This window comes from Triticum dicoccoides, chromosome 1A (genome assembly GCF_002162155.2).
Source record: "Triticum dicoccoides isolate Atlit2015 ecotype Zavitan chromosome 1A, WEW_v2.0, whole genome shotgun sequence".
Taxonomy (NCBI): domain Eukaryota; kingdom Viridiplantae; phylum Streptophyta; class Magnoliopsida; order Poales; family Poaceae; genus Triticum; species Triticum dicoccoides.
The window spans coordinates 5,507,618-5,562,573 of NC_041380.1; the positions used below are offsets into that span (position 1 = coordinate 5,507,618).

The 54,956-nt window shown below is 44.1% G+C and overlaps 1 protein-coding gene and 3 pseudogenes across 1 annotated transcript; 2 read left to right on the forward strand and 2 right to left on the reverse strand.

The window, feature by feature from the left end:
- The first annotated feature begins 3,120 nt into the window (after positions 1–3,120).
- On the forward strand, positions 3,121–21,182 carry LOC119295675 (annotated as a pseudogene).
- An 890-nt stretch (positions 21,183–22,072) lies between these two features.
- Positions 22,073–25,478, reverse strand: LOC119295683 (annotated as a pseudogene).
- A 14,986-nt stretch (positions 25,479–40,464) lies between these two features.
- Positions 40,465–52,669, forward strand: LOC119295693 (annotated as a pseudogene).
- LOC119357792 (probable leucine-rich repeat receptor-like protein kinase At1g35710) lies at positions 46,835–50,782 on the reverse strand. Its single transcript, XM_037624624.1, has 2 exons — positions 47,671–50,782; positions 46,835–47,582 (listed from the first exon to the last, which is right to left on the reverse strand). The coding sequence occupies exons 1-2, from the start codon at positions 50,762–50,764 to the stop codon at positions 47,224–47,226; spliced, it is 3,453 nt and encodes a 1,150-aa protein (XP_037480521.1). The 5' UTR covers positions 50,765–50,782; the 3' UTR covers positions 46,835–47,223.
- Positions 52,670–54,956: the final 2,287 nt, after the last annotated feature.

The following is a 54,956-nucleotide window of genomic DNA, read 5'->3' on the forward strand; positions in this document are numbered from 1 at the left end:
TAGGATAATTGCAGAGGTGGAGGAGAGAGAAACATAAGCAAATACTTGCCTTCTTTTCATTAAGAGATGATCTCTTAGCAACAATTCTCTCACCACATAATTAGGAATATCTTGTTATTAGAGACCAGACTAAGAGTAATACATTGTACATCATTTTTTGTTGTCTTCTCTAGATTACATAGGGGACATAAGATAAGAAAATATTATCAACCATTGTACATGCCCTCATGATCTATATTTTCTTATATGCAAAAAATAGGCGTTGTCTCAATGTTCCTTAAGTGTGGAGCTGATTTGCATGTAATGAATGTTTGATTCATATATATTTTTGTTTGGATATGAATATAGATAGATTTTTCATCAATTTTTATTTCTTAGTGGACTTGATTGACACTTCCTCCATTTAACACATATACCAGTTAAGTTAAAGAGTCTCCATGTTAATTGCAGGAAAATTGGGCTAATGTTAATATTACAACACCTACAGACATGGGACCATTGGCTGACCTGGCTACAAAAATATACTATATGTACCCTGTTGACAATACCCATTTGTTGGAATGACTCACAAATTTCATCATTCGTCATTCATTGACTACAATCTAGGGCCAGGACATCAAGATAATCCTCACGATCTCACAATTACGACACCAAGCCCAAATGCCTCAAAAGATTTGCTAATATATTGCGAATAGAACATCTCCAATTTCAGAGTCAAACATCATTGAAAACATATCTATCCATTTTGAAGTTTAATTTTGTTTATTAAAAAATATTAATCTACTAATTGTTGTGATTAAGGAAAATTCCATGTGTTTCTTTACGTGTAGAAATACATGGAGCCACAGGAAGACGCGCCGGTCAGGCAGAAAACTTGGAGTGACCATATCTTGTAGGTGGTCGAAAGTAGTCATGGAGATTGACCAGCTCCCAGGGACTTTGGGCTTTGCGGCTGTTCCAGCGGAGCAAGAAAAACAGCAAATCGTACCTTATGCTGTGGCGTTCCGGCCCTCGAGGCCAAAAGTTGCGTCACTCCTGCTTGCCATCACTATCGCGTGTGACTCTAGATCTGTGTTTCCCTGTCGGCGGCAATGGATGAGTTGCGGGAGAATTGCGGGAAGAAGTTGCACAACATATAAATGTTCAGATTTTCTAAATTGTTCATGTTTTTATGAAAAAAAATCTCGTTTTTCAAATCAATTTTTATTTTACCAAAATCTAATTTTTTTTATCACAATTTCAAGAAATTTTCAAAAATTTCACATTTCTAATAAATTGTTTGAGACATCAAAAATTATTTGGGATTTTTAAATATTGTTCACCATAAAAATATAAAATGATCAGTGTAATTAAAAATTATTCACCGTATAATAAGTAAATTTCATTGTTCACAAATAAAATGTTCATTGCATATTCAATAATTCTTCAGTGTGTGTTTTGCAAAATTGTTCACCATATATAAAACGTTCATTTTATATAAATAAAATGTTCATCAAAATATATAATTAATTGTTAAGCGTGTATTTCTTTCAAAAAGTAATTTGAAAATTGTTCACTTTTTCAAAATTTGGATAGAATTTCGATTTTTTGTTTTGGATTTTAAATAAATCGTGTTCTCAACATTTATTCGTGTTTTGAAAGAGTTCATTTTTTAAAAATATTCAAATTTCTTAAATAATTTCACATTTCTACAAATGTTCAGAATTTTGAATTTGCAAACATTAAAAAATTGCAATTTTTGGACAAAAAGAAAACATCCACACACTGACGGGTCAGACCTATTTAAGGGTGACCAGTGAGGGACTCGTACGCTAGCCCTCGCTAAAAGCGATGGATAGCAGCGCCAGAGCTATATATTTCAAACGCTCTACTTTTTTGTGTACACACTGAATATTTTTCAAACGCATGATGAACATTTTATAAAATACGTCTTTGAACATGTTTTGGAACACATGTTAACCATTTTTCAAGTACATGTTTAATATTTTTCAATACATGTGAAACATTTTCAGGATACAACTTGATAATTTTGTAAGTGCATGATGAATATTTTTTAAATACACATTGAATTTTTTCTGAATACGCGTTGGACATTTTCCATATACATGCGAACATTTTTTAATTGTATGTTGAGCATGGACAAAGTTGTTTTTGAAATTTCATGAACATAATTTTGTTAAAAGTGTGAACATTTTACAATGTCACAAACATTTTATTGAATGGCGTGATTTGTTTCAAATCATATGAAAACAAATTATACTGCATGAGAATTTTTTAAACTCGCAAACATTTTTCTGAATTGTACGAACATATTTTAAAACCACGAGAACATAATGCATGATGAGTATTTCCAGGATACACCTTGATAACTTTGTAAATGCATGATGAATATTTTTAAATACACATTGAATGTTTTTTCTCAATACGCGTTGTACATTTTCCTTATACATGCGAACATTTCTTTAATTATATGTTGAGCATGGACAAACTTGTTTTTTGAAATTTCATGAACATAATTCTGTTATAAGTGTGAACATTTTAAGGTGTCACAAACATTTTATTTAATGGTGTGATTTGTTTTAAATATTATAAAAACAAATTGTACTGCATGAGAATTTTTTTAACTCGCGAACATTTTACTGAATTGTACAAACATTTTTTAAAATTCTGAGAACAGAATTTTTGACATTCTCTGAAACATTTTTATATTACACGTTGAACATTCTTTAGAAACTACTTATTTTGGAATGGATGATTTTTTTCTATATATCTACATATCTAGTTGTACATTTTAGTGCATTTTTGGAATATAAGCATAAGTGAAGAAAAAAGCCTCACGCCCGCGGGAAAGAAAAAGAGCCTGTATTGAGCATCGAGGCCGTCGCTGCCAAGTTGCACCGCCGTGACGGCCGATCGCGACCTCCGTCCCCGCCGGCGAGCGACTGCGGTGTCCCCTCGACCCTCAGTGCTCATAGCCTCAGGTCAGTAGGTGTTGCGTTTCCGCCGCCTAGTGCTCTCTCCTTCTACTAAATCCTACAACTTCCGTTGATTGCTGCCACGGATGAAGAAAACTGTTGATTTTGGTAGCTTGAGCACCGATTTCAGGGGCAGGACGAGGAACCGGAGGAGAGAGGCGACCAAGGCCATAAAGATCAGCCCTCGCGCACCACATGTTCGATGAAATGTCCACAACGCGCTGCAGCAATGTCATCTTCTCCCCTCTTGGCAGTCGCTCGCCGGTCCACGCTTCCATCCATCAATGTTGACAAATGACAAGTCAGCGTCTAAAAGGCTGTCCGAGAAGGTATAGCTGAATCCCGAATCTGGTTGATGTGCTCTCATACACTTTCAGATTCTGTTTTCCTTCTTTACAATAATAGGCCATTTTTGTGTTGTTTCAAAACTTCCTTATAGGTAAAAGGTTTTGTTCTTATCTACTCCATTTTTGTGTTGTTTCATACTTGTTATAGAAGCCGCTGATTTCGAATGCTAGCATGTTCTTGACATGGACAAGACAGAAGTGGGAATGCTATTGGTTAAAGGGTGCTGATTACCCTGTACCATTTAATCATTCCTCTTGTGGCAGTAGGCTATTATTCTAGTGCTCTAATCTTTATACTCCACATGCTTTCCCTACAGGTATGAAGATCAACGTCACATCCCGTACCAACTCGCTTTCACATCAGACAGAATTAAAGATGCTCAACACACTGTATGTTGCCTTAGTTTCCTATCTAGTTCATGACAGATTCTTATTCTGGCACCCAAACTTATCTTGAATTGTTTTTCATTTAACAGATGACTGCAATGAAAGCTGCCAATAAAGAACTGAAAGGGATGATGAAGACTGTCAGGATTGAAAATATAGACGTGTGCAGCGTCATTGTTCATGTTTTCAAGATCTTCAGCTTATTTTGTTTGAATTACATATGAATCCGTACCTGCTTTCATAATCCGCAGAGCATGCAAGACGAGACTATGGAGGAACGTCGTACCAATCCTGGGCGACGGCTGCGTGTTAAAAATAACCAGGTCGCGACCTCCTGGTGAAGCGTACAAGTTTGTTCAGATTACATTCTTGGAGAGAAAGAGATAAGGGAGTTACAACCATATGAGAAGATTCTAATCTATCTAGTTGGACTCCTGCGCAATGCTTATCTCCAGAACGTGCCGAACTCTGTCACGTGAGGATGGAACAATGTTACGTTCAACACCCTCCCATAATCACAACTTGGTCAAGTTGAGATTACGCTTAAACTCTTCAAAGTTTCGTATGGGCAAAGCTTTGGTGAATCCATCTGCAACCTGATCACGAGAATGAATGAAACAAATTTCCAGCTGTTTGCTTGCAACTCGTTCTCTGACAAAGTGGAAATCAATCTCAATGTGTTTTGTCCTTGCATGAAAAACAGGGTTAGCAGATAAATAGGTAGCACCAAGGTTATCACACCATAAACATGGGACTTGAGTGACCTTTACACCAAGCTCTCGCAACATGGACTGGACCCAAATAATCTCAGTTGTGGCATTGGTCAAAGCTTTGTACTCAGCCTCAGTACTTGATCTTGATACAGTGGCTTGTTTCTTTGCACACCATGATACTAGATTTGGACCAAGAAATACTACAAAACCACCAGTGGATCGTCTGTCATCTAAGCATCCTGCCCAATCTGAATCAGAGAAAGCACTAACAAGTGTAGATGAGGACTTGTGGAATGTTAGACCAAGATTGACTGTATCTTTTACATATCTCACTATGCGTTTTGCAGCAGTCCAATGAGTTGTAGTGGGTGCATGAAGAAACTGACAAACCTTGTTTACTACAAATGAGAGATCAGGTCTTGTCAAGGTCAAATACTGAAGTGCACCTACCAGACTCCTGTACCTGGTACTGTCATCTTGACCCAAGGGCTCTCCTTCTGTAAGTGACAATTTTTCTATGCTGGACAATGGAGTTGATGAAGATTTACACCCCTGTAGCCCAGCTCTTCTCACCAGATCAGTAGCATATTTTTCCTGAGATAAATGAAGACTGTTCCCTTGTTTCTTAACTTCAATCCCTAGGAAAAAATGCAAGTCACCTAGATCCTTGAGAGCAAACTCAGCATTTAAATCCTTCAACAGTCCTGATATAGCCTCATCAGATGAGCTTGTGACAATAATATCATCAACGTATATAAGAACAAATACGGATGTTTTCAGCTTATTGTAAATAAACAAGGATGTGTCAGACTTAGAAGGAACAAAGCCAAGAGTTTGCAACTTGTGACTTAGCCTGGAGTACCACGCCCTGGGGGCTTGTTTGAGTCCATATAGCGCTTTATCAAGCTTGCACACGTGGAACGGTTTGTTTTTGTTTTCAAAACCAGGAGGTTGTTTCATATACACTTCCTCTTCCAGAACACCATGAAGAAATGCATTCTTGACATCTAGCTGGCGAAGGCTCCATCCCCTGGAAACAGCAATGGAGAGCACAAGACGAATAGTTGCAGCTTTAACAACTGGACTAAAAGTATCCTCATAGTCTATACCATACCGTTGTTTGAAACCCTTTGCAACTAGTCTGGCTTTGTAGCGATCAATGGTTCCATCAGCCTTCTTTTTGATTCTAAAGACCCACTTGCAATCAATCAAATTTTTACCATGCCGTGGGGGAACCAGATGCCACGTTTTATTTTTGAGGAGTGCCATGTATTCTTCTTCCATGGCTGCCTTCCAATTGTTGTCGCTGAGTGCCTCGCTAATAGTACTTGGTTCATCTGTGGAGCACATTAGACTGAACTTTGTCAACTGTTTGTAATTAATTTGCTTTATTACCCCTTTTTGAAGACGTGTCCGTGGGGCAGCAACAGGTGTTGGTGCAGAAGATCCTGATGCTGCAGCGTCAGCGGCAGCAGAATCCGAGGAGGATCCTGTGGCATTCCCCGCCTCGCTGCCAACCAAGCCAGTCGGATCCTCTGTACCGACACGGGCTAGAGATGGGGGAGATGCGGTGGAATCAGGCGCAGACAATCCAGGGCCGCGAGAGATAGCCGGCGCGACAGCATCAGATCGCACGCCAGCGGATGGGGCCAGATCGACCCTGGAAGGCGCGCCAGTGGACGGGGCTGGATTTGCATCGGGAGACACGCCTGCCTTCCCGCCAGTCGGCTGGCGGCGCATGTAGTGGCGGGGCCCATCAGTGGCCCAGCGAGTCTCGGGCCGCCGCGCGGAGGCGTCCGAGTGGTGGAGGCGGGGTGGATCACTTGGGCCCGTCGTAATGCGCCGGGTGGCAGATGCTGGCCCGCCGCGGAGTTGGCTGTCGGGCGACGCAGAATTCCGCGCAGCGCTGCTCCCATGCAACTCCGATCCCGAGGAAGATCGGCTGTCAGGCTGCATTGGAACATATCCCGAGGAAGATCTGTCCCCCAGCCCTGGACACATGAAATATGGCGTATTTTGCATATTTTCTTTGCCATGTTGGATGGGTTCTGCACCATTTTCTGTGCTGTTTTCATCTGCATCATCATAGAGCTCATGCACTTGGTTATAAACATTAGTCAATATTGGATCACCACAATCATTATCCCCATGAGAAATACCGGTAAGACTAGATGGTAGAAGAAGAATTTCTTTACGAAGGAGTGCACCGGCATTTGGATGGAGTTCAGAGAAAGGGAATTTGGTCTCATCGAAAACGACGTCGCGAGAAATATAAACGCGACCAGTGGAGATATCAAGACACTTGACACCCTTGTGTTGGGCGCTATAGCCAAGAAAAGCGCATTGCTTAGAGCGAAACATGAGCTTGCGAGCATTGTATGGATGGAGATTGGGCCAGCAAGCGCAACCAAACACACAAAGGGTTGTGTAGTCGGGTTTTGTGTGAAGAAGACGCTCAATAGGAGTTTCATAGTTAATGACACGACTAGCACTAGTAGAAAAAGGGTCAAACGTGAAGCACATTAGTGCCGGTTTGTATTTGAGCCGGCACTAATGCATACATTAGTGCCGGTTCCAACGGCTAGCCGGGCCGCTTTCATTAGTACCGGTTCGTGGCGAACCTTTAGCACCGGTTCGTGCCACGAACCGGTACTAATGAGGGTGGTGGCAGGATGTTGTCAGACTGGGGCCCCTCCAGCCCCTTTAGTACCGGTTCTTGGCACGAACCGGTACTAAAGGTCGTCCTACATAAACCCTTCGTCCACCCGAGCTCGCCCTGTTCTTCCCCTTTCCCCTCTCCTCTCTGTTCTTCCCCTCTTCCTCTCGAGCTCATCACACATTTTGCCCAAAATTTGTCAAGATTTGAAGGCCCCCATCCATTCAAATGATCACAAAGGTTAGCAACTTTGTCCTTTCATCTCTCATTGCTAGATATGCTCTTGCAATGCTTTATATAGTGATTAATTTGTGAGTTTAGTAATTTGGGAGGATATATGTATATATATATATGTGCTAGTATTTGATTTATATGCAATTTTTTCTAGGAGGTATGTGAACCAGAAATTCTAACCGACCCTATTGTCGAGAGGTTAAATTTAGTTGAAAGAGAAAACGAGTACTTGAAAGAAAAATTGAAAAGAATTGAGGGGGAGAAGATGGAATTGGAGTTGCATGTTGCCGATGTCGTCGATGATCACAAGATCAAGATGGAGAAAATGCGCTTGAAGATTAGAAAGATTAGAAAATATGCCATCGATAGTGAGGCTTGGTATCATTATGCTGTTGGATCCATTGTTACCTTAGTTGCGATCTTGATCGTATTTGTTATTGCATTTAAATACTTTAGCTAGAGAGTTATTTGTTTGTTGCATTTAAGTGTTGTATGAACTTGTATTAATTTGGTCTATTCGGTGTTGTGTAATGAAGATGAGCCGGCAATGGATGTACGATGACCGATGCTCTCCCCAGTTCGTTGAGGGCGTGCATACTTTTTTGCTTGCGGCTGAGGCAAACAAGCGGGCGGATGGTTTTATGCCTTGTCCATGTGCTTGCTGTAAGAATGGTCACAATTACTCTATGTCAAGAACCATTCACGTCCACCTGTTTAAGTCCGGTTTCATGCCCCATTATAATGTTTGGACCAAGCACGGAGAAAGAGGGGTTATGATGGAAGACAATGAAGAAGAAGAGGACGACGACAGCTATCCTGGCCATGGGTTCCCTGAATACGATGATACAACAATGGGGGAAGAAGCTGAGCCGGTAATGCGGGAAGAAGCTGAGCCGGCAATGCGGGAAGAAGCTGAAGAAGAGGCATCAGATGAGCCCGTTGATGATCTAGGTCGGGCCATTGCCGATGCAAAGAGAAACTGCGCAAGTGATTTGGAGAAGAAGAAGTTGCAATGCATGTTAGAGGATCACAAAAAATTGTTGTACCCGAATTGCGTAGGTGACAAGAAAAAGCTGGGCACCACACTGGAATTGCTGCAATGGAAGGCAGAGAATGGTGTATCTGACAAGGGATTTGGAAAGTTGCTGGTAATGATAAAGGATATGCTTCCAAAGGACAACGAATTGCCCGAGAGTACGTACGAAGCAAAGAAGGCTGTCTGCCCTCTAGGGTTAGAGGTGCAGAAGATACATGCATGCCCTAATGATTGCATCCTCTACCGCGGTGAGTACGAGGATTTGAACGCTTGCCCGGTATGTGGTGCATTGCGTTATAAGATCAGCCGCGATGACCCTGGTGATGTCGAGGGCCAGCGCCCCAGGAAGAAGATTCCTGCCAAGGTGATGTGGTATGCTCCTATAATACCATGGTTGAAACGTTTGTTCCAAAACAAAGAGCATGCCAAGGCGATGCGATGGCACAGAGAAGACCGTAAGAAAGACGGAAAGTTGAGAGTACCCGCTGACGGGTCGCAGTGGAGAAAAATCGAAAGAAAGTACGGGAAGGAGTTTGCAGATGACGCATGGAGCGTATGGTTTGGTCTAAGCGCAGATGGCATTAATCCTTTTGGGGAGCAGAGCAGCAACCATAGCACCTGGCCTGTGACTCTATGTTTGTATAACCTTCCTCCTTGGTTGTGCATGAAGCGGAACTTCATTATGATGCCAGTGCTCATCCAAGGCCCTAAGTAACCCGGCAACGACATTGATGTGTACCTAAGGCCATTAGTTGAAGAACTCTTACAACTGTGGAATGGAACAGGTGTACGTGCGTGGGATGAGCACATGGGGGAAGAATTTGACCTAAAGGCGTTGCTGTTCGTGACCATAAATGATTGGCCTGCTCTCAGTAACCTTTCAGGACAGACAAACAAGGGATACCACGCATGCACGCACTGTTTGGATGATACCGACAGTATATATTTGGCTAATAAGAATGTGTACCTGGGACATCGTCGATTTCTTCCGAGCAGGCATCCCGTAAGAAAGAAAGGCAAGCATTTCAAAGGTGAGGCGGATCACCGGACGAAGCCTCACCATCGTACTAGTGCTGATGTACATGATATGGTCAAGGATTTGAAGGTGGTATTTGGAAAGGGTCCTGGTGGACAACCTGTTCCGAATGACGCTGACGGACGTGCACCCATGTGGAAGAAGAAATCTATATTTTGGGACCTGCCCTATTGGAAAGACCTCGAGGTCCGCTCCGCAATCGATGTGATGCACGTGACGAAGAATCTTTGTGTGACCCTGCTTGGCTTCTTGGGCGTGTATGGGAAGACAAAAGATACACCTGAGGCACGGGAGGACCAGCAACGTATGCACGGAAAAGACGGCATACATCAGGGTCATGCAAGCTACGCTCTTACCAAAGAAGAGAAAGAAATCTTCTTTGAATGTCTGCTCAGTATTAAGGTACCGTCTGGCTTATCGTCGAATATAAAGGGAATAATAAACATGGCAGAGAAAAAGTTCCAGAACCTAAAGTCTCATGACTGCCACGTGATTATGACGCAACTGCTTCCGGTTGCATTGAGGGGGCTTCTACCGGAAAACGTTCGATTAGCCATTGTGAAGCTATGTGCATTTCTCAATGCAATCTCTCAGAAGGTAATCGATCCAGAAATCATACCAAGGTTACAGAATGATTTGGTGCAATGTCTTGTCAGTTTCGAGTTGGTGTTCCAACCATCCTTCTTCAACATCATGACACACGTCCTAGTTCACCTATGCGAAGAGATTAACATTTTGGGTCCTGTATTTCTACACAATATGTTCCCATTTGAGAGGTTCATGAAAGTCTTAAAGAAATATGTTCATAACCGTGCTAGGCCAGAAGGAAGCATCTCCAAGGGCCGTCAGAATGAGGAGGTCATTGAGTTTTGTATTGACTTTATTCCTGACCTTAAGCCGATTGGTGTTCCTGAATCGCGGCATAAGGGCAGACTGGATGGAAAGGCACGCTAGGAGGGGAACAAATAATATGTATGGACGAACATTCTCTCACTGAAGCACACTACATAGTTCTACAGAATTCCGCCTTGGTGGCTCCGTATATGGATGAACACAAGAATTTGCTACGCTCCAAACACCCGGAGCGGTCTGATGACTGGATTACACGTGAACAAACCAGGAGTTTCACCAGCTGGTTGCAAGCACGTACCATGCATGACACCTCTATTGAAGATGACCTGTACTTGCTGTCCCAGTTACCATCTTCGAATATAATGACTTTCAAAGGGTACGAGATAAATGGTAATACATTTTACACGATCGCCCAAGATAAGAAGAGCACCAACCAAAACAGTGGTGTCCGCTTTGATGCAGAAACCAAGACGGGAAAGGAAACATATTATGGTTATATACAGGACATATGGGAACTTGACTATCGACGTGGTTTGAAGGTCCCTTTGTTTCGGTGCAAATGGGTCAATATGACACGAGGCGGGGTAACGGAAGACCCGCAGTATGGAATGACAATAGTGGATCTCAACAATCTTGCGTATGCAGACAAACCATTCGTCCTAGCCAATGATGTGGTACAGGTTTTCTATGTGAAGGACATGTCTACCAAGCCAAGAAAAAGAAAAGATAAGGAAGCAAATGCATCGTACGATGAGCCAAAGCGGCACATAGTTCTTTCTGGGAAGAGAAACATCGTGGGAGTGGATGACAAGACAGACAAGTCAGAAGATTATGAAAAGTTTGATGAAATTGCTCCATTCACAGTGAATATTGACCCGAGCATCCCGTTAAATGATGAAGATTTTCCATGGCTACGACGCAAAGGGACACACGCGAAGAAAAAGTTTCACACCCAAAGATCTGGGATGTGATCGGCTTAACTATCATCACTTTCTTCTGTGTTTCACACCCAGGAGGGAATCTCTGTAATAGTTAGGGTAGCTAGTTATGTGTTTTGGCATTTGAAACGCGAAGAAATTTTATGTGCAAGCAAATTCTTTCATGCATTTATTGATTTTTTCAGCTAAACGACCCTGAAATTGAAAAGCATTTCAAATGAACTCAGAAAAGGATGAAAGTTGGCATAGTATCATAATTTCACCCACATAGCATGTGCAAAAAAGTAGAGAGGGTTACCGCAAAAACTGGATGCACTTCGTGTACAAAATGGACAATCTGTTTCGAAGTATCAGGGTTTCGGACAAAAACTCATCCGTTACAAAGGCATTTCATTTTTTAAATAACCTAAGCATTACCAAATTGAATATAATGATAAAACACACTAATATTAAACATAAGAAAAAAAATCACTGAAAAATCTATTTTGAAAGTTAAGTTATTCACAAAAATAAATAAAGCAAAGAAAATAAGAAAAAAAGCCCACTTACTAGGCCACAGCGGCCTGCACACGACTAGAAACCCAAATTCAAGTTGGGCCAGAATGCAGGCCCGCTAGCCCAGTAGGCCCAACAGGGCATCACAGAAGAGGTAGGCCTAGAAGGCCTGCTTAAGAGAGGAGCTCAAGACAGCAACGACGGCGGGGCTTATAAGCAGGGGCGAGTGCCCCTCGGCTAGCGAGGTGGGACTAAACTTTTGTGCCCCTCGCCTGACAGCGCACACCCTTTAGTACCGGTTGGTGGCTCCAACCGGTACTAAAGGTGCCTTCTATATATACAACACTTACGAAAATTTCATTCTCCCTCTGTTTCTTCCTCTGTTTCCCCATTGAAGCACCGCCCGCGCGGCCCGATCCATCGACGCCGTCGCCGTCGCCGCCCTCGTCTCCCTCGCCGCCCCGGGCCCGTCCCCGTCGCGCCGTCCCCGCGTCGCCGCCCCGGCCCGTCGCCGCCCCCGGCCGTCGCCGTCTCCCCGCTGTGAGCTCTCCCCCTCTAACCCCTCTCCCTTGCCCCCGGCGGCCACCATGGGCGCCGCCCCTCCCCGAGCCCATACACACACACACAAGCATGATGAACACACACACACACACGTACATATGTATGAATTAATGCATGTATATATTAGTATATATACGTATTTTGTATATTTAATTAGTTTAGATTTTTTTAGATTATTATTTTTTCACTAGTATATATGTATGAATGCATGTTAGATGGATATAATTAGTGTTTAATTAGTATGGAATTTTTTTATATAATGTTGTTTTTCAGTTTTTTAATGGATGTATAAAAGTTGTGTTTTCTGTTTTTAGTGTTAGATGCTTAATTAGTATGAAATAGCATATAGAATTTTGACATATGCAATGATAGCATAATTAGTGTTATATAGAAATGTTAGAAATTTTAGTTATCAAAATCCAATCATTAAAAAAATGTTACTTTTTGCGGGCATATAGCTAGTATTAGTTGTCGACGATGCCCGGCCCGCATCCTCGCCGTCGACACGTCCGCGACGACGTCCAGCTGACCCATGTCCGGGACTGGGCTCCGCCGGGCTGGCACTGGGAGGTGCTGCCTGGAGGGGCGTGCCGCTTGATGAGGAACCCGGCCCCGGGTCCCGTCGTCGACCCTGATCTCGTTTGGTGGCGTTCGCGTGGGCCAGTTTCGGTGCGGAGGGAGCCGGCCCCGCCGGAGGTGGTACGTCGTCGTGTCAGGGAGGAGGACGAGCATGTCCATCGCTACATGGTTGCGTTAGAGGGCGGCAGGTTCTCCAATACCTGGCAGTTTCTTCAGGGATCTCACTTCAGCTATGATCCTGTGAGGGTTCCTTCTCTTTGGGTGTCCACCGCCTAGCCAGTGATGTACTATTCAATATTATATATTATTCGAGACGATGTATTCAAGATTAAATCTATTATTCGAGACGATGTATTCGAGATTATATCTATTATTCGAGATGATGTATTCGAGATTATATCTATTATTCGAGATGATGTATTCGAGATTATATCTATTATTCGAGATTATACTAAATTGTTTTATATTTCTTTTGGCATAGTTAAATAAAAGCTATGGCGGATAATACCGACAGAGAGAGAGAACAGACCATGTTCGATATCATACGCGGGCCAGATGATGATCAGAATGAAGAAGATTTTGACGGCTCCGAATTTCTAAACAACACCGGAGAGGGTGATATGATATTCGATCGCGACGACCGAGAAGATGAAGTCATGAACTACGACGAAGAGCATGTTGATCCTGAAACAACAAACACCGGCGAGGTATATATATTTATATAAGCAGGAATCTGGTGATCATCGCATGTTTTAAATGAGTTGAAGATATATTAACGAATCGATCTTTCTTCTTTCAGCCATCCGAATCGAGCAAATCTTCAGGCAAAAGGACGAAACGAGGCCCGAACAAAAAGTTGAAGGAGGGCGTAAAGTACAATATCGAGGCATTCAAACCTAATGGTGAACCATTAGCGCCTAAGAAGATTGCGGACAAGTTCGTTCTTCAGTGCGGAGTTCTTGTGAAGGACCAACTCCCGATCTCCCTTCAAGAATGGAGAAAGCCAGCAAAGCCACGTCCAAATGTTACTTTTGTCGACAAGAATAAAAAAAATTGCTTTGGGATACTCTCATGGAACATTTCACCCTACCAGATCATTTCACAGAAGCAGATGTGCAGAAAGTCAAGGACGCTGCTTTTAGGAAGATGGCGGTTGCATTCAAGAACCATAAGAGAACGACGTGGGAGAAATACGTCAAGGGAGGAAGGAAGACTCCAGTATTCGAGGGGATACTAGAGAATCAAAGTGCTCATTGGGACGATTTCATGAAATTCAAGGATTCAGAATTAGCTAAGGAACGGTCGAGAATAAACAAGAAGAATGCCGAAAAAAGGATAAGTTCCATAAGCTGGGGCCAGGTGGCTATGCGGTGGCAATGCCTAAGTGGGATAAGTCTGAGAAAGAGATGGAGGATGCAAGTGTCACTCCGGTTACTAAGAGCTGGCCCCCCAGGTGCAGGACTTGGTTCTATGCGCATGGGGGGGAGTTGGACCCGAAGACAGGCAATGTTTCGACGAAGGCATGTCTGAACGGAGCCGACGATGCGCTACTTGTTGCAATAGAAGAGGCTCGATCAGGGGTGTTCCAGCCCAACAGAGAGAACGACGAGCTTACGCGTGCCCTGGGAAATCCTGAACACCCGGGAAGAACACGAGGCAAGGGCGCTATTCCGTGGTATGAGGGGTTTTCGGACTGGAACGCCGACTACAGAACCCGTGCGAGAAAGAAGATTGCAGAGGAGAAGAAGAGGAAGATGGAGGAGGAGCAGAGGAAGCGGGACTATGAATGCCTTCAAGTCCTAGAAGCAAGTCAAGCGGAATTGGCAGTTAAATTCCAGCGGCAGCAGGAGCAGATCGACTCACTTAGCCAGCAAAGGGGGTCTCAGCATCTGCAGCAGCTAGCGGATGATCCAGCATTGGATAGCACCGCCCCATCCATGCCGAGAAGCAGCGTGGGTTCCGCCCCGGGCGACGCAGTGCTGGATAGATACCCCGTGGATGACATCACGGAGAAGACTAACTGCGAGCTACACTTCAAAATGAAGAACATATCCATGAAGGTGGCGGACGTCGTTGCTTTTTCAAATTCCCCCGAGGCAACCTTCCATTGCAACCTGATTCCAGCGGGCTATGCTCGTGTCTTGGTTGATGAGGTGGTGGACCCATATTCGGAGCTATAGCTTGACATTCCTGGAGGTGACGACGAGCACACATTGGGAGAGACCATACATCATGTCATCCTATGGAGAAAGGATTGCATCATCTTTCGAAGGCCACCGACACCGCGTCACCCGACTCCTCGTCGAAGTCCGCCACCGAGTCAGCAGACTCCCGCTCCAAGTACACCAACGCGTGAGGCCACTCCTCCTCCTCCAAGTCCGGCAAAGTGTCAGGCCACTCCTCCTCCAAGTCCGACACAGCGTCAGACGTCCACTCCTCCTCCAAGTCCGGCACAACCTCAGGCCACTCCTCCTCCAAGTACGGCACAGCTTCAGGCCACTCCTCCTCGTCCAACTCAGCCCCGTCAGCCGTTTCCGCCGCCTCAGCAATCGCAGAAGAGACACCCCGCAGCTATGGTGCGTAGCGGTACGAGTCAAGGTCATAGTACAGGAAGTACAGGCGGAGGCAAGCGATATAAATATGGTCCAAACCTCACTACTCCTCTTCCTGTGAGGGCTTACGACAGGACCGAGGAGCAAACCAATGCCATAGTGCGGGCAGAAGTCGACGCCCATTTTGGACCGAAACCGCCACCGCCGCCAAGGGAGAAAGTGCATGTGGAAGTAGTTGACCACTTCATTCGTATGGCTCAACCACCAGCTCCTAAGCTCGTTGACACAGACTATGAGCGCCACATCAGGAAGTTACATCGACAACGTCTACAGAAGGAGGCGAGCTCGAGCTCGAGCAAACAACAAGCAGCTGTCAAAAAATGCAGGAAAACCGTTGCCCAGCTGGGAAAACAGGCGGCGCAATCGACCCCCCCGCTTGTTGTGCCGCCAACAACACGTGACAGTATGCGCGCCCAATATTATTGTGACCAAACAGTTTACGTTCCCGAGGTGGGCGATGTGGTAATAACCCAGGAGCATATAATGCAGGCTGAAGAACTCAAGATCATTATTGGACAACTCCTCGAGATCGAGGACATGCCTGTGATTATAGAGGAGGAAATAAAACGGAAATATGTCCGGAGCCAACCTTTGGTCGAGCCAGAAGATGTCAAGAAGCTCCCAACGAGAATGTATGAATTGCATCAATGGTACATGGACATTACCAAGAGATCCGATCGAGAGTCCCTCATGGTGTATGTCAAGAAGGATGTTTACTACCATGAGAAAGCTGTGGCCGTTGAGTATTCTGAACTGTTTCAGTTATACAATCAAGACGCACTCGACAAATCTATCGTCAGTTGCTATTGTCTGTAAGTGATTTCTTTCTGTAATTCAAGTCTCAAGCTAGCTGTAGTGATCCTTTTGATCAATCATTACGTGTAATTATCCTCACTATATTCTTTTCTGTGGTATTATGCAGGATGAAGATGTATGAAATGAGAAAAGGTGGACGCTATGTCATTGGGTTCATTGACCCAAACACCATTAATGAATACACATGGAAAATAAACAAGCATCATGGAAAAGAGGTAGAGGACAGTATGCTAGAGTTCTTGAAGCGCCTCAAATACAATGAAGATATACTACTTCCTTACAACTTCCAGTGAGTCACACTTTCTTGTACTACAAATTCTTTGTTTTTGCCTACTAGCTAGCTACATGTTTTTGCTTACATATGCCCGCTTAATTAAGACATGCAAACGTGTATGCATGCAGATTTCACTGGATCTTGTGTATCATTAAAGTTGACGCCGGAACAGTTGAAATACTGGACTCGCTACTCAAAGCAAATATTGAATATAACATCTTGTTTGGGATAGTCAACAGGTAATTTCAATCATTATTAACTATATATCTCGGCCTATTTAGTTCGTTATTTCATGATATGAACTATTTAATAACCCCTTTATTTATTTTCTTTGTCGGCGGGCAGGGCTTGGGCAAGGTTCATTAGCGTCACTGAAGGCGAATGGAAACCACAGCTGAAATGGTTTCGACCCAAGGTAAGTAATTAAGTAGTACTAACTAGCTAGCTAGCTGCCATCTCTTTAATTATCATGCTTGATTAATTATTATCTGATCAAATTAAATTCCATTCTCGTAATAAAGGCCCTGAAGCAGGCGCAGAGGACTGATCTGTGTGCATTCTGCGTTTGCGAGAACATTCGCATGATGGCGTCTGAAAGGAGTAGATCTCAAAGACAGGAATGGGTACGCTTGTCAGAATACTATTCATAATTTTTACACCATTATCGATATCTAGTCACACAACTAATAAACATGCATATTGATCTCCTTCTTAACAGTTCAAAGAGGTGCGGGACAAGCTCCTAGAAATGGAGCGCGTAGAAGCACTTCAAGAGGAAATAGCGGGATTTTTGCTCGACCAGGTCATAAATCCGAAGGGAGAATACTATTACCCGCTACCGCCCCCATCGACCAGGTCATGAACCACTTCCAATTGTCATCGTGCTCCGAAGGCACCAATTAGGCTAATGCCACTGGCTCCGAAGGGAGAATTTCTAGTAGTGCTCCGAAGGGAGAATATATATGCATAACGTGTACAATGTGTAGTACCGTAAAATACCAGCAAACGAAAAAGAATTAAAATGGAAAACACAAAATTAAATGAAAAAAAAATCATAAAACCAAAACCCCCCCAAACATTTTTAGTACCGGTTGGTGTTACCAACCGGTACTAAAGGGCTCCCGGCCCCCGGAGCTGGCTCGTGCCACGTGGTTTCTCTTTAGCACCGGTTCGTACTGAACGGTACTAAAGGGGGGGCCTTTAGTGCCAAAACTTTAGTGCCGGTTCCTAAACCGGCACTAAAGGGCCTTACAAACCGGTACTATTGCCCGGTTCTGCACTAGTGTAGGGAGCATATTTATGATATGTACCGCAGCAAGAAAGGCCTCGTCCCAGAATTTTAAGGGCATGGTGGCGCCGGCTAGGAGAGCTAGGCCGACTTCAATGATGTGTCTGTGTTTGCATTCAGCAGACCCATTCTGTTGATGGGCGTGAGGACATGACACATGATGGGATATGCCAATTTTCTGAAAGAACGAGTTTAACTTCTCGTACTCCCCTCCCCAATCAGATTGGAGAGCTAAAATTTTGCAATCAAATTGACGCTCAACAAGAGCTTGGAAATTCAGAAAAACTTGAAACACATCCGATCTTTTTTCTTAAGGAGATATATCCATGAAAACTTGCTATAGTCATCTATGAAACTCACATAATACGTGTGTCTAACAACAGAGGAGGGGGCATGCCCCCACACATCAGAGAAAACAAGTTGTAGAGGCTTGGTAGAAACACTGGTGGAAATTGGATAAGGTAATTGATGGCTTTTAGCCCTTTGACAAGAATCACAAATTGTCTCAACATCACGCTCTCCAACATATGGGAGCTTATTTTTCTTAAGTAATCTCTCAACTAAGGAAAAAGATGCATGTCCTAAACGATCGTGCCATCGTGTTGAAGACACTTTGGTGGCACTAAAAACTTGTTTATTTAATCTTCGGATCTCCGGAATCAAAGGGAAAAGCCCACGAACGCATCTACCTCGATATAGCACCTTCTTCATTGCCTGATCCTTGATCAAAAAGAAGTAAGGGTGAAACTCAAGAAAGACATGATTGTCAATGGCAATGCGATAAACGGAAAGAAGGCTTTTTGAAGCACTAGACATGCAAAATTTTCCTAAGGTGAATTTTCCGATGAGGGGTTTTAATAATTGAGTGACCAACATGACTAATTTTCATACCTTCTCCACTTGCTGTGTGGATGTGATCTTTGCCACGGTATTTATCGCGCATGGTCACCTTCTCCAGCTCACCGGTGATGTGGTTTGTGGCGCCGCTATCAACGTACCAGTTTGTGTCGATGCCGTAGGAGCCATCAGCAGCTCCAGCCACCTTCTCGTCTTGGGAGGAATCATCTTCATCTTCTTCAAAATGGTACCAACAATCTTTCGCCGAGTGTCCCGGCTTGCCACAGACTTGGCACCTGATTGCATCAGGGCGCGATCGGTTGTTGGAGGAGTTGTTGCGCCGGCCTCGGTTGTTGGAGGAGAAAGGCCGGCCGCCGCGTGTGTTGTTGGCGCCGCTGTTGTTGCCGTTGCCGTTCCCGTTGCCCCGGCCCTTGCCGGTCCGAGGTGGACCGCGGTAGCGGGAGCCTCCGCCCCGGCCGCGAGTGGCAACGTTTGCCGACGACTTGAAGCCGCCTGCCGCGCCCGCTCCCTGGAAAAGAGCCATCCGCTGGTTGAAGTTGCTCATCTGCCCGAACAGCTCGTCGAGGGTGACCGGAGTGGTGCGCGCGTCAAGGGCGAACACCAATGGCTGGTACTCCATGTCAAGCCCGTTTAGGATATAAGAGATTAACTCATCATCATCCCTCAACGGCTTGCCAGCCGCAGCGAGCTCATCGGCGAGTCCCCGCATATACGCGAAGAAGGTGGCCACCGATTGCGTTCCTTTCTGCGCATTGGAGAGGGCGGCGCGGATGTTGTTGACGCGGGACAGCGACATTGACGAGAACATGCTCGCCAGCGCCGTCCAGAGTTCGCGTGCGTGCGCGATGGAGGTGACCTGCACTAGCACCTCTTTGGATAGGTTACTTAGAAGATAACCGAGTACCTGCTGATCCTCTCGGAACCAGACGACATGGAGCGGGTTGGGGATGGTTTCCTCCTTTCCATCCTTGTCCTTGCTGACGACGAACTCGGCCGGCTCCGCCATGCTTCCATCAACGTACCCGAAAACTCCAGCCCCTCTCAGCTGCAGCGTGATCTGAGTGCGCCAAAGGACGTAGTTGGTGCGGGTAAGGCGCTCGGGGATCTGGCCGGAGAGGGGAGAGGAGGCGGCGGCGGATGAGGCCATGGCAGGAAGCTGCGGTGGAAGGAGGAAGGCTAGATGGGAAGAGTTAGGCTCTGTATACCATATGGAGGAACGTCGTACCCATCCTGGGCGACGGCTGCGTGTTAAAAATAACCAGGTCGCGACCTCCTGGTGAAGCGTACAAGTTTGTTCAGATTACATTCTTGGAGAGAAAGAGATAAGGGAGTTACAATCATATGAGAAGATTCTAATCTATCTAGTTGGACTGCTGCGCAATGCTTATCCCCAGAACGTGCCGAACTCTGTCACGTGAGGATGGAACAATGTTACGTTCAACAGAGACGATAGATGTTATGGATGTGAGCAGTGAAATACAAGGAACTCTAGGTAGAAGCTACAATGTCCCAGATGACATTGATGAGGAGGAATTTATTTGTAGTTGGCTATTCTTAGATGACTCAAACACCAGGTATTATCACCTTAAAGTTACTGAATCAAATAGTTTCCCTTACAGTGGTAACCAGCCAGGAACCACCCATCAATTTAAATTCTGTAGTTGAATTCAATCCAGCAATTCTCAGTTTTTATCAGTTCTTAGGTCCATGATTTTAGCTAAAACGTTTCTTTGGCACTTTGTCATAATCCCTGCACTATTTATTAATGTACATACAAGACAGTTCTTTGTTTGCTGCGCTCATTTTATATGTTGAAAAATGCAGAGCTCGATGCTTTGGAAGCTGATGGACTTCAAATCAAATTCAGTCCCATCGTACCTCTAACCAAATAAAACATATCTTGATTTTGAGCTTAACTTACCTGCTTCACCAAGTGGTCATGCAGCAGTCATGGAAAACTGGCAGCAGGTAGTTAGGTATGCCAATTGCAAGACTGACTAGTTTCTGCTATGTTGATTATGGTGTTGATTTCCTGAGAAAGAAATCGATGGTTCATGCCATTTCCCATGCAATCACTGTGCGTGAAGTTGTAAAACGGCTTCTTTATCTCGTCACATGATCTAAATGACAGGCTAGATACGTGCAATCATTATGGAAGTATTTCCTAACCTAAAAATTGTGTATTTCGGGTTTAATTTCATGTCAAGTACCTATATTGTTGGTGTGAACAACTGAGCTTATCCTAGCTTGATATTACCAGCAAAAACAACTCACGGGAGGACATGCAAACCACTTTAATGCCAAACATGTACCATATGATGGATTTGATCCTGAGCTTTTGGAACAATTACCGTTGTATCGGTCCTATCATACCACATCACATACTTTGCTTCATTTCAGTTTCAGTGAACGTCGATGCTTGTGTCCCAACTAGTAAACTAATTTGCTGTGCTTGCTTTCATCTGCTTGTGCGGGAAGATGAACTAGGACTGCCTGCAGTGCCACACACGTCAATTCATATCTGAAATTAATAAAAACAAGCTATGGTGTAGGTTTGATCTTGATGTACATGGTTGGCGCTTTGTTTGTGCATGGACAAATTCATTGTATCTTTCCTCATATACCACTGCAAGTCGTTGAACAATCGTAAATGGAGCTATTCTCTATACGATTGTACATCTTGTTCTTAGTATGTCTGTGATTCAACTAGCTGAGTTGAATTTTTAGCTTGTATTAGGCATGAAGAAAAAGAAGGTTGTATCTTTGTTCCATGTCAATTTCGCCAACTAATGCTTGAATTTAAGTGTAGTAGTAAATTATTTGTTGTTCCATCCTAGGGACAAGGATTACATACTCCTGGATACAATGCTCCATCACAAGGACCAGGACTTCATACTCCTGCGTACAATCCTCCGTAAGTCCTTTTACATAGTACTGTGGTAATTTTCCTTTTTTACGCACCCAGCTCGTTTACATTCATTTGTTCCTGTTTACGCATCACTTGATCATTGTGATTTTTCCTGCTTGGTCCAAGGTATTTTACCTTGATTCCTAGGGAACAATAAAGCGTGACCGCTGATATCACGCCAGTTAGTAGATAAATGTAGAAACATTAATACATCATATCAAGTACCCTTGTAGAATGTAGAGAACAGCAGAAACAACGTGTCGTATGTGGGTATTATGTCTAAACAAATATAACATAGACACTGCATACATTTTACAAGCACCCCACAAAACAAATTATATTTGTGCATGGTCAAAAATCAGCAAGCGAGTAAACAAAGAAATATCAAGAACACGGGACACCAATTTTTACGTGGAAAACCCTTGCGGGAAAAAACCACGGGCACATGATGGTATCTTTTACTATATCAGGAGAGTGGCTACAAATACATGGACATACAATGAGTCATCAACTCATCCTTACTTGCTGTAACGTAAGTGCGCTGAAAGGCACAGAACATGAACTGGAGGAGGGTTGCTCGATGAGCAATTGGTATGCCTCCCGCATGCTTGGCCTTGCTTGTGGAGAAGATTCCAAGCAAGAAAAGGCCAGCTTGATGAGCAGATATAACCTATTCTCTTCTGTTGTTGGTGTTGTCAGTCGTTGGTCCAGTATATCTTTCACCAGTATGACTTGTTCTCCGTTTGACAAAGTACCGTCTAATAGATCCCTTGGATGCTTCCCCATCACTAGCTCTAGCACAACCACTCCAAAGCTATAGACATCGCATTTCTCTGTCACAACAGATGTGTACGACAATTCTGCACAAAATAAAAACATTAGAATTCCTTCAGATGAGTCCTTCTGACATGAGAAGAAAGGTTATAGTAATACTAGTACATACCAGGAGCTATGTAGCCATATGTTCCTGCAAGTGCACTCCAGTTTGATGAATCAGGCTTAAGAACCCTTGCTGTGCCGAAATCCGAGACAAAAGCCTTGAAGGTTGTATCAAGTAAGATGTTGTTGCTCGTGATATCTCGATGGATTATAGGTGGACTGCATTCGTGGTGCAAATAAGATATTGCTTGAGCCACATCATTTGCAAGAGCAATTCTCTTGTGCCAATCTAGTTCCGTTGCTAGTTCCTCATTTTCCAATGTCCTGTGCAGGCTTCCCTGCTGAATGTAGTCATAGACAAGAAATTTATATGCTGGATGGGAGCAGAATCCATACATTTTGACAATACTTCGTTGTCGGATCTGTGATAAGATTTCCATTTCACTGTGAAACCTTCTCTGGTCATCCAACTCTTCTTCAGTCTGATAAAGCTTCTTTACAGCAACTAGCTGCCCGTCTTGGAGTCGTGTACTTATCATCGAAGTCCTCTGTTGCCCTTACAATGTCGTCAAATGCTAATCTTCCATCAAAATTCCAAACAGAGAATAGGTCCCTTCCTTGAGAAGTAACATTTTCTTGAGGTTTTCTCTTGTTACGATTAAGCATTATTATGACAACAACTGCAGCAACAATGCTCAAACCCACAACAAGAAGAATTGGCAAAAGCAAACCAAGTATCTTTCGTTTATGGTGACCAGCTACTGGAGTTGAATAACAAGGAGGCAAGCCAGAGAGGTTACCGCATAGACCTTTATTGTGAAGAAACCAACTTGTTGAAGCATTTTGGAGTAGCCGTGTTTTTGGTACTGGTCCTTCCAAGTCATTGTACGACACATCGAGTGTTGAAAGGCTCAACATGCTTGATAAGGAGGATGGAATGCTGCCACCAAACTGATTATGTGATAAATTCAGAAATTCTAGCATCTCCAACTTCCCAAGTTGTTGCGGCAACACACCACTGAGATTATTGTTGCTGACATCTAACATGGTCTGTAGGCCTGCTAAATTTCCAATCGCATCTGGCAAACTCCCACTGAAGTTGTTGTTGTTGATCTTCAAGGACTGTAGTTTCATGTTCCCTAGTTCCTCAGGTATTGATCCACTCAGTTTATTCATAGATATATCAAGGTATCCTAGATTGCCAAGCTTTTCTATCTGTGTAGGTATGGATCCCGATAGTTGGTTTGATGACAAGTTCAGTCCATATAGGTTTGCTAAAGTGTAGATTTCTGGTGGAATCTCACCACTGAGATGATTAGAGTCGAGTCTTAGTTCTTCTAGTCTGGACAATTTTGAAAGGATTGGAGGTATGGAACCAGTGATGTTATTTTTTTGGAGATGTAGTACCGTTAGTTGGGTACATGCACCTAAACTTTGTGGGATCTGCCCAGAGAGTCTAGTCGATGACAAGATCATCCATATGAGTTGTGGATACACACCGAAATCGTGAGATATATCTCCTGTTAGTTGGGTTTTCTGAAGGATAATTTTAACCAATCTCGTACATGTCTTTAAACTCCTTGGAATGGGTCCACTAAACATATTATAATGAACAGTGAGATGTTGAAGTCTCCCACCTGAACATATATTTGTGGGCAAAGGTCCTGAAAGTGAGTTGTTAATTAGACACTGCAAGTTCAACAAGGTTGGTGAGATCTCCTAATTCTTTAGGAAGAGCACCTGATAATTTGTTATCAAAGAGTTTTATTGATTGGATACTTTGCAACTTCCCAAAAGTTTTTGGTATTGAACCTATAATTTGGTTCTGAGGCAAGGATAAATATTTTAGGTTCATCAGATTGCCAATTTCCTGGGGGATGGAACCGCTTATCTGATTTGTAGCGAGGGCAAGTCGTACTAGCTTGGTTATATTTCCTAAGCTGCCAGGAATAGAGCCAGATATTTGGTTCTCATCCAATTCTAAATCCTGGAGATTCAGCAAGTGGCCCAATTCTAAAGGTATTGGGCCTGTAATTTGATTTCTATATAGAACAAGTAGATTGAGCATAGTGAGATTCCCTAGTTCTGGGGGTATTGAACCTGTTATTTGATTTGTGCAGAGAGCAAGTTGGCTTAGCATGGCGAGGTTGCCTAGTTCTGGTGGTATTAGACCTATGATTTGATTTTCATGGAGAAAAAGTCGGTTCATCTTAGTGAGATTGCTTATGGAGATTGGAATTGGACCTGAAAAATCATTTGAACTAAGATCAAGACTTCGTAGATGGACTAGCGTGCCTAGTTCTTGGGGTATAGGCCCTGAAAGTTGATTACCATACAGGTCCAAAACATTCAGTTGGGTCATATTTCCAATGATTTTTGGTATCATGCCGCTTATGGTGTTGTTGCTTAGCTGCAGAAGTTGTAGGTTGACAAGCCTTCCAATGTCCTCGGGAATGGGACCTGATATCATGTTTTGGTGAATGACAAGTTCAGTTAACATTGTTAGGTTACCCAGAGACGCAGGGATATGTCCCGTGAGTCTGTTGAATGAGAGAGCAAGCAACATGAGACTTTGCAGGTCACCAATCTCATGAGGAATTTTCCCTGTGAACTGGTTCTGCTGAAGGGTAAGTTTCGAAAGTGCAGACAGGGAGCTGATACTAGCGGGTAGTGCACCATGGAGACTATTGTTATGAAGGTCAATATATGTGAGGAATGGAAGAGCTGAGAAGTTGAGCTCACCAAGCTGGCCATGGATGCCAGCATCTGGCAGGGAGATGTTGGTCACCACCCAGGGCATGCGGCGGCCATGTGGAATAGCCGTGCACATGATGCCCGTCCAGTTGCAGGGGCTGGTGTTTTCCTGCCAAGAACTCATCTGCAGCGGTGGGCTTGCAAGTGTTGCTTTCCAGTGGAGGAGGGCCATGTGTTGAGACCTCAGAGAGATCCCTCCATGGCGCACGGCATGTGCTTCTTGCAGTGGAAGGAGGCATGGCAGCATGAGCACCATGCAGAGGTAGAACAAAGGTCCCATTTTGCTGCCTAGTGTTTGCATGTTGTGTTTGGTTGGGGGATGTGTGATTCAGTAGACGTTGCAACACTATTCATAGATAAATAGTGTTATATGAGGTCCTGAGTGAACAGAACACACCTTTGGCAGCTCGTACTGGGCAACCTGTTTCTCTTCAAGTCATGAGTGTCGCCATCTTTGCCTGCTGGATGCCAATTAGCTCTTTTTTTGGACCACATGTCGTGCTGGAAGTCATGTATTTGAGGAAACACGCGACAATAGCTGCATCTTTTGTGGAAATCAAGGCTTGTACAAACCAAGCAGCATCTTCACCACACAAGTTGAAGCAAGAAAAAAAAATCCAAGCTCAGGTTGGTGCCAATTAATCCCATAGAGGAACGTAGACAGGCACCTAACCTAGCTGAAACAAGTCTTGTTGGAAGTCCCCCGGAAAATGAGGCAGTGTATGCAACTTGTGGAACTCAAAGCAATTGTACAAGCAAGCAGCCTCTTGAGTTCTTGACCACACAAACTGAAGAAAAATTTCAAACTCAAGTGGGTACTCATCCGCCGAAATTCTGACTGACTGTTGTTTGCAGGCTATTTTCCATTGTCTATTATGACTGACTATTGTCTCAGCTGCTGAATTTGCTGCAGAGACACCTAACCTGCCAGTGTCGGCTGAGACAAGTCTTGTTGGAAATCCTGTACTTGTCGGTGGGAAAATGAGGCAGTGGCTGCAATTGTGGAATTCAAATCAATAGTACAAGAAGCAAGAAGCATCTTGACCACACAAACTCTAGAAAAATTCCAAGCTCAGGTGGGTACTCGATCCGCCGATTCTACTACCATCGCTTTCTGTATGCCTGCCTGCCCATGGTGGGCTCCCATTGCATGGTTGGTTGGTACTGTTATGATATCTTGCTGTTCTCGAATATCGCTTTCTGCTTTTTGTTGCTTGGGTTTTTTGTTTGTTTCACACATTATCATTCTCCTCATTCCATCCTATTGAGAAGTAAGAATGTGGCTGCATTTAATGTTCCAATGCTTCTACTCCCTCCGTTCCTAAATATAAGTCTTTGTAGAGATTCTACTGTGGACTACATACGAAGCAAAATGAGTGAATGTATACTCTAAAATGCATCTATATACATCCGTATGTGGTTCATAGTGGAATCTCTAGAAAGACTTACATTTAGGAACGGAGGAAGTACTTGCGCATGCCTAATACAAACTGCATGCCTAACCGAAGGTGCCAATATTTGGACATTGCCTGAAACTGTACTAGTAGTAGTAGATTATTTGCTGTTCCATGTGAATCTCTTATGAGTAGATACATACACACATGGATTTAAGCTTGCCTGTCGACAAGATTTTGTTGTTTTGGAACTCGACGATTGTCCAGACTATTATGTTAGCTGCTGAATTTGCTGCAGAGGCAGGTAGGTATTCCTAGCTGAGTGAAGCAAGCACTGGATTCCCAAGGTTGGCGATTTAGTTTCAAGCACTGCAATTCCCAAGCCTGGGTTTAGACGAGAGATCTGCAAGCCAAGCCAAGCATACACATTGGTTGAAACCCTGACATGAACTCACCTGGCCAGACGACTACCTGCGAGCTGCTTGGTTGGAGACCTGGAGCTTCCACCCATTATTGTTAGCATATTAATCCACTTCCTGTTCCGTGCCTATCGCCTTCTTTCTGTATCTTGTAGTATTATTTTGCTTGCATTTCTCTGTTTCGCAGGCTCAAGTCACGAACCAAACAATCATGTCTAAAGCATGGCTGTCAGGCAAAAATCGCCGGAGACTCCGGCTACTCTCAGGCTGCCATATTTTTCAGCACACTACTCAGGTCAAGCAGCTCCTCGGTTCGACTAAAAAGTGCAAACCTTTAAGGCACCTCCTACCAAATCGGGCAAGATTCATGTGTGGGATCATGCTACTTGAGGATAAATGATTGGAAGTCTTGCTTCTATTTTTCTTCCTGCTCGCATTCTGACGAGGGGAGAGGGGCAAATGTTGGAGCACAGGGATGTGCAGTGGGTGGGATAATGAGGTTGCAAAAATGTTGCTTGAGAGCACATGATCTGTATCAGTCATCTGTCTGGCTGTAATTTTCTGGGATGTAGTTTTCTCTGGTTCACACAACATGTTTGTAATTGAGTTGGAAGCTTAAATTGCTGAACTGGATAATATTACATCGTGTTCAGGAAGACATCACAGAGGGATAATTTAGTTAATCGATAATAATAATAGATATTACAATTAAAACTGCCCCTCTAGATGGACATTGCAGTAAACCGAACAACTAAGGCTATACGTCGGGATAGCCTGGATTGCTTATTTCAAAATTGTTTCCCAACCTAAAACTTCGAACTGTTGTTCTGACCATCTTCATCTTGCATCATATACTCCTCGCTCTCTTGCCAATATGATCAAAGGTACCGCTGGTTAGGGAGCCCAATGTAGCATTCACTGAACGCCTACACATTTCAGAATTTTTTGATTTTTTTTTCTATTTTTGGATTTTACTGTTTTCACCTGTAGCATTTGAGCTCGTGTGTACTTTTGCCTGCAGTGGCCTGTTATATTTCACGTACGTGCTTGGCGAGGAGCTGCCATGGTTGATTGGCCGGTCCTTTTCCAGAAACATCAATGGCAGAAACATGTATCATGACCAGACACTAACAATAAAAAGATGAGGGGGTCAAGGACCCCGTCCCTCCCGTCCCTCGCGTTGCCCCTAGGGCGACTCGGGGGAGTCTAGGTTTTTCCCCGCCACCTCCCCCACCTCCCCCACCCCCCTCGCCGCCACCGGAGACGAACGCCGGGAAAGCCCGCGCGGGCGTCGGGGAAGGTGGCGGTGGGGTCTTCGGCGCTTCTTCGCGGAGGCCATCGGATCCAGGGGAAGCGGCCCCTGCTGGCGTGGCGTGCGGCGTGCCTGAGGGTTCGGCCGTGAGGACAGCGAGCCGCAGGCGTGCCAGATCTGGAGGTATTGCCCCCTTCCCTTCCATGCATCCCTTCCCAGTCCCCGGTTCGGTTTGGATCTTGCCGGATCCAACTCCGGTGTGTTCTGGTGGAGCAGATCGGTGTCCGGGGGAAACCTTGGCAGCCTTGGCTGGCCGGCAGCGGCGACGTCGCTATTTGGCGCCGCTTTCCTCCTTGAGGGCGCTGCTGAGGGCACCATCTCTCCACTCCGACCCATGTCCTGGTGAAAGCCCAAGATCCGATGCGGATCAGGCGTCGGCGGCGCCCCGTGCACCGTAACCTTCCTGGAGGCGACGCCAAGGACATTGGGATCGGATGGAAGGGTCTGCAGGTGAGGGGTGGGGGTGTGCTGCCTCCCTTTCGGTGGAGCGGTGTTTCATTCTACATTGATACAGGCATGGCATCATCAATTGTTAATTCTATCGAACCTAAGCCAGTTAAGCAGAGAGGTCATAAAAATGTTACAGAAACTAATGCCATGCAAGTGGTCAGATTTCATCGAGGAAAGGATGGTCATGTACGTGAACCAAGAATCAATTTGGCAATTAGCAGACCAGAGACCAATTATATGACGCATGCATTGGAACCAGGCCAAGAATCAATTTGGCAATTAGCAGACCAGAGACCAATTATATGACGCATGCATTGGAACCAGGAGATGTCGTTGGCACGTTAGTACAGAGGCCTATACGCATGGAGTCTAAAGGTGTACAATTATGTTTGACCAAAGAGAAGAGAGAAGAAAAGTCACATAGGCATAAAATGGCAAGAGATCAAATTGGTTTTCAGAATAAAAAAGAATCAGAACGGCACCATGCATTTTACAAGAAAATACAGGAGATTAAGGCAGAGCCAGCGCTGGTTTCGGTGGAGCCTAATTTCCGTACCCCTCCGTATCAAGTTGGGATAGGTAGAATCCTGGTGCAGATTTGTTAGATTCTTATCCTTTTGTTTGAGTCAACGAGCTAGCTAGCTAGCACGTACGTGAGTCCTTTTCTTGTTAGGATTTGTTTTTCCTAGTTAGCACATGACGTGAGGGAGTTGGAGTCTAGTTGACGTACTATTTTTTGGCATATAAAAAGCCAGGCTACGGCCTTGTAAGGGGGGCAGTTTTTGTTTATCGGGGAGTTATGAAAAAAGTCAGAAAACGTCCATGTTTCGGACGACCCAATTGTGAGTATTTTCTGTGATTTTTCTATCGAGAAAATCTATTAGCGACGGAGGGTTGATCATCATATCGACGCCTACGTGCTGATCCGAGGGGATCGTTATTTTTGTTCATGTATTTTCGTACACGGGTGAATCTTATTATTGGAGGTTGAGGGACCAGGTGGAAGAACAGTTGAACAAGGATCGTCGTGAAAGATCAGGCCATCTAAACGCGCGAATTAGCATCTCGCTAGTCTGTGCCTCATCAAGTGGTATCAGAGCTAAGGTTAGTCACGGTGATTCAATTTGCAATATCGTCTGCAGAGGCGAGTATGAAGGTATTGAGCAGGAACGTATTGATGGAGGAGGAAGGCATCGACGAGGTTGTTCTTTTTCACACACGATGCGTCGTGAAGGAACGGTGTGTGAATTTGACGATCGATGAAGGTTCTACGGTTAACATGGTGAGCATCGAGGTGGTGAACAAATTGGGACTGAATATGGCACCTCTGGAAAGACCGTACATGCTGAAGTGGTTCAAAGGTGAAATAAAAATTATGCATCAGATTTTGCTAATTTTTGATTTGGGAAAATATTGTTGTGCAGAATTTTTTTATGTTTGTCCTGTGCCCATGGTGTCATGCCATATGCTACTTGGAAATCCATGGTACAAGCGCGTCGGAGCTGTTCGGAATGCCAAGAAAAATACTTACTCGCTATCATGGAAGGGCCAACGAATTTGTTTTACTCCAATGCCAACAGATGTATTTGTTTCAGATTGGAAAAGTCGTTTTCTGAAAAGAAGAGAAGAGCAAGAAGAATTAAAGGAAGAAATCGATGCACCGATAGAAGGGCTGAATCTTTTGGTGGAGAAGGTGCAAGAGGATGGTGGTGCAAAGGGGCAGCGATGGAGTGTTTTTAAAACACAGTGTAAGATCAAGAATCGTGCTTGCAAGATGATAATTGATGGTGGCAGCTTTACCAACGCCATTAGCAAAGATCTAGTGCAAGCTTTGGGTTTATCCACGTGGCGGCATCCATATCCGCACCACGTTGAGTGGTTGTACAATTCCGGAAAATTAAAGATCACACACAAGGTACGTGTAACTTTTGCGGTTGGCGATTATATTGACAAGGTGGACTGTGATGTTGTGCCAATGAACGTGTGTCAGTTGTTATTGGGAAGACCATGGCAATTCGATCATGATGTAGTGCATGCTGGAAGATCCAAGACATACACGTTCATGCATGATGGAAAGAGACGTATGCTGAAACCAATGGCAGACAGCGCAATCACCATAGATATGCAAATTCCGGAAAGGAAGGCTGCAGATAACTTAGACTCGAAACCGAGGACGGTTTCATTTAAAGGGAGGGAGGATGATACAGGCATGGCATCATCAATTGTTAATTCTATCGAACCTAAGCCAGTTAAGCAGAGAGGTCATAAAAATGTTACAAAAACTAATGCCATGCAAGTGGTCAGATTTCATCGAGGAAAGGATGGTCATGTACGTGAACTTTGTGGGCCAAGAATCAATTTGGCAATTAGCAGACCAGAGACCAATTATATGACGCATGCATTGGAACCAGGAGATGTCGTTGGCACGTTAGTACAGAGGCCTATGCGCATGGAGTCTAAAGGTGTACAATTATGTTTGACCAAAGAGAAGAGAGAAGAAAAGTCACATAGGCATAAAATGGCAAGAGATCAAATTGGTTTTCAGAATAAAGAGGAATCAGAACGGCACCATGCATCTTACAAGAAAATACAGGAGATTAAGGCAGAGCCAGCGCTGGTTTCGGTGGAGCCTAATTTCCGTACCCCTCCGTATCAAGTTGGGATAGGTAGAATCCTGGTGCAGATTTGTTAGATTCTTATCCTTTTGTTTGAGTCAACGAGCTAGCTAGCTAGCACGTACGTGAGTCCTTTTCTTGTTAGGATTTGTTTTTCCTAGTTAGCACATGACGTGAGGGAGTTGGAGTCTAGTTGACGTACTATTTTTTGGCATATAAAAAGCCAGGCTACGGCCTTGTAAGGGGGGCAGTTTTTGTTTATCGGGGAGTTATGAAAAAAGTCAGAAAACGTCCATGTTTAGAACGACCCAATTGTGAGTATTTTCTGTGATTTTTCCATCGAGAAAATCTATTAGCGATGGAGGGTTGATCATCATATCGACGCCTACGTGCTGATCCGAGGGGATCGTTATTTTTGTTCGTGTATTTTCGTACACGGGTGAATCTTATTATTGGAGGTTGAGGGACCAGGTGGAAGAACAGTTGAACAAGGATCGTCGTGAAAGATCGGGCCATCTAAACGCGCGAATTAGCATCTCGCTAGTCTGTGCCTCATCATACATATTCTTGGCGGCGGCTCTTGGCGGCATGGAGCAGCGGAGGCTTGGCGTCAGATGTGTGGTGATGGGCACGCGCAGGAGGCCGACGCTGTCTGGCGTCGTGGTGGCGTCGGCCGATGCAACAATACAGCTCTAAAGATGGATATGTGGTAGGGTGGCTGTGGCGGCCTCATACCCAGCAGGCGTCCTGGTTGAGGAGCACGTCGGACTGGTGGGTGTCCATACCCGACAGGTGTCCTGGTTGGGACCTCAAGTCTTAGATGTTAGGTTTGGCTGCGAGGTCTGTTTGGTATTAGGCCCAGACCATTAGCGCCCCTTCATCAGTTAGATAGGAGTAGCGACAGAGGTTGTGAAGATGGTGGCTTTGGTCTTACTGTTGTACGACTTTGTAAGGTCTTGTGTTAATAATTAATAAATTGGCCGTATGCATCGTCCAGATGCAGAGGCCGGGGGTATTCCTTCTTTTCTAAAAAAACAATAAAAAGATGCATTACAGAGAGATAATTTAGCTAATCGATTATAATAGATACTGTAATGAAATTGCCCCTGTAGATAGACATTGTGGTAAGCTGAACAATGAATACTGCAAATAATTAATCTGGCAACTAGCTTATGGTCACTAACACATGACACCGTACAAATGCTCGTATCCCAAATGTATTTGAGTTACACAAGACATTCTCGAAAGAAAGAAAAGTCCCAGAAGTGTAACACAGATATGAACCAAGTACGGACACGATATTGGTGAAAAGTGCACCCATGGGAGACATAATTCGGTTAATCTATGGAACATCCACACAATTCAGTCACATAAATTGCGCATGAACTATGAAATCACTGTGAAATTCATTGCTTATATTAGGCGAGCATGGTGGTGGACATTATTGGCCTGAGGCCATCTTTGCGCCACCAAGGGTCGGTAAGTAGACTGGATTTTTCATAGTTTGTATTTTATGCCTCTTGAAGAAGACTTGATTGGCTTATATGGAGGTTTGGAGCCTTTAGGATGTTGAATGGTAAAAGCTGGACACAAATTAATTTATACGGGGCTTGATCACTCTTCTGTTCTTCAATGTGACTACACATTTTTGAATGTACTCCCTCCGCTCCAAATTACTTGTCGTGGTTTTAGTTCAAATTAACTAAAACCACGACAAGTAATTTGGAACAGAGGGAGTATTAGTTTGGAGGACGAAGCATGCCTGTACAAGTTGTGGCGGGCCAGTCGCTATCTCATCACTCAACAGGAATATACGTTCTTTAGCATTTCGAGGGAATGATCAATTCGTATATGCACGTAGGAGGAACCCGAGTCGATATGCACAATGAAAGATGCAAAACTTGCGGCAAGCAGACATTTATAACCACATGAACATAGTACAAATGTATATATTTGAGTTACACGAGACATAACACATACAACACGCATGCCATTTATTTAACCACCCAACATAGGTATTACAACACCACCACGCTCTTATCCACATCTCCTGACTGCAGGCACGAGAGCCACACATACCATAGTTCACATTCGTGTATGGTGGTAGCTTGAGAAAGAAAGCATGCGACCACGGCGTACATAGTCGTTCCAACATTTTAGGGTTGATGCATGCATGGGAGGGCTTCAAGCAGGAGGCGTTGGGCGCTTCCAGCAGTAGGGGTACTGGCACCTGCAACCGCTGCGAAAGCAAAGACCAGAGTAGCACATCTCACCCCCGCAGGCAGGTACTGTCTCCCACCGTTGTCTTCAGGATGAGACATATGAACTCATCCCGAGGTATATATTATTGGAGCAGAGAGGGGAGGGAGAAGAATCAATGAACACTCAGGATATTTGCGTCGTGTAAAACGTTGCAACTTTTCTGCTTTGCTTTGTTCTCCTCTTTATTTAAATAGCTCATTAGCTCAATTAACTACATAAGGATCCTATTCGTGCACCACGATCAAGCTTCATGGACGTGCCATCCTACTTCCCTTGATCATGCCTCAAGTTCTAAGCCGCTACGGCCAGTACTCGTGCCATCCCATGAGCCGGTCGTAACAACATGCAGCTATTGATCCGGCCATGTCATGAACACGCTCACGCTGCATGGACCGGTTCTTATTTTTGCTAGAAATAAAACCTAGAGATGACACGACATGATTACATACTTCAACATATATAGGTGGCATATGAGTGACTCGAGGAAAAACGGAAACCTAAATCAGCTTCCGCTACGATAGAACCTGGCTTCTCACTAAAATTCAGATCATATATCAACAAGAACCCTTTACTTGTTGTCAGTGGTGGAGCCAGGATTGGAGCAAGCCCCGGGCCCAAAAAAAGTTTGCCCCAAGAAAAATATTTAATGTCCATAAGGCTCTTAGCTACCATAAAAGAAACCCCATACAAAATATGGCTCAAATGAACAAAAAATTTAGAATTTAAGCTCAATGCTTAATGGTACAAAAAAATAGATAAAACATGTCAAGCACTACAAAGAACATTATGTGATAAAAAAAGTACCAAATCAATGATTTGCTTCATCAGTGCGTCACCTAAACTCATCATCGCTGGAAGAAGAGCCAACACCTTGAAGACATGAAAAGCAAAATTTCATATGAGAAGGCTAGATATCAAGTGAAAGAATTATCATTGATACAAATCTAAAACTTACCACTTCGACGGGGTAAAAGCCCTTTGCGAGACATATATGATTGAAATCGATATACAATATCATCATCGATAGTACTTGCAAATACATCTAAAATGATAGGTGTGGACACCCTCGTTGCAGACACCGGTGAAAAAAATCTCTTCATCTTGTTTTTCTACAATATGAAATGAAATTGACAATCACATCAATTCGAGTTCAACAATACACTAGATATATGACTTGATACACATACACACATTATTGCAATTAAGAGCAGTTTATATACACTGATACATAGACACACAGTAATATATACAAATGTCACACCGACGTTGTAGGAACATGATACAGCAGTCAAGGTACCGGGAAAGCATAAAAAAATTACCAAGGTACAGCAGTCAAGAAGCGGCAGATTGGGCGAACAGCGCACTGCGCACAGGAAGGCTGCCCAGCAGTAGCCGAGACGGCGGCGCCGGAGGCCGGCGTGAGCGCTGGAGCCTGGACTCTGTACCTCTGCCCTCTGCCAGATTGATCTTGTGTTCGCTGGAACGCTGGAGTCTGGACTCTGTACTTCTGCCAGATTGATCTTGTGTTCGCTGGAACGCTGGAGGCGTCGCGTGCGCGTTAGATTGGCGGCGGCACACACGCACAATCGCTGGAGCTTTTTTTTTTAAGCATCAATACAGACACAAGCGCTCATATACACGCGCATACACTCATCCCTATGAACGCACACACGCACACTCTACTCCTATGAGCACCTCTGAGAGACTGAGCCGGCATATCATCTTGAGATTTATGAAGCCACCGTAGGCACCTCGTCGTCGACGGGAACATCTCCTCTCACTGAAAGCGTATCGCCGGAAATCCTGAAATAAATCCAAGAATAATGCGAGCACCAGGATTTGAACCCTGATGGGTTGGGGATACCACTATCCACCTAACCAACTCAACCACAGGTTGATTCGTGTCTGTTTCACGAGCTGAGACAGCAAATGCCGCTCTGGGCCTTCGTTTTACTGGGCTGCACCCCGGGCCTGCAGAAAATTATGCATATATAATAGGCTAGTAAAAATTCCATGCCCCGGGCCTGGGCCCTGGGTGCCCGGGGCCCAGCTCCGCCCCTGCTTGTTGTAGTGTAAGTGCACTGAAAGGCACGGGACATGAGCTAGAAGAGGGTCGCTTGATCAGTGTTTGGTATGCCTCCCGCATGGTTGGCCTTGATTGTGGAGAAGATTCCAAGCAAGAAAAGGCTAGCTTGATGAGTAGAGATAACCTATTCTTTTGTGTTGTTGTTGGTGTTGTCGTTCGTTCGTCCAAAATATCTTTCACCAACATAGCTTGCTCCCCACTTGGAAAACTACCATCTAATAGATCCCTTCGATGCTTCCCTTGATAGATACTGTGGATCGGTTAGGCTAGGATTCCAGCAACAGTGATAGGTATTACCTTTCCTTGTGGCTCGAGGAGCTCCGGTTGCCGGCTATGGGGCCGGTGCCGGTGTGATGGCAGAGAGTGGTGGTGGCAGTGCTTCCCATCAGTACTGCACTAACCCTAGATCGGTAGGGGATTAGGTGGGGTGTACGGCGCTGTGACGAAGCTCGTGATGCGAGCCGCCGGCCCCCACCTCTTTATATAGTGCAGGTGATAGGGGCCCGTCACCCATAGTGGGTTGAGCGCCCCCGATCAGGGCGCGGATCTAAGGGCCCGGTGAGCCGTTGGGCCCACACGGTGGAGATCATCCTAACATTCTCCCCCTTGATCTCAACTTTTACTTTTGACCTTATACTTTTACTTTACTCGTTTCATAATAGATCAATACATAGAACATGTTTCATCGTCACAGCTCAATTGTCGATAAAATCAGACAGCCACAACGTACCTCTCTGTTTTGAAACAAATTCTTTAACCTTGGGCCCTTTTATTGTCCGGAAATTTTAGACTATACCATAAAACCCATGTCGACTGTGTGTTCTCCGAACACACTGGGCGGTAAGCCTTTAATAAACAGATCTGCAAACACTTGTCTGTTGCTTTTATGCTTCAAGCATTCCTACATAATTCCGGACTTTCTCCTTTACAACGCATAACTCTGTGTCAGTGTGTTTGGCATCAACACTTGACTCGTTGTCATAGGAGCGAAAGACTTAAAATAGTTATCGATGTTGTCAACCATTATCAACTCTGGGTACAGGTCTCCTTAACCATTTTGCCTGTCCCTCAGCCTCATATCAAGCTATAAAATATTTTTGCATCACATTGATGATAATTGTTTCATTCTTTGGAGCTTTTCCACGCAAAAACCTCCAAGTATGAAAGTTAGCGACAATTATGGATTTCGCTGTATATTTCACAAGTCATGTCTTTGTACTCACAATCTTTGGAGAGCACTTATTTCTTTCAGCTTGAGGCCGATATCTTTGACTCCATTCCAGTGATCTATATATGGACTGGACATTGCCAAAACAACCCGGATATGTGAACTGTGTCAGGGTAATGTATTGAGCTTCCAACAACTGGAGCATATGGTACCATCCGTTTTCAATCTTTTCTCATCAACTCTTGGAACACCATAATTTCCAGTTCCATTACCCTTGACTATAAGAACAGGCGTAGGTTTTCTCGCATGCATACTTTAGAGACCTTTCTTAGCATGTCCATTCGACATCCCTAATACCCTCTTTTATTCTTTTCTTCGTGAATCTCGCTACTTATAACGAGAGACACTCTACCGAGAACATTCTTTTAACTTTGAGGACAAGAACTTCTTTTATCCTCCTGCAGTAGGTTGACATCACCACTAGCAAGTAGGATGTCATCCACATGCACAGGATTAGGAAATGAATTTCCCATTCTATAACTTTGCCCGAATACAATTGTCCTCTCATTTTCTTTAACCCAAAACAACATTTGATTGCTTTAGTCCATAAAGGACTTCTTCAGCTAGTATCCCTTGTGTTCTTTACTTTCATCTGATGTAACTCAGATCATAATATCTTTCATATGATGTAACTCAGATCATGATGTGCTACCAACACTCATTGTAATCTATTCAGTGCAAAACGCGCAAAAATCTTTCGATTTAAGTCGTGTTTTACACCTTTACATATTTCCTTTGGAGTCACATTGTCCTTGTAGACTCTTTGCAGCCTACTGTTTTGGCTCCATTGGAAATTACTCATCAGTCCCAAATATCGTCGGGATGCACAATTTCATTTCATCTCACATAGTCTCTTATCATTTAGATAAGCAGACACTTCACAAATCTTGAATGAGCGCTTTAAATGAGGTGGGATCAACCTCCATTTGAATTTCACTAACATAGACTTTATAGTAATCAGAAGTATCTGATTTTCTCATTCCTTTATAGAGCTAACAACATGTGTTGTATAGGTCATACAACATGCTCTCCCAGATTACTCCATCTTCACTAAAAATGGCATATCTTTAAACTTTATAATATGGGTTTATTCTGTTAAAACTTTCTTCTTTATGGCACTTTAAGCACCGTCTTAGTATTCCTTACTCTGCTTTCGGAACTGTAAAAGATCTAGAAATACAACTATTTCTTTTCTTTAGGGGTATGATTATGACCGTCCTACTCCCCCAGACGATCACATTCTTCATCACGTTATCTAAAGTATAGGGGAGTTTCATCAATCTTAATTTATCTCATATTTCTTTCTCCCCCTCGAAATGTGGCAAGAACTTTTCTGCCACAATTTCGAAAACCTTTGATAACTCTTGTGAATTGAGGAAACTTCGATTATCTACTTCATTCATCAGATTACTTCATACGAAATGAAGTTATCTCTTCATACAAAATGAAGTTATCTTTTAACTAATATGGAAGTACTTTTTCCTCATTTTATTTCAGAAACTCAACAGAGTTTTTTTATTTGCAAGTCACACTTGTATATCATTCTTATCTTTAGGTTCATCTGTAACTTTTAATCTCTTTGGATTTATTGAGTGCTTAATGACCATTACACATAAGGTATACGGTCGATACTAGGAAAGCATAATAGCTATTTCATACTTTTCTCCTAGAGTGAGACACATTAAGCACATGAGTCATCATATTTTTCTCCTGTCATACAGGATAAGTCCTTTGCCAGAATTTCTCATGACATATAGGATTTTTGACATAATACTATGTCAACTTTACCCAGTTACGCAGGTATTTTCCCAGACTTTCCCCGCCATGCGGGTTTTATCATAATCCTCTTTCCCGCTATGCAGGTAATTCCCTGTAAGGAACATGAATGCCAGAATTGGCTCTTTTGACCGCATATGCAATCATCAAATTCAGAAATAAATCCGAACGCTCTTTGACACACATGCTTAATCCGACGTTGGTCAAATTAAACACGCATGTTGCTTGTTTCATCTCAAATCATGTTGACTGAAAAATCTTCTTCATATAGAATACATGAAAGACATTCATCAACCAAGACTCTCAATGATCTATCTGTTTTCTTCTCTTGGATTAATATCCAAGATTTTTTTTGAAGCCATTCTTTAGAGAGAACATACTCCGTCACGTTATGACCTTTCCTGGTCATCTTTTGGGTCACAAGTACCCATCCATTCGCTTTCATGAATGAAAGCATGAAAAACTTTTAGTCTGAGAAAACATAGCCAATAATCAACAATAATGAGCATAAAAATAACCCTACGTTGGTCTGGTTAATAAATATGCACATTAAACTTTTGTAAAGCTTTCTTTTTATACTCTAAATCACCGTTGTGGTAGAATTAGAATAAAACTCATTCTTCTACATTAGTTCCATATCACCGTTGGGCGGAAATGGAAATAATGCATATAAATCATAAACAATGTGATGATAGTATTTATATTAAACAACTTTGCTAAGAAATAATCATCATCATCAACTTTATTGCAGCGGAAACAAGAAATATACATTTCGCTAGTTCAAGAGCATTTCTTCATCTTTAACTCTTCTTTGAAAAATGATCACTTTGATACAAAATTTATCAGAGATTTAAGCTTTGAACATAAGACTCATAGAATTATAGTATTGTTATCATCAACGTTGGTCAGAAAATAACAATACCATATTTTAACTTTAAAAGAAATATCTTTCTTTTATCATATCAGAAACTATCTGCATCTTATTTCACCCACAGGGAAAAACATTGCTAGAACAATTCTTCCAATTAAATTTTCCCGTTGGTTCCAATTTAATCGAAGGATAAAACTTTTTCTTTGCAGTAGAAACTTTACAATATTCTAATCAGAAACAATTCTGTACTCTTTTACTCTCTAAGCAATTTTAATCGGTTTGTTCAAAATTGCATTAGAGAAGCAACAATTTAATCTTTTACTTTAGTTCTGTTCACTTTTAGAAGAGCACTTTTATCTATTTGCAGCGGAAATCATGAAAAAATTCATCAACTTTATTGTTTTCATCAAATTTTCTTTTACTTTTCTATTTTCTAGAAAAAAATCTCTGAATAATTTGAATAGAAAAACTGTGTCATATTTGTCCAAAAAAAACTGGACAAAAACAAAAAAGGACAGTGAAAGTGTTCTGTGCGCGCGCGCCGCTCGCGGTCCACGGCCTGCTGTGCGAGCTTCGCTCGGCCGCCCGAGCTCCTCGGCCCATGGCCCACAGCGGCAATGTGGCTGCAGCCTGGTCCGTCGGACCAAAGACCCGCCTTTCTTTCGGCCCATAAGACCCAGCTTCGGCTAGGGTTTTAATCACGGCCGTTCGTGACGATCCGAAGGCCCAGCGCGGATATCGCTGGATCAAAACCAGTCCCGATCCGCCTGGGAAACCCTAATCCCATTCGATTTTTTCCGTCGCTGGCTCTTTCTCGCACGCCCGGCCACCGCGCCGCGCCCGGCCGCCGGCTATGGCGTCGACGGCCAACACGCCGCGCCAGGGCGCCGACGCCGGCGTCAACTACCACCGCACCGCGCCGTTCTTTCTACTTCTCCCTCCTGTTCGTCCCCTACCCACCGTCATCCACTGTCAGAGAGGGAGGGACGTGCTTGCGCCCTCCTCTGCTCCCCTTTGCGCTCGACGGCGCCCTTCTCTAGTGGAGTAGCGGTGGGGCACGGCTGCGCCGGTGCAAAACCATCGCGCCACACGAGCGACCTCCCCTCTCCTTTTCTTCCTTCTTTTTCTGTGGCAAAGAGAACGAGAGAAGGAGAGTGTCGCGGCGCCGCTGCGCCCCCTCTGCCCCCTTCCCATCTGCGTCGTTGCCATCCCCTTCGCCGGCTGCGCGTTCGCCTCGCGGTGAGCGCGCCGCTGTCGAACGGTTTGGCCGCGGTGCCCCTTTTTTTCCCTTTTTATATTCTTCTTCCGACGCCTCGGCTTACCGATGCGCGTCCGGATCGAGAGGAACGGCGCGGCCTTGCGGCCACGCTCTTTGCCGGCGAGCTCAAGGCCCTGCCCGGTGATTTCTTTGCCCTGTCTAGAGTTCTTGGGGGGAAAGGATGATCTTTCTTTCTCTGTATATGCTTTGTACCGAAGATCTTAGCCTAACATGGCTCTGAAACCATTGATAGATACTGTGGATCGGTTAGGCTAGGATTCCGGCAACAATGATAGGTATTACCTTTCCTTGTGGCTCGAGGAGCTCCGGTTGCCGGCTATGGGGCCGGTGCCGGTGTGATGGCAGAGAGTGGTGGTGGCGGTGCTTCTCATCAGCACTGCACTAATCCTAGATCGGTAGGGGATTAGGTGGGGTGTACGGCGCTGTGAAGAACCTCGTGATGCGAGCCGCCGGTCCTCACCTCTTTATATAGTGCAGGTGACAGGGGCCCGTCACCCATAGTGGGTTGAGCGCCCCCGATCAGGGCGCGGATCTAATGGCCCGGTGGGCCGTTAGGCCCACACGGTGGAGATCATCCTAACATCCCCACTAGCTCTAGCACAACAACGCCAAAGCTATAGACATCATATTTCTCTGTCACAATAGATGTGTACGATAGTTCTGCACAAAATCAAAACATTAGAATTAGGAACAAATGGACTGAGACGAATGCTTATGATGTGAAAGGAAAAGTTATGCTAGTACCTGATGATGGCACACCGTTTTGCCCCCCTCCCCCTAGCTTGCGGCCCTGCTGCATCTATATCGTTATCAACGCCATGCTCATGAACCATTTTTGCAACATCCTATTGGTGAGCCGTTGTCGTCAACCATGGGTCAATGTGGCGTGTACGCCACATTGAATTGGCTATGTAGGTTCGACTTGGCCTATTATAACTATATTCATAGATAGTCTTCGAGTGGATCACATGTGTGACGTCTCTGTCTCGTTGTCTAATGGTCTTTGTCCGCTGCTTATGCTTTTTTTGGCTCTTGTGTGTGTGGACGTGGTTGCTTCGTATATCGAGTGATTTTCTTAACACATAAAGAAAACACAAAACTAACAAGTCAAATATCGATACAACCCTAGTGACACGATAAAGTGCGCGGCCGCTTCTAGTACCTTGTTAAAAGTGAAAGCACACCACAAATATCCCAAGTGACACATCTTCCTCCCGCTCACCTGCTATCAAATCGGGGCAAGATTCATGTGCAGGAGGTATCCGCCCGACCAGCCTGCCCATGTCAGCATGTTAATATTTTTTTAAAGGAACACCGTGAATATCTTTTATACACTGGACAATTCCTAGATACATGGCAAACAGTTCTTATATGCTACATGATAAACAATTTTGAGAAAAGGATGAATTGCTGAAACACATGATGAAATAAAAAAGCACTATGAGCATTGGCAATGAAAAAAAGAACGGACACGAAGAAAAAAAACACAAAAAAAACTCCAGCCAACTTGAGTGCTTTTTTTGGGCCAACGCCAGCCGACAGAAGAAAACACGGGAACAACTAGTTAACGAGCGCTACTTCGGGAGCCTCGCAACGATCAACGCCACTTGGCGCGCTCTCAGCCATTCGCCACGTGTCGCGCTCTGGACACTCCTTTCGGATTTTGTTTTTATTTTTATTTTTCCGCACGCGTTTTCGGCTTTTTAAACGGTGTTTACCCGGGTTTTTTCGACGTTTTGGTTCCCCCCCGGTCTTTCTTAGCTTTTCGATCAAAAAAAATTTTGCGCGAAAAAAACACGTTTTCTTTTATTTTTCTTTCGCGAAAGTTACGGTTTTGCTTCCACGAGAGGCACGGTCGTGCTTTAGCGAGAGTCACGGCCGTCCCTTTCGGAAACGAAAAAACGCGTTTTCTGTTTTTTTTCTTTCGCGGGAGTCACGGTTTTGCTTCCGCAAGAGGCACGGTTGTGCTTTTGCGAGAGTCGCGGCCGTGCCTCTCGGAAAAGGGAAAAACAAAACGCGTTTTCTGTTTTTTTTTCTTTCATGAGAGTCACGGTTTTGCTTCCATGAGAGGCACGGTTGTGCTTTCGCGAAAGTCACGACCGTGCCTCTAGGAAAGGGAAAAACAAAACACGTTTTCTGTTTTTTTTTTCTTTCGCGAGTCACGGTTTTGCTTTCGTGAGAGGCACGGTTGTGCCTTCGTGAGAGTCACGGCCGTGCCTCTCGGAAACGAAAAAAACGCGTTTCTGTTTTTTTTCCTTTCACGAGAGTCACGGTTTGCTTTCATGAGAGGCACAGTTGTGATTTCGCAAGAGGCATGGGCGTGCCTCTTTCGGAAAGGGAAAAAGCCGTGTTCCTGGTTCGGTTTTTTCGCCTGGTTTTTTTCGTCCGGTTTTTTTCTTAAAAAAGTTCGTCAAAACCTATCAACATGGGATCTAGTTTTAAAGATCTCGACGCGAGGAATCTAATGATGAAAACTGTTCGAGATTTGACCGCACAGTTTAAAAGATTAAGCATTTTGAATAAACGAATCTACGAAAAAAGGAAAACTTCCACGTTGCGACAAGTGGCGTGCTGCATATGCGCTACTTGTCGCGACCTAAGAACGTGGAGTGTTCTTTGCAACGAGTACTTCTTAATTAATGATTTTAGAAAAAAAACTACTTAATTGGGATCTCATTAGGCCGTCCACCGTGCTCCGGCCCATGGACCGCCGTTGCCATGTTTTTTTTCTTTTCGAAACGGGCCGACGCCAAGTTGCCTCCCCGCCTCCCGGCGGCATCCTCCCTGCCTCCCGTCCTCCTCCGGCGAGCTTCGGTGTCCGCTCATCGGCAACGCCGCGACCTTAGGCTTTGTGGTGTCCGCGAACTCTGCCACGAGTCTATGACAAGGTCCTCTTCTCCCCGCTTCTCGTGAGCACTGGTCGCCAACTCCCTGGAACTACTTCCAGTGCTCATCCTCCGCCGGCATCAGGTTGGCTTCTGATGCGTGATGCGGTGGATGTAGAGGATTTCGTTGTTGCTGCTGATTTTGGTTGCTTGTGAGTCGATTTCAGGGAGAAGAGTCACATATTTGGATTGGGGCAGGGGGGCCATAAAGATCACTTCCCGTGCACACTACCTATTCGACGAAATGCCTACAAGGCCACAATACGCCGTGTCGACGTTTTCTTCTCCCCTCTCGCCGACAAGGAGGGGACACCTGAATCCCGAATCCTTTTCTTTATGCCACCCATCAATGTTGACAAGTTACTGCCTAAAGTCCTAGCTGAGCAGGTATATAACTATATATAGCTGAATCTAGTCAGAGTGCTTTCCTACACCTTTTCGATCTTTGTTCCATATTTATTACGCCATCTAGCTGATTTTCCTTCCTGACATGGATAAGACATACGTGGAAATGAATGCTCTTGTTGCTCCATGGTTATCCTGTGGCATTTAAATATTCCTTTTGTGGCAGGAGCCTTACTTGTTTCGTGATTTAATATTTATAATCTGTATGCTTCCCTACAGATATGAAGCGCAGCGTGACCAAATTTATAATCTTAACCAAATTCCTTTCGCATCAGAGTGCATTAAGGATGCTCAACAAACTGTATGTTGAAATGTCTTTCATTGAAGTTTCCTATCAAGTTTGCTTTGTAGATTATGGTTCTAGCTCCTAGACTTGTGTTGAAGTGTCTTTCATTTTACAGATGACTGCAACGAAGGCCGCCAATAAAGAGCTGGAAGGGATGACGAAGACTGTCAGGATTGAAGATATAGATGTATGCAGCATCCTGTTTTTTACCAGGCTGTTCATGTTGTCAAGATTTTCAACTTACATTACATATATTCCCATTTCATTGCTTTTGTCCAATTACATCTGAATCCATACCTGCTTTTCAAATCTGCAGAGCATGCAAGACGGGATGATGGATCTTATGGATGTGAGCAATGAAATACGAGACACTCTTGGTAGAAGTGCAGTGCTCCAAATGACATCGATGAGAAGGAACTTATGGGGGGTATGTCTCTTATTTTTTAGCTGTTAATTATTTAGATGATTAAAATACCACATATTATCACCTTAAAGTAACTGAGTCAGCTAGTTTTCCTTACAGTGGCAACCAGCCAGGAACCACTCCAATTTAAATTCTGTTGTTGAATTTGATCCAGCAAACTCTCCGGTTTATATCAGTTTTAGGTCCAGGATTTCTTTTTTGAAATGTTTATTTGGCACTTCTATTGTACTGGTTTTTTGTTATGCGTGCGTTAATTTACAGACAAGATAGTTCTCTGTTTGCTGTTCTCATTTTGCATGTTGAAAAATGCAGATCTTGTTCCATGTGAATTTCGTCAACAATGCTTGAAATCAAGTGTAGTAGTAAATGATGTGTTGTTCCATCCTAAGGATAAGGGCTTCAAACTCCTGCCCTACAGCCCTATGTAGGTCCTTTTGCTTAGTCCTGTGGTAATTTTCCTTTTTTCTGCACCTAGCTTCATGTTTACACTCATTTGTTCACGTTTGCATCGACCATTTGATCATTATAATTGTTTCTGCTTTGTCCAAGGTATTTTACTTTGATTCCTAGAAAACAATAAATCGGGACTTAGGGTGTGTTTGGTTCCTGTCACCAAGTGGAACGGCACGGGTCCGTTCCGTTCCTATAGCCCATTCTTGTGTTTGGTTGATCTGAGGAGCCAGAACCCACTCGTTCCTGGAATGGCATATTCGCTGTTTATGCCGTTCCCTGCGGTCTCTCCAAATCGAGCGGACCAAGCGGAACCGCTCCTCTTCCTCCCGCGACTGCATCTTGTGTTCCCTCTTTCCCTTCCTTGCGCGACCTCTCGGGTAGCCGCCGCCGTCGGAAGCACACGCCGCCGCCGCTGCCGCCGCTGGGAGCACGCGCCCCCTCGTCCAGACCGCCCCGCTGCAGGGCCCGATTTCGACGCCCTGCATGCCCCCGTCAATGAGCTTCCAAGGCGGCCGTGAAGGCCATATAGGTCGCCGTGAATTAGCTCGGGTCCGCGCGGGTGACGGCGAACTGCGTCGCGCCAGGCCCCATGCCGGGAAGCTCCATGCCGCCGTGCTTGACGGAGTAGCTGCTCCCAGCACTGGCCGTTGACCGCGCCTGAACATGCTTGGATCTTGTGCAGGGTGGCTGTTGTTGAACTCTGCGATTTGAGTCTGATTCGTTTCTTTCCTGGTTCTGTTCTGCAATCTACTGCATGCGTGGATGGATGAACTCACGCTCCTTCAGTTCTCTGCGATTTGTTTCTGGCAAAGCGTGCTCAAGCCTTTTTTTGTTTGAGATGGAGCGTGCTCAAGCCTTTGTTGTATGGATGGATTGATAGATGACCATTTTATTCAGCAATTTTGTTTCACTGAACAAATTCATCTCATTCCATCCCTTAAACCAAACATCAAAATATAACCATTCCATTCCTTTGAATTGCCTCTACCAAACACAGAGATGGAACCGACCCATTCTAGTAGAACGGAACCATGACATTCTATTACACTTCGTTCCCCAACCAAACACACCCTTAATGATCTCATGCCAATTTTGGATTTCGTTTTCGCCATCTTCACCTTCATGGGAGCAAAAGTAGATAAATAAAATAAAATTGTACACCATTCCAAGTACCCTTGCCGACAATAGCCGGAAGAAAGTGTCACATGTGAGCATTATGTCTAAACAAATATAAGCATAGAGACCGCATATGTTTTAGAAGCAACCGGCCAAACAAATTATATTTATGCATTGTTAGAAAACCCTTGTGGGAAAACCATGGTCAAACGATGGTGATCTTTCACTGTATCAGGAGTGTCTACAAACACATAGACTTACACTAAGTCATGAACTCATCCTGAAGTATATGTTGTGTTGGAGCATAAACGGGAGGGAGAAGAATCAGTGGAAAGTCAGGATATTTGTGCTGCGTAAAACGTTGCAGCTTTTTTGCTTTGCTTTCATATTTATGTAAACAGCTCATTAGCTCAATTAACTAACAGAAAGATCCTAATCTTGTGCCATGACCAAGCTTCATGGACGTGCCATCCCACGTCCCTTGACCATGGCTCAAGTTCTAAGCCACTATGGCCAGTACTCGTGTCATCTCACGAGGTGATTGTAACAGCATGTAGCTACTGATCCGGCCATGTCGTGAACAGGATCACGCTGCATGTACCGGTTTTTATTTTTGCTAGGAAAAAAACTACAAGATGACATGAGAGAATTACAGACTTCAACATATGTAGGTGGCATATATGAGTGACTCGAGGCAAAACGGAAACCTAAATCAGCTTCCGCTACAATAGAACCTGGCTTCTCACTAAAATTCAGATCATATATCAACAGGCACCCCTTACTTGTTGTAATGTAAGTTCACTGAAAGGCATGGGACAGGAGCTAGAAGAGGGTCGCTTGATGAGTGTTTGGTATGCCTCCCGCATGGTTGGCCTTGCTTGTGGAGAAGATTCCAAGCAAGAAAAGGCCACCTTGATGAGTAGAGATAAGCTATTCTCTTGTGTTGTTGTTGGTGTTGTCGTTCGTTCGTCCAGAATATCTTTCACCAACATAGCTTGCTCCCCACTTGGAAAACTACCGTCTAATAGATCCCTTGGATGCTTCCCCATCACTAGCTCCAGCACAACAACGCCAAAGCTATAGACATCACATTTCTCTGTCACAACAGATGTGTATGATAGTTCTGCACAAACTCAAAACATTAGAATTAGGAACAAATGGACTGAGACGAATGCTTCTGATGTGAAAAGAAATGTTATGCTAGTACATACCAGGGGCTATGTAGCCATAAGTTCCTGCTAGTACACTCCAGTTTGATGAATCAGGCTTAAGAATCCTTGCTGTGCCGAAATCCGAGACAAAAGCCTTGAAGGTTGCATCCAGCAAGATGTTGTTGCTTGTGATATCTCGATGTATTATAGGTGGACTGCATTCATGGTGCAAATAAGATATTGCTTGAGCCACATCAGTCGCAAGAGCAATTCTCTTCTGCCAATCCAATTCCAATGCTAGCTCCTCATTTTCCAATGTCCCGTGGAGGCTGCCCTGCTGAATATAGTCATAGACGAGAAATTTGTACGCTGGATGGGAGCAGAATCCGTACATTTTGACAATGCTTCGTTGTCGGATCTGTGATAAGATTTCCATTTCACTACGAAATCTTCTTTCATCATCCAACTCTTCTTCGGTCTGATGAAGCTTCTTCACCGCAACTAGCTGCCCATCTTGGAGTTGTGCCTTGTATACTTTGCCATATCCCCCTGTTCCAATGATGTACTTATCGTCGAAGTCTTCTGTTGCCCTTACAATGTCGTCAAATGCTAATCTTCCATCAAAATTCCAAACAGAGAATAGGTCCCTTCCTTGAGCGGCAACAGTTTCTTGTGGTTTTCTCTTGTTTAGGCTAACCATTATTATGATAGCAATTGCGGCAACAATGCCGAAACCCACCAGGACAACAATTGGCAAAAGCAGATGCAGTATCTTCCATTTATGGTGGCCAGTTGGTACTGGAGTTGAATAATAACAAGGTGGCAGGCTAGAGAGGTTACCACACAGACCTTTATTGGGAAGAAACCAAGTCGCTGGAGCATTTTTGAGTAGCCGTGTTGTCGGGATCGGTCCTTCCAAGTCATTGTAGGACACATCGAGTGTTGAAAGGCTCAGCATGCTTGCAAAGGAGGATGGAATGCTTCCACTGAATTGATTATGTGATAAATTCAGAAATTCTAGCATCTCCAACTGTCCAAGTTGCTGCGGCAACACACCACTGAGGTTATTGTTGCTCACATCTAATATGATCTGCAGGCCTGCTAAATTTCCAATCGCACCAGGCAAACTCCCACTGAAGTTGTTGTTGTTGATGTTCAAGGACTGAAGTTTCATGCATGCCCCTAGTTCTTCAGGTATTAATCCACTCAGTATGTTCCCAGATATATCAAGGGATCCTAGATTGCTTAGCTTTTCTACCTGTGTAGGTATGGATCCAGATAATTGGTTTGATGATAAGTTAAGGCTATATAGATTTGCTAAAGTGCAGATTTCTGGTGGAATCTCACCGCTGAGATGGTTAGAGTCGAGTCTTAGTTGTTCTAGCTTGGACAATTTAGAAATGACTGCAGGTATGGAACCCGTGATCATATTTTGTGCTAGACGTAGCACCGTTAGTTGGGTACATGCACCTATATTTGGTGAGATGTGCCCAGAGAGTCTATTCGATTTCAAGATCATCTTTATGAGTTGTGGATACACACCAAAGTGTTGAGATATATCTCCTATTAGATGGTTCGATTGAAGGTCAATTTCAACCAAACTCGTACATGTCTTTAAACTCCTTGGAATGGGGCCATTGAACATATTAGAGAAGGCAATGAGATATTGAAGTTTGCCACCTGAACAAATATTTGCGGGTAAAGGTCCTGAAAATGAGTTGTTAGACAACTCAAGTGTAACAAGGCTGATGAGATCTTCAAATTCTTGAGGAAGAAAACCTGATAAGTTGTTATCAAAGACTAGCAGTTCTTGCATGCTTTGCAACTTCCCAAAAGATCTAGGTATTGAGCCTGAAATTTGATTCTGAAACAAGGATAAATATTTGAGGTTTATCAGATTGCCAATCTCTTGGGGAATAGAGCCAGATATTTGGTTATCGGACAAGTCCAATTCTCTTAGATTCAATAACATGCCCAATTCTAAAGGTATTGCGCCTGTGATTTCATTTGTATAGAGATAAAGTACATTGAGCATAGTGAGGTTTCCTAGTTCTGGGGGTATTGGACCTGTGATTTGATTTGCATAGAGAGAAAGTTCATTGAGCACAGTGAGATTCCCTAGTTGTGGGAGTATTGAACCAGTTATTTGATTACTATAGAGTTCAAGTTGGTTTAGAATAGCGAGGTTCCCTAGTTCTAGGGGTATTGAACCTGTTATTTGATTTTTGTAGAGAACAAGTTGGTTTAGCTTAGCGAGTTTGCCTAGTTCTGGGGGTATTGAACCTGTGATTTGATTTTCAAAGAGTAAAAGTTGGTTCATCTTAGTGAGATTGGTTATGGAGATTGGAATTGGACCTGAAAAATTATTTGAACTAAGCTCAAGAATTTGCAAATGGACTAGCCTGCCTAGTTCTTGTGGTATAGGCCCTGAAAGTTGATTACCATACAGGTACAAAGTATTTAGCTGGCTCAGATTTCCAAGGGTTTTTGGTATTATGCCGCTTAAGGTGCTATTGCTTAGCTGTAGAATTTGCAGGTTGACAAGCCTTCCAATCTCCTCAGGAATGGGACCTGATACCATGGTTTGGTGAATGGCAAGATCAGTTAACATTGTTAGGTTACCCAGAGATGCAGGGATATGTCCTATTAGTCTATTGAATGAAAGATCAAGCACCTTGATACTTTGCAGGTCACCAATCTCACAAGGAATTTTCCCTGTGAGCTGGTTGTACTTAAGGTAAAGTTCTGAAAGTGCTGACAGGGAGCTGATACTAGCTGGTAGTACACCATGGAGACTGTTGTTATGAAGGTCGATATATGTGAGGGATGGAAGAGCCGAGAAGTTGAGCTCACCAAGCTGGCCACGGATGCCAGCATCTGGCAGGGAGATGTCGGTGACCACCCAGGGCCTGCGGCGGCCATGGAGAACAGCTGTGCACATGATGCCCGTCCAGTTGCACAAGCTTGTGTTTTCCTGCCAAGAGCTCATCTGCAGCGGTGGGCTCGCAAGTGTAGCTTTCCAGCGGAGGAGGGCTATTTGTTGAGACCTCCGTGAGATCCCTCCATGGCGTGCCGCATGTGCTTCTTGCAAGAGAAGAAGGCATGGCACCAGCAGTAGGCAAAGGTACATCAATGGTGTCAAGGGAGCTCCCATTTTGTTGTCTGGTGTTTGCATGTTGTTTTTGGTTGGGGATTTGATTCAACGCACACTTCAACTGTATTTATACTTAACTAGTGTTTTGAGGTCCTCTGTTCTTCAGTGTCTTTCTCCATCATATCTATGCCAGCTGGATGCCTATTAGCTCTTCGGATGCTAGCACACCCCTTTGGCAGCTGCTGCTGGGCACCTGTTTTTCTTCTTCAGTGTCGGCAGCCTGTTTTTCTTTTTTCTTTTTCTCATGCCTGTTGAAAAATGATACAAGCAATTGAAGGCGTACCTATGGTGTACGCCTACTCGTATCTTTCGCAATTCCGCTTTGTCTACAACTTACTTACAGACTCGAGTTAACATCGTAGTAGAGTTTTCATTTGATGGCATCTCCTGTATTTCTTGTTTATTTCATCATTCAACCTGTATTTAGTTGTGATATGTCTTAAGCTATTCTCTAAAATGTCTCCCTATTTGCTTTTCAGCAGGTACAGAGAACAAACGAAATTGGACTCGTGACTGGAATTGTCAGAAAAACTCCATGCTGAAATTCTATCTATGGTAGAAATAAAGGTATCAACATTAAATTGTGGTCAATATAAATCCTGGACCGCAAGTCTTTGCTGGAAGTCATGTGTGTGAGGAAAACGAGGCACTGGCTGCAGCTTTTGCTGAATTCAAAGCCTGTACAACCAAGCAGCATCTTGACCACACAAGCTGAAGCAAAAAAATCCAAGCTCAAGTGGGTTACTGGCGCTTTTTGTACGCGTTGAGCATCTATGGCCAACGTTCTTTTTTACATAATGGACTTGTTTGAAACTTCTGCTCAGCACCTAACGAAGTTCCATTTGCTTTGTTTTCAGTCACTGTGAATGCCTAAAGCTTGTCTCTCAAGCAGTAGAATAATTTACTCAGCTTGCTTTTGTCTGATTTGGTGCTTGCTTTTTTCTGCTTGTGCAGGAGGATGAATTGGGGCTGCATGCCTACAGTACAGTGGCGCGTGCAGTAATTGAAACATGAATCTCGACGTAAATAGTAGACGCCTTCATTTCTGCATGGAAAGATTTGGTGTATGTTTCCTCGTATGCCACTACAATTTGTTGAAGGATGAAATGTCTCTTCGCAAATAGGGAGCTGTTGTTAGCTTGTCTGTGATGACACTAGCCGAGTTTAATTTGGAAGAATTTTCGGGGTTGAATTGGTATCCACTTCTCTTATAGTCTTCATATCAGTATATACACGTACTGAATTGGAGAAAGCAAGCACATATGGCAACTTTGTCTGATCAACCTCCATTAGAAAGTGATAAATCTTAACTCGACAATTGTCCAAAGACTATTATCTTAGCTGCTAATTTTCCTGTATAATAAGCAGGCACCTCACCCAGGTGAATGAAGTCATTACGAGAAAGAAAAACACAAGCCTGATGGTTTAGTTTCAGGAATCACTGCAATGCGAATGCCATTTTGTTGCCTATTGTTTGCATGTTGTGTTTTGCTGGGGTATGTGATTCAATACACACTGCAATTCTAGTGTTATGAGGTCCTCAGCGAACACACACCAGTTGAGTGGAAGCTGTTGTTGGATGACTATTCTTCAGTGTCTGTCGCCATCTCTGCCCCCTTTTCTCTCCCTTTGACAGCTGCTGCTGGGCAGACAGTTTTTCTTCTTCACTGTCGCCATCTTAGCCTACTGGATGATTATTACCTCTTGTTTCGATGCTAGCACACCTCTTTGGCAGCTGCTGCTGGGCAGCCTGTTTTTCTTCTACAATGTCGGCAGTCTGTTTTTCTTTTTCTCATATCGACACAGGAATTATGGAAGCAATTGAAGGCAGGGCACCCACGGCTCCCCTCCACTACAACTTATTTACTGGATGGATTCGAGTTAACATTGCAGTAGAGTTTTCATTTGATGGTATCTTCTGTGATTGGTTTGATATTATTTCTTGTTTATTTGATCATGAACTTGTAACTGTCTCAGTTATGAAAATTTGGTAAAGAAATGGAACCAGCTTGTCTTAATCTATTCTCTAAAATGTTTCCCTTTTCACTTTTCAGCTGGTACATTGAAGAAAAGATTTAGCTCAAGGAATTATGGGAAAAATTCGGTGCTGGAATACCATCGATGGTGGGAATGAAGATCTTGGTGTTGAACTGTGGTCAATACAAATCCAGGACCACAGGTCTTGCTCGAAGTCATGTGTCTGAGGACAAACGAGGCAGCAGCTGCAGCTTTTGTGGAATTCAAAGCATGTACAGCCAGGCAGCATCTTCAGCACACAAGTGGGTTATTGGCACTTTCTGTGGTAATCAAAAGGGTGCCAAATCAACTCACTTGTCGACCTCAGGTCATCTGTCAAACCGTCCCAATAAAAAATCTGAGAAGGCACTTAGCGAGGCAGAAGAAGACCTGTTTTGGAATAATGGCGAGTGGTAATAGCTCAAGGACTTGTGACTGGAATCGTGGGATGCTGGAATTCCTTCGATGGTGGAATTAAAGGTCTCAGCGTTGAATTGTGGTCAATGCAAATCCTGGACCGCAGATCTTGCTGGAAGTCAGTGGCTGGAGCTTTTGTGGAATTCAAAGCTGAAGTCGGTTACTAGCACTTTTTGTAGCGATCAAAAGGGTGTCAAACATCTCAGAAGTCACTGAGCAAGGTAGAATAAGACTTGTTTTTTGGAATAAAGGGAGGTGCTTTCTGCCTCTCTGTACGCTTATTAGCATGTCAGTCACTCAATGCACTACCCATGCAGCTCAGCTCCTCCTGCTGACCCCGCCCTTGCATAACGACATCCTGTGAAGAGGGAATTAATTAAATTGCTTTATAGTTTCAATTTTCAGCAAAACAATAATATCCGAAAACAGCAGCTGCTGGATGACTGTTCTTCAGTGTCTGCTGGGCTGCCTGTTTTTCTTCAATGCTTGTGGAATTTTTTTGAAAGAAATTGAAGGCAGGGATGGAAGGTTATCGAGGAATACGCCTACTCGATCATACTTCCCGAATTCTCCCCCATCTACAACTATACTGCAGTGGATGGACTTTATTAGTTAACAATGCAGTGGAGTTTTCATAGCATTTCTTGTTTATCTGACCATGTAACTTGCAACTGCTTCAGTTACTGTAATTTGTAGTAATGCTTTCCTTATTCGCTTTTTCAGCTGGTACATATATATAGGCCAAGGGATCTTCCTAGCGCTAGAGTTCTATTGATTCTAAACAAATAAAGGTTCCTGTGTTGAATTATAGTCAATACAGATCTTGGACCCAAGGTCTTTTTGGAAGTCAAAGCCTACAGAACCAAGCAGCATCATTACCACACTGACTGAAGGAAAGTTCCAATCTCAAGTGGGTTGATTCGGCAAACTTCTACTACTTGTGCTTTCTGTACGTATTGATTGCCAAGATTCCCAGGTATACCCCTTCTGATAAGTGTGCAAATTATTACTATTGTTTCCATACTTCTGTAGCTCATTACCGAAAAAGGCTTTCGCCCCGCTTTATAGATAAAGCAGACCGCCAAAGGACATACAACCACACCAAGTCCACACACACACACCCAAGTACCACAACAAAGTCATAAGGTTCTGCTGAGGGCACAGCTCAACAAGCCCAAAGAAAGAGAAAAACAAAGCGAGACCCGCGCCGGGGATTTAGTCAGGCTCCGGCGGCGGCGGCGGCGGTGGTGGCGAAAGGCGGACGGCCATCGAGCGAAGATCGGCGATGAAGGCAGAGATGGCGTCGCGCTCTAGGGGACGGCTAAGCGGCCGCCAAAGCTGCAGGAAACCCGAGAATTTATAGAGAGCGTCAGTAGCACGACGGAAAGGGGTACGCTCGATCACAAGCTTATTACGAACAGTCCAAAGAGTCCAGGCAAGGACCCAACCTCCAGCCACCTAATGTGGCGGGAGGACGAGGGGGACGTTTGGAGTTCAGTAAATAAGTCGGGGAAGTTGGTGTGGGTCCAACCCCCCCGACAATCTCGCGGAAGCAGCTCCAGAGGAACCGGGCGGAGGCGCACGCGAAGAAGATGTGGTTGGAGTCCTCGGGGACAGCACAGAGGGGGCAGATACCAGTGCCTGGGCCATTACGCTTGCGGACCTCCACACCGGATGGGATCCGTCCACGGATCCACTGCCACATGAAGATGCGGATCTTCAGTGGGAGACGGACGGACCATACCATCAAGAGGGGGGG

Bases quoted from the DNA above. Each gene is read 5' to 3' on its own strand.
- LOC119357792 (XM_037624624.1), bottom strand. From the start codon at position 50,764: ATGGGAGCTCCCTTGACACCATTGATGTACCTTTGCCTACTGCTGGTG. The intron at 47,583-47,670 runs GTATGTACTAGC...GAGTTTGTGCAG, and splicing joins TTATGGCTACATAGCCCCTG to AACTATCATACACATCTGTT.